The sequence below is a fragment of the Panicum hallii genome, chromosome 2 (genome assembly GCF_002211085.1).
Source record: "Panicum hallii strain FIL2 chromosome 2, PHallii_v3.1, whole genome shotgun sequence".
In the NCBI taxonomy this organism is placed as follows: Eukaryota; Viridiplantae; Streptophyta; class Magnoliopsida; order Poales; family Poaceae; genus Panicum; species Panicum hallii.
In genome coordinates this window covers 736,996-793,822 of record NC_038043.1, presented here as the reverse complement: position 1 = coordinate 793,822, position 56,827 = coordinate 736,996, and the positions used below count along the sequence as shown (strand labels likewise).

General features: G+C 45.1%; 2 protein-coding genes, 1 long non-coding RNA gene and 1 pseudogene across 3 annotated transcripts; 2 read left to right on the top strand and 2 right to left on the bottom strand.

Annotated features, from left to right (window-relative positions):
* Positions 1 to 3,356: 3,356 nt before the first annotated feature.
* On the bottom strand, positions 3,357 to 5,402 carry LOC112883437 (transcription factor NIGTH1-like). The gene is made up of 5 exons (XM_025948734.1): positions 5,089 to 5,402; positions 4,824 to 4,984; positions 4,308 to 4,737; positions 4,115 to 4,191; positions 3,357 to 3,997 (listed from the first exon to the last, which is right to left on the bottom strand). Exons 1-5 carry the CDS (start codon positions 5,288 to 5,290, stop codon positions 3,776 to 3,778), a joined length of 1,092 nt encoding a protein of 363 aa, XP_025804519.1. The 5' UTR covers positions 5,291 to 5,402; the 3' UTR covers positions 3,357 to 3,775.
* A 24,475-nt stretch (positions 5,403 to 29,877) lies between these two features.
* LOC112882114 (mitogen-activated protein kinase kinase kinase 5-like) lies at positions 29,878 to 36,550 on the top strand. Its single transcript, XM_025947106.1, has 11 exons — positions 29,878 to 30,449; positions 31,197 to 31,844; positions 31,926 to 32,013; positions 32,394 to 32,456; positions 32,533 to 32,696; positions 33,339 to 33,414; positions 33,487 to 33,546; positions 34,188 to 34,307; positions 35,364 to 35,573; positions 35,663 to 35,739; positions 35,835 to 36,550. The coding sequence occupies exons 1-11, from the start codon at positions 29,878 to 29,880 to the stop codon at positions 36,046 to 36,048; spliced, it is 2,292 nt and encodes a 763-aa protein (XP_025802891.1). The 3' UTR covers positions 36,049 to 36,550.
* Positions 36,551 to 36,635: 85 nt separating this feature from the next.
* Positions 36,636 to 38,929, bottom strand: LOC112879980 (annotated as a pseudogene).
* A 9,585-nt stretch (positions 38,930 to 48,514) lies between these two features.
* Positions 48,515 to 50,472, top strand: LOC112879459. The gene is made up of 3 exons (XR_003226072.1): positions 48,515 to 49,233; positions 49,323 to 49,392; positions 50,286 to 50,472. It is a non-coding gene; the product is annotated as an uncharacterized LOC112879459 (long non-coding RNA).
* Positions 50,473 to 56,827: the final 6,355 nt, after the last annotated feature.

Here is a 56,827-nt window from a genome sequence, read left to right as displayed (position 1 = left end):
GGCCTGGAGGCACCTCGTGCGCACATGCTGCTCGGAGCAGGAAGCCCGGAGGGGATTGGGTAGGATAGATGGGAGTGGGAGCAGGGAAGCTAGAGGGGAGTGACCATCGAGAAAGCTGCAAGGTCGGCGGACGCGAGCCGGGCAGCCGGCGACCGTCCCTGGCGGCGCGACTCGAGGGAGAATTGGAATGACCGAGATGGAACCACTCAAGTGGGTAGGTGACTTAAGGGTTCAGCGGTTAAATGGGCTGGGAGCTTATTGGGCCGCTATGTTTGGGGCACAAAGTCCTGCTCGGTTCATTAGGAATTGGACTAAGCCAAGCGAGCTAACAAGCTATGAGTATTTCGTCCAGCCCTAAATATACAGGTCTATCTAGGTTTCTGTCTAAGCTTAATTTTTTTACATCTGGATATCTAAAATTTTATTTGATTTCACACTACTGTATTTATTTGTAAATATTTTGACAATGCACAGCTCTTTTTGTTTATAATAAAATATATTTTTATTGATGTTACAAGCTATATAAATTTTCATAAACGAATATTGTATATTGCCGCTAGAGAGAAGCATGTGTTTGCTCCGCCTTTTCGGCTAGCTCAAGAGAATGTTCTGAATGATCCTAGGTTCTCCACGTATCCCTGCAAATCAATTATTTCCCCGGACCAGGAAACGTACCTTAGCTTGGAAGACAGTGGACTCAAGAGTGTCCAAGGCATGCATGGATACCCAGCAACAGTAAAAAAATGAAAAAGGGAGGAAATTAAATGATTAAAGGCGGGCATAAAAGAAAAGTGTCCTGCCTGCACTTATTCAACCCACTCCACCATGCATCGTGCTAGTAAGCCTTTTCATGGGCATAACACGTAATCTAAGGAATGAACAACGGTGTTTCGTTACACTAGTGAAAGTTTTTCTTTCTTTCTTTCTTTCTTTCTTTCTTTCATTATTCTTCGTAAGATGAGGACTGGTCGATAAATGCTGGATTTTTTTTAAAAAATAAAAGGATAAACGTTGAATTCTTCTCTCCCTTTGGTCGAGCTTCGAAGTATTGTACCTATGTACTCCATAAATGCATGTGCGTACTACTCTAGTCTTGTGAATTGAAAGTATGAAACCAGTGGCTCAGCACAAAACTGATGGTTAAGCTGCACATGGCCGGCCTCAGCATGCAGGCAAACATCTGCACGTGGCTAATCCAGCAGATAGTGGTGCTTTACAGTATATTACTACGTACTACTAGGATCAGCGAGTATTTTTAAATTGCTACTGGTAGCATGCACTTGTATACCAAGATAACACAAGGCAGGGGATTAGATTACCATGCAGGAGATACACACGCAGGAGATACACACGCAGACATAACAATACTACTCTACTAATTAACAGTTAAACGATGGCTTGCTACTTGTTGTGTGGGCACTGGGCAGCAGCGCAGCATGCAGCGTATATTTTGCCGTGCATCTAGATATATAAAGAAATTATGTATTAAATTTGTCTTAAAATCAATTGTAATAATTTAGAACGGAGGAGCAGGCAGCGCGGTCCTCTCCGTCTCCGTCCATGCACTCACCTCATCATGCTTTGTTGACTAAACCAGGTGGCCGCTGAACCGTGTCGGCCGGCCAGGGATCCCAAATCCCAATTGAGGTGGCAAAAACCATGTGGCCGCTGAACCGTGTCTCCGTGTGTGTCGTCGAGCTTGCTTTCAGGCATGAGGGAACATGCATGCGCCGCCACGGAAAGACATGCCATGATCTCTCTTTTTAAAGAAAAAGCTTCGTCATTTAAGAGAGGGGAAGCAGACAAAGTGTTCCGTTCCGGAAGGCACGTAGCATACACATCTACAATCCAGGCTAAGCACTGACTGGTTGATTGGGCTTCCCTGGCCTAGCATCCTTGTTCGGGCCAGGGCTGTAACAGTTCACGTATATGGGCCTGAGCCATACGTGGGCCATCCTTTCACAGGCCCCGCCCGTCGCCAAAAGGAAGAACCATCTGTGGAAAGATTCCCTCCAATTTCTTTTTCTTTTTCTTTTTAAGAAGAAGAGAAGGAAGCACAATGGAAGAAAAGGAATATTCAGAGCGCCCGTTCGATGATTAGGTTGTCTGCAAGCACTCGGCAGAGAGCGACAGCAACGAAATTCGACGAATATTCACAAAACCTTTCCGAAAAACAAAGCGAATATTCAGAATTGCCCCCGCGCATCCAAGGAACGATTCCCCGGCCCGCTGCACTGGGCGGGCCCCTCTCCTCTCGTGCTGTCATTTCACCCTCCGTCTCTGTCGCCAGTGGCTGCCGATGAGAAGCAGCAGCCAATTTTCCTTTTTCTTTAAAGAAAAAGAGAGAAAAAACCAATTTTACAGTGACCCTGGTAAAAAAGCAAGCAAACAAACTGACTGAAACTGACACTCACACACGCCCTGGTAAGCGCTGTAGATCCCAGCTACCTCGATCAACAGCCATTCTTAAATTTGTCCTGGCTCCTCTTTGATTCTGCGCCAGGACCGACAGAAAGCACGTCTGAATGTTGGGAAAACCACGCACAGACACAGTCAGCAGCGACTAATCAATCATCCATTCATCACGGAAGCCATAACTGAGGAAACGCGAGAAGGCGGCCGCGTCAAGGCGAGCAGCGTGTTCAACTTCAACGGAGGAGAATCGAACGCATGCATTGAGAATATACTCCGGCTGCGGATAAGAGCGACCATGTAGCACTTGCAATTGTCTGACCGGCCGCGACAGCGACGCCGCCATTGTTAATCGCCGAGCCCAGCTCCGGCAGCATGCAACGCGTGCCATGCAGCGGCAGGTCAGGTCAGGGCGTCCAGGAACAGGAGCGAAGCTGATCGGAAACGGCCGGATTCGGGTGCGAGAAGATGGGGGATTCTTGCCGCCTGCAGCGGCGCCCGGTCTTCCGCGCCGGCGGCAGCGGGTCAGTTTCTTGGTGCCGGCCGGGTGCAACAGACTGGCAGAGTGATGGTTGGGGGAGAAGGCCGGGCATCTTCTTGCTTCTTCCTACTTCTTGGGGGCGAGCCATGGTTTGCCTGACAAAGAAGGTGAGTGAGTTCAGCGGAACAGATGGATTTCAGTCTGTTACAGAGGTAGTACTGCAGATGGGTTCTTGGTGATGGGGAACAGCCTGTTGGTTATCAGAATTTCAGCAAGGACCACCTCTGTCAAGTTCCAAGAAAAAAGGACAGCATCCAAAGTTTCTATTGAATGCTGGAATATGTCAGCAAGATCTCTTTTTTTTTCCTGACATCTCTGAATCGGACCTGAATGAATGATATGCATCTGGAAACCACATTGCAGAACTAAAATCCAAAAAAGAACATACAAGCACAATCACAAGTTGACCACATGTACTTGCAGCGATTCATCTGTACTGTTCGTTTGTTCAGAACAACAGCAAAACAATATTTATTCAACAGAAAAAAAAGGAGAAGACGATATAATCGACAACAGATATAGGTAAGAAAACTCTCTCAGGGCGAAAATTGTAGCTCTGCCCGGAACATGGATTAACAAGCCGCAAAACTGTAACTAGTATCATCTCTTTCTGATGTACAACCCAACGCCGACGCACCATCAGTTCCATCTCGAGCGCTCAAGGCCCGATCTCCCCTTCTGTGTTGTATACGGATAGACTACACTACAATCTCCTCATGTCATTCATGGCTCCCTCCTGAAGCTGTAATTGGCGACATCACGGTCGCGCGCGATCCATCAAAGCCTGTCTGTCTGAACGCTGATGATGCAGCAGCCTCTTCATCATTTCCAGCCACAGCTCTCGGACAGGCCATCTTCCTCCTCACAGCTGACGGTGGCCGCCGATGAGACGGCGATGCCCGATGTTGAGAAGTGGAGGGGGCCCTGGGGGGATCCAGACTGTGAGCTGCTTTGCTCCTGGGGGATCCAAAGCCCTCCCACAAGCACAATTGGTTGGCTTACGACGGCGGATCCAGGCGCTCTTCGGTTGTGCAGCCGGTACTTCTGAACAATCAACATCACAGAATCCAAGTTAGTAAAGTATCCTCACAGGTCACAACAACAAGAAGAACTGAATGAATGTTCTTTAGGTGGATTGAAAGATTTTGACGAATTGCTCACCTGAAGATGGCTTTTCACCTCATCGTTTGTCAGGCCATCCACCTTCATCAGCTCCCTGATTTGCTTCGGAGTGGCAACTGCAGTCATGCCATGGAACTCATCAATTTCAAGTTTGTGCTTGCTTCTATGACAATGAATTAGGACACCTAAACGAACTTTGTGAATTATCATCAGGATTCAGGAGAAGGCTCACCTTGGGCACCGCCGAGTTGACTCAAGGCTGCGACGAACTGGCGGTGAAGCTCCGGCGACCAGGTGCGCCTGGCCTTCCTCGCCGCCTGCTGCTGCTGCTGCTGCTGCTGAGCTGTCTGCTGTGGTTGAGACTGGAGGGTAAGAGAAGGGCCAGACGGCGCCATGGCGACCGCCCTCGCCGCTGCCTGCGCGAACCCCACGACCTGGCGACGGTTTTCCTCGGCGGCGCCGGCAGCAGCCGGAGAGCTCTTGATCGCCGGCGGGGACAGCAAGGACAGATCCGGCGTCCCGGCGTCCGCGGCCTTGTCATCCACTCTCAAGCACAGAGGCGCGAACGCCGGCGCGCCGGAGCCCACAGCCTTGAACGGCAAGAAAGCGCCGCCGCCGCCGCGGGACTTGGCCTCCGGCGAGCTCCTCCCCTTGTCTTGCTTCTGCGACCGTAAAGCTCCGAGTTTTAGGCCACCGACGGGCTCAAAATTTCACAAATCGACCAAGCCGCTGAAGCATCGAATCGTACCTCTGATTCCGCATCCTCCCGGCCGGAATCGCCGGTCCAGAGCTGCGCCGTGCTCATCCACTTGCTCTTGTCCCCGGCGGCGCCGTCCTCCTCCGCCGCCACCGCCGCCTTGCGGTCGCTCTTCGTCTTCGTCCCTGCCTCCGCCTTCATGACATCGATCACTGCGCACACGCCGCCGCATCGCCGCGTAAAAAAACCGCCCCCAAAAAGGAAAGGCACACGAACAAAAAACCACAACAAAAAAAGAGAGAGCAAATTTCCTCACCTTCGGCGAGGAGGCGCGCGCAGAGCGGGAGCTCCCGCCTGAACATCTCGATCTTGCCCCGCTCCTCCTCGAGGCGGCGGATGCAGGCGTCCACGTCCGACGCCGGCGCGTCCCTGGCCTGCCGGACAGCCTTGGAGGCGAAGTACCTCAGATCCAGGCTCAAATCGGAGCCCATCCCGATCTCCAAGACGTCGAGCCCCATCGGAATGGATGGATTGAATTGAATCTACGCTGTCCTGTGTGTTGGAAGGGGGAGCTGTGAGGCGGATGGGAACGGAAGGAGGTGGGGGAAGGTGAGCTCCATTTATAGAGCCCCGCGGAGAAGAAAAAACTGAAGATGGGAGTGGTAGAATCTCCGCATCCGCAAGGACGAGTTTTCACGTCCATCCGTGTATTTACGACTAAGCCCTTTAAGTTTGTGATATTTTTAGTTTTCTGTAGGTATATCTACTCCTATTATTGTGTAGTAATAAATGGGTTTGGCTAAAGATTTTGTAGACGAGCCCTGTGCCTCTAGCCAAGTTAGATTGTTAATATCTTCTTTTGTAAATTTTACATATGTTTGTGTTAATATCTTTTGTAGATTGTTGATAGCTTTGTAAGGGATTGGAGGACCCTTTGGGAAGTCTTAATTTTGTACAAATTTCGTAGGATATAAATTCAATTTTTGCATAAGTTGGTAAAAAAATTATCCATCCTAAAGAGGATCTAAATATACCATATAAATATTTAGGCTGCTATTAATGACTTACAAATATTGAAATTTGGGACGAAAGAGTAACGTCCAAACCTTTATGCCTAGATATCCGCTGAGATGCATCCGAGTCCCCAAGAAAATGAGCATACGTTTCCAACTTTCGGCCTTTCATAAAAAGGAGGATATCAATTCTCGGGTGCCATATTGAGGTTAGATATGAGATAATTGGTAGCGAAACGGATCCAAATGAACATGGTATGCCGCATAAGTTTTGTGAAGATATGTACATATTCATTGCATTGATTGTTTTTCTATTTTTTTCCGCCGAACCATTAGTTGTTCGGATACGCATTTTCAAGGAAAATGATATCGACATTGCTACTTCATGTACTGATTGAATTGTGGATGCCTAGCACCTCATGCTTTTCATGTGTTCTTTTGATGCTTGCCAGACAGCTTTATTCTTTCTATAAATCATAAACAAGTGTTATGCATATTGGATTTCATGCTGAGTTGTAAACTTGGTGCAATTTCCACCTATGCCTGACTGGTAGCAATAGATACTAACATTATCATTGTCTTTGACATACACGGAAATGTGATGCCCATACTCGTTGTGCGAACATTATAGTTGTCTCCATTGCTTATTGACGATTGGCAGATTCATCGTTCAACATCATCATGTGACGCACTTTTCTAAACATTGCAACAATCTATTTCCACAAACTAATGCTCCCTCAATAAAAAAATAACATATAAGCCATTAGGATTTATGTTGATAAATAGCAATCAACATGTAAAAGTATGTAGATGCATATCATGAACAATGTGTTTAACATTTCTTCAAACCCTCACTAGTTTTCGGATCTGAACACAATATTGAGCCATGTTGGGCCTAAACACCAGGACAGGCTCAAAGCTCAACCCAGACTGAAACTAGAGCATTCGTTGTAAACATCGCACAAATTTGGTCACGCAAATGGAATATACCTGTTGTTTTCTGCAAGGAGGTTCCACGACAGCATGCATGATGGTTAAAAGAAGCTTCTTCGCCAAAAAGGAGAGAGGACGCGATAGGCTGCCCCTTTGAAGATAGGCATTGGCCTGTTCACCTTGTCTTCATTATGGTAGTGACATCATTTCAGTGTGGCATATGCATATGGGGATGGAATATCCTTGTGCAAGATATCTTTTGTTAGGGAAATACCAAGAACTAGTTGGGCTGTGCTGCTGTATGGTGACCATGTTCGCTACTCAAGAAGCACATTATGCATATTATTGTCTATAGGACGCTAAACTTATTTTATTGATACGACTTTTCTCTTTCGACTGGGTCTACTAATAAAATCACAAAAATGATATCTGCAAATCTCCTCTGTAGCATCTGATTTGCTCTTTGGAGAAAAGTGAGAAAATAGTGGGTAAAACTAGAAACCGGTTGGGTAACAAAAGAGGAGAACCCCGGCTGTCCAATCCTTGGTGCTGATCCATGGGCGACACTGCAAAAGGCCAAATAAAATAGTTGGATATGCCGTGCGATTTTGGACGGCTGCCGATTCAGATTCCGATGCTCCCTCCACCCCTTGAATCTATCCAGCGCGCAAATTTCCACCAATTTTCTTTCATTTCCATCCTCTCTCGGTGTATGTGGACCTACGCGACGGGTTAGGAATGGGCCGAGGAGAGAAGATTCCGTTTCCGATGGCAACCTCGTGGTTTCGGTGGGAACCCAAGGGCATTGTCGTCACGTTTTTGAGGGGACACCTTACGCGCACTCGGTTCGCCACGTACCCAACTAGTACGCCGTTCTGGAACCAGCGTAGGGCAAGGCCACTTTACAACCACAAGTGTAGTGTGCGTAGCTTCTAGCTGTAGGCCCGTCACGCTACGGGGCATAGATGTACCAAATCTCTTCTTGTCACGTTCCAATTTTCCTCTCCCTAAAAATAGACTAGAGTGAATTGGCAAAAGTCAAAGACAAAAGTATTATTGTACATGAGAAAAATAATGCGATAAAAGTTATATTGGTGTACTCCGTAATCCCTCGATGGTGCAACAGGGCGACATCGAGGAAGTTTCGACATATATGAAATTTGAGAAATGAAGTTGTCGCTTTATACCGACGAATGAACTCGTAATGACGGTCCGCGCCATCCATGTACATATGAGGCGGTTTCTCAAACATAAATTTCACTCTCTAACACTATCATTTGGAGAATTTTCTATATAAAAATTATTTTCTACATATTTTCACTTTCCAATAGCTTTTCTATACCTTGTGTGGACTCTAAAAAGCTATTTTTATTATCTATCTTTAGCTAGCGAGAAATATGGAATGTGCATTTGGATAATCACTTAGAGAAGCTGTTGAAAAATATTTTTTTATCAAAATCTCTATTCCTAACGATGAGGAAAGATACAGAGAATCTGCTAGCGAGTTCCACAATCCAAAGTCGATCGTTGGAATACATACGGAATTGGAAATTAATTTGGTAATTTTTCACTTAAAGAATATTGTGTATGGGCTATTTTATACGTGTATTTCTAAGATATATATCAGTAGCCTTTGGCATGCATGTACGTATACGAGGCGTGCCGCGTGCGCCCCGGCCAGTAGTAGCTGCAGAGTCTGTTGCGAATTAATAAATGATCCAACGTCGTACGATGCGATAAGATCAGGCATGAGATCGATCTCTTGTCAACTCTGCCCCAGCCGTACTCGTACATACGTTTTTTTATTCTTTTAATTTTTCTTTTTTTGGATTGGAGGCGTAGCTAGTGCAGTACAGATTGCAGTACGAAGTACTGTGTGGCAGGTACATACGAGACCATATATTTTTTTTGAAATAATATAAATACGAGGCATGGTTGATTCAGTTCATCGTGCCTGTCCGTGTTGTTTTACCGCCACATCCACCGAAAGATATTTCCGAGGTGGTGAGTGTGTAAGTAGAGTGTCGCCGAGATCAGGAACTTAAAGGTGCAAAGGAACGCAAGGTTTTAAAACAGGTTTAGGCCGCCGAGAGGGTAATACCCTACGTTCTGTGTGGTTTGTATTGCCTTTGCTGATGATTGTCCTCAAGGGGGTCACTATCTGTCCTTATATAGTTTAGAGGAACACGTTTACATAAGAGTCCTAGTCGGGTACAAGCCCAGTAGTCCTACTTGAATACTTCTTGGATAGTTTCCTACCGTGTCCGACTAGTTTTACTACTCGATGAGTAATCCTACTGCATTACGAGTAGTTACAATAGATTTAGAACGTAGATCATGTCCCATCTTGTATAAAAAAAATATGCTACGTGTGCAGTCCCGTGCATCCGGATCCGACGGTACTTTGAAATGAAACTAAGATGAAATGAACCTAGCGGATGGGATGACGTTGGGTTTGTAAGTACATGTCGTCGTTCTGTTTTGCTACAAGAAATATTTTGTGTTATCTGTATAATGCGGGATCGGAGTAGCACATAGCCGGCCAAATTCCGGCTTAGCACGGCGTGTGTTGAAGTCTAAGATCCACATCCTCACGCTGCTACGCGCGTTGAACGAGAGGCTATCGTTTCAAGACGGGTGGTGATCTTTCGCATCTCGCTGAGAGTGAGCAGAAGTAGTTTAATTTTGAAAAAAAATTAAATTGCTCCCTTCAACAACAATAGTCAAAGTCCGGATAATTCTCTTAACTATCGTCTGGTACGCCCTTCGGTTATTACACCTAATATAATTTATCTTTTTTATTTCTCCATGCATAGATGGGGTTTTAAGTTGAAATTTTACAAAATAATAGTACACATCGTAACACATGTTAGAAAAAATACATCATAATTTTTATTATTATTTTGATAGGTTAGTATATTTAATAATAAATTAATCATTGGAGTTTAGTTTAGAGGGTAAATGTAAATTGAACCAAGTTATAAGTTATAGTTTAGCGGGTTATTCAGACTTTGGCTATACTTTAAGGGAGTAAATTAAACTCTTTTTTATTTCCTAAGATATGCGTGAACTTACTTTTGAATCCATCCACTGAAGAGTACTTCTTTTGTCCCGGAAAATAAGTTATTATTTCAGTTTTATTGTAAGTCAATTTCTTTAAAAAAATAAGCCAATTTGTAGAGAAAAGCATGCATCAGCCATTATGACACGGAATAAAAATTGATTTTTTAAGGAAGTATACCTTAAGCCTCCTGCAAGGGTTACTGTTTAGTCAGCTCATAGAATTTCTTATTCGTTGGTTCTATGAGCTAGCGTCTCACGAAGAGCTAGTCTCACAGCACGAGTTTCAATCTGCTCTACTGCACCTATTCTCTCCCTCCCCCCACCCCCCCCCCCCCCTACTTTGAGCTATAACTGTTGTCTCTTACCGTTGGAGGAGGCCTTATGGATTGCTGAAAATTGGATCATAGAGCAGCCTGTACTGTTACAGCAATTTGCTCACCCAGCAATATTAATTCTTCAAAACTAAGTAAAAATGGATGACACGATGATGCACGGGTGGCTGGGCGTCGGTGACCTATAGCTAGCTCGATCGTGCCAGCGTGTCGACACGGCGACGAGCAAGAGACCAAGAGAGTGCATGTGGGCACACTGTGTGTGCAGAGCAATGGAACGTGTTGGATTGATCTCCCAGAGACCCTCGGACCCCAACGGGCCCGATGGGCCTCCGCTCACCCGCGCCCTGATCGGGGGCGCTCCAGCTTGTTCTTAACTGGTGGGCCCCCGTCGTGCTGCGCTATAAAAGAAGGTGGGGGCCAGCGGCACATGACACGAGGTTCGCCGCCGCCACCACCCCACCGACACTGAAAACCCTAGCTGATCTAGTGCGAGCGCAGCAGCGGCGGGAAGATCCACCTACAGCTGTCATCAACACCGCCGCCTCATCCCCTCCCCTCGGTCGCGACCCGAAGCTCTACTACCGCAAGCATTAGCGCCGCCCCGACGATGGCGGCCCCCTCTGCAACTCCCACGGTGCAGAGCCACAAAGGTATGACTCCCGTGCCCCCTTCTCCTCTCCATCTCTCTGACACTCAAATTGTTTTAGATCTACTAGATTTCTTTCATCTCTATCACGCGGTAGTCGATCCACGGCCAAAGTAGTCGACACCCGATCTTAACAATGGTATCAGACGCCTAATCTACTCGCGTTGATTAGAGTTTGGAAAAACCCACAGAAAAGAACCCAGAGAAATCGCTAGAACAAAACCCACGGAAACCCTAACCCTAGCTAAAAGAGAAAATGGGACGGCGGTAAAGGGGAGGACTTACCTCTTCTTGCGCCGTCCACTGTCGACGCGCTCGGGACGCCGGCACGTCGACCCGACCTCGCAAGGCCGTGGGCCAAGCGCGGACAGAGGCCGCGCGAGCCGCCGCCGCGCCACTCGTCGCGCGCCGGATCTGGGCACCACGGTGATGCCGCTCGATGGCGGCGCGCTCACCTTGCGGTGGACGCGCGCACCGGCGAGGGGGCTCGCCGTGGCGCCGCACTGTCGCCGCCGCTCTCTCGCTCGCTCGGGTGGAGAAGACGGAGGCGCCGGGAGAGAGGAATGAGCTAGGGTTACCGCGGGCTTCTTTCGGCCCAGGCGGGATAAGGAATTGGCGGCCCGGGCCTAGGTTGTTTTGCGCGCGGCCGCGAGCGCACGCGCGGCCGCGCAGGCAGGCCCTTAACGGGCCGTTTGCCGTGGGCTGCGGCACGCGCGGGTCGTTTTCCCCGCTGGGCCACAGCGCACAAGAGTGGGCCGGATAGGCTGGATTCAAGGGAAGAGCAGTGCATCGTTTTTCAATTTTTCAGAAGTCATTTTTCAATAGAAATTAAATGAATTTGATGCATTTCAAATTCAAATTTGATTGAACTTTGATGCAATGCTTCTAAAAGACAAAATTAGACATAATTTTGATAGAATTTAAGTTTTTCCACTGCAAAGATTAAATAGATTAATTTTCTAATGATTACTTGTCTTGTCATTTAAATTTGAACCAATGGGAGAATTTAAATTTTCAAGGCAAATAGATAATTTTTGAATTGTAATATTGTTATTATTTGACCAATGTTAACAATGACAATATTGCAATTACTATGGTATTATCTTTCGATAGATATTTTTCATGTATTAATTCTAATTATGCCCAACGGTGTTTTAGACTTAATACAAAAAGAAATTATGCTATAATCTTTTGATAGATAATTCATGTATTAACTCTAATTCTACCCAACGGTGTTTTAGACTTAATACAAAAGGTTATTGCATGTTTTAAAATACTGACCAACGTCGTTTTAAAATATGCAACAATCTATTCGAATTTATTTTAATATTCTCACCACTCATGAATATTTTTCAGGAGGGTTAGCAATGATGTTTTCCATCAATGATATTCCTATCTTAAAGGGAGATAATTACCATGAATGGTACAGAAAGCTAGATCTGTATTTCATTATGGGTGAACTGGATTGGGTCCTAGCTACACCGACTCCCATAGAGCCTGTGATTCCTGTGAGTGAGGACACAGACACAGATGCTTCTTGGAAGCAAACAAAGCTTTCTTATAAGAAAGCAAAAGCAGACTATGAGAGGCTTTATGTTAAATGGTTCCCTGCCAACAAGAAATGCTTGGCAGTGGTAAAGAACACTATTGAGCCTGCAATTATGGGCTCAATCCCAGATTGTGCCACTATCACAGAGTATCTTGAGAAGTTAAAGAACCAGTACACTGGTTCTTCAAAGACTTATGCAACCCAGTTGATCAAATAACTGGTTTCAGAAAGATTCAATGGAGGTGGCATCAGAGAACATATTCATCGCATGGTCAACCGGAACAATAAGCTTAAGTCATTGGACCTTGCCTTCAAGGAGGATCACATTGTCCATTTAGTTTTTGCTTCGTTGCCTAAAGAATTTGACACTTTTGTTGTCAACTATAACACCCAACCACATACTTAGGATATAGTAAAGACCATTGCGATGTGTGTTCCGGAGGAGGAGAGGATAAAATCCGCCACTGGCGGATCTTTAAACTATGTGAACAAGAAAAAGAATGCCAATTTCAAAGGCAATATTTCTTCCTCCTCTAAAGGAAAAAGCTCTCATCAACACAGACCAAGAAGGACAGGTTCTAGTAGAGAAGGACCAGTGTCTCTACTGCAAAAAATGGGGATATTACAAGAAAAACTGTCACAGATACTTAAAGATGATCATGAAAAAGAGAGGTGAGAATATTATTTCGTTCGTAAATGAATCCTTGTATATAGAATATTCAAAAACCACTTGGTGGATTGATTCAGGAGCAACAATTCATGTTGCAAATTTATTGCAGGGATTCCGTTCGACGAGAACCACTCAAAGAAGCGAAATGCAAATTAAAGTTGCCAACGGAGCCCAGGCAGATGTTGAAGCAGTGGGTGATGTTCATTTGAAACTTGACACTGGCTTTATCATAATTCTTAAAGATGTTTTATATGTACCTTCATTTCAGAGGAACTTGATTAGTGTATATTGCCTGGACAAAGATGATTATACCTGTCTTTTCGGAGATGGCAGGTGTTTGATAGAATGTAATGATACAGTTATTTCCATTGCATTCAGAAGAAACGATCTTTATATGATATCATTGCGTGAAAGTGTGAATTCCGTATGCGATAACAATGTGAATGTATTCTCATCTACACTCGCGAATAGAAAACGGAAAAGAACTCACGATGCGTCGTCAAAATTATGGCACTGTCGTTTAGGCCATATTTCGAGGGGGAGAATAGAAAGATTAGTTAAAAATGAGATTCTTCCTCCATTAGAGTTCTCTGACTTAGAACAATGCATTGAATGCATAAAAGGAAAATTCGTAAAGAAAATAAAGAAAAATGCCAAGAGGAGCACAGGTGTACTAGAGATAATTCACACAGACATCTGCCGTTGAATGTAAAAAGTGTGGATGGTTATGACTCGTTCATAACATTCACAGATGATTATTCCCGCTATGGATACATTTATCAAATTAAAGAAAGATCTGAAGTTTTGGATAAATTTAAAATATTCAAGGCTGAAGTAGAAAATCAACATGATTTAAAGATTAAAATCGTAAGATCCGATCGTGGAGGGGAATACTACGGTCAAAATACCCCATATGGCCAAGTTCCAGGACCTCTTGCAAAGTTCCTGATGGAGCAAGGCATAGTGGCCCAGTACTCAATGCCGGGCGAACCTCAGCAGAACGGAGTGGCTGAAAGACATAATCGTACCCTGATGGATATGGTGCGAAGCATGATCAGCTACTCTACGTTGCCAGTGAATTTATGCATGGAGGATTTGAAAACCGCCATTCATATTCTCAACAGAGTTCCTAGTAAATCGGTGCCGAAAACACCGTATGAGATGTGGACAGGTAGAGTACCCTCAGTGAATCACCTGCGGGTGTGGGGGAGTCCTGCTGAGGCAAAAGTATTTAACCCAACCATTGCGAAACTAGATCCCAAAATAGTATCTTGCCATTTCATTGGCTATCCAGAAAGGTTAAAAGGTTTTCGTTTCTACTACCTAGACAGATCCACAAAATTTGTAGAAACGAGACATGCAGTCTTTCTTGAAGATCAAATGATTCGGGGGAGCGGAACATTTAGGAAGATTGATCTTGAGGAGAAGCGGGTATATACACCCAATCCTGTGATTCAAGAACATTTTTTCTCGCTGCCTGCCGTAACTGCACCGCCAACGCAAGTCACTGTGATGCCAACACCTGCAGTGGCTCCTCCTGTGGTAACAATGAATGAGGATATGGAACCTGTCAATCAGATTCCTGAAGAACCTGTTGCCACACTAGAAGGGGAGCAACAGCAGTCCCAAAGAGATGAGGCACCACAGGCTCAGGCCTATGGGAGACCCCAAAGGATAAGGAAGTCCGCTATTCCTGACGACTATAAAGTCTATAATAGCGAAGAAGTTCAAATGGAGGATGATCCCACTTCATTTGAAGAAGCCATGAGAAATGAATACTCATCCAAATGGCTTGATGCTATTAAAGATGAAATCAAATCGATGAGTACCAACGAAGTTTGGGACTTAGAGGAAATTTCTAAAGGAGCCAAGACAGTAAGCTGCAAATGGGTCTACAAAACCAAATATGACTCCCAAGGGAATATAGATAAATTTAAAGCACGACTCGTGACAAAAAGGATACACACAAAGAGAAGGGATTGATTACAATGAAATCTTTTCTCCATTCTCATGTAAAGATTCTTTCAAGATTATAATGGCGCTTGTGGCTCATTATGATCTAGAATTGCATCAGATGAATGTGAAGACAGCATTCCTAAATGGGGATCTGGATGAAACCGTCTACATGGCACAGCCGAAAGGTTTTGTCATGGAAGGTAAAGAAAAATTGGAATTCCGTCTAAAGTAATCAATTTATGGACTAAAGCAAGCTTCGAGACAGTGGTACTTGAAGTTTGAAAAAACAATAAAAGAGTTCGGGTTTAAAGAAAATATTGAGGACAATTGCGTTTACGCAAAGTTCAAGAATAGAAAGTATATTTTTCTAATCCTGTTTGTGGATGATATTCTACTAGCAAGTAGTGACGTCAGTCTGCTATTAGAAACGAAAAGCTTCTTGTCCTCACATTTTGAGATGAAAGATCTTGGTGAAGCAAGATTCGTTTTAGGAATCGAATTCATCAAGATAGAGTGAAAGGGATATTAGGACTATCTCAAAAGACATACATAGAAAATGTTCTAAAGAAATTCAATATGCATAAATGCAGTGCCTCACCTGCATCTATAGTATGTCTTGGACGGGCGGGCTGAGAAGAAGCGGAAGACACCTACTGGACCCTCAGCGGCGCAACCGCCAAGGTATCGGTTGGTTCAGATTACTGCTACCCGAACCCCACCCTGTAACAATCAACCTATTGTTCAATTCCCCATCTGGTAAAGGCCGACACTTTCAATGAGTTGGTCAATATGACCATCACTCAAGAGGACTGCATCTCAGCCCACCGGGCTGAGAAGAAGCGGAAGACACCTACTGGACCCTCAGCGGCGCAACAACAACGTGGGATGACCAAGCTTGCAGCGAATTGCGGTGGGTGGCTCAGCTACGCTGGATGTACTCCGATGCGGTACATCGTCGAAAGCTTCAGCTGTGCACACATATGGGGAATTTCAATATCTGCCGATGCACAGATATGGGGAATTTCAATATCCCAAGAATCAATATGAAATTGATCAGATGAAAATGGTACCATATGCTTCAGCTGTGGGAAGCTTACAGTATGCATAAGTGTGCATACACCCTGATATAGCTTATGTAACCGGGTTGCTTGGCAGATTCCAGAGTAATCCAGGACAAGAACATTGGAAGTTAGTAAAGAAAGTTCTGTGGTATTTGCAGGGAACAAAAGGGCTCATGTTAACGTATAGAAAAATAGAATCCCTAAGTATCGTGAGATACTCAGACTCTGATTATGCAGGAGATGACAGAAAATCCACATCTGGGTATGTGTTCACCCTCGCAGGGGGAGCAATATTGTGAAAAAGTTGCAAACAAACTATCACTACATCGTCCACAATGTATGCCGAGTTTGTTGCATGTTATGAGGCTACGGGGCAGGTGAATTGGCTTAAAAAGTTTATACCCGGTCTGAAAATGGTTGATGATATATCTAGACAACTAAAGTTGTACTGCGACAATGAACCCGCAATAATGTATGCACACAATAACAAGACAAGTGGTGCTGCCAAACACATTGACATAAAGTATTATGTTGTGAAAGATAAAGTTCGAGATCAGATTATAAATCTCGAGTATATAAGCACAGTAAAGATGCTTGCGGATCCGTTAACGAAAGGCTTACCACCCAGCGTGTTCAAGGAACATGTAGCCGGCATGGGGCTAAGGGATAGCCTGTGATCTTCGGACTAAAAGAGCCCAAAAGGTTAAAGAATCTGTTTCTGAATGTAAGCATGTATTGTAGCTGCTAAATCTATCGGTAGTTGATCGTGACGATGAGGCATGCTCTATGCACAAATCTACGACGAAACGAGAAAAAGTAAATGGAAAGAAAAAGAAAAGTACACGGTGAGATCAAGAGGGAGACTGTTGGATTGATCTCCCAGAGACCCTCGGATCCCAACGGGCCCGATGGGCCTCCGCTCACCCGCGCCCTGATCGGAGGCGCTCCAGCTCGTTCTTAGCTGGTGGGCCCCGTCGCGCTGCGTTATAAAAGAAGGTGGGGGCCAGCGGCACATGACACGAGGTTCGCCGCCACCGCCACCCCACCGACACTGAAAACCCTAGCCGATCTAGTGCGAGCGCAGCAGCGGCGGGAAGATCCACCTACGGCTGTCATCAACACCACCGCCTCATCCCCTCCCCTCAGCCGTGACGCGAAGCTCTACTACCGCAAGCATCAGCGTCGCCCCGACGATGGTGGCCCCCTCTGCAACTCCCGCGGTGCAGGGCCACGAAGGTATGACTCCCGTACCCCCTTCTCCTCTCCATCTCTCTCACACTCAAATTATTTTAGATGTACTCAATTTCTTTCATCTCTATCACGCGGCAGTCGATTCACGGCCAAAGTAGTCGACACCCGATCTTAACAGAACGAACACGCAAGCGGACAAGCCGTGGCATGGCCCTGCTGCTGCTGGCGCTCCGGCCCGGAGATCCCCTCGCTCCCTCCTTGACGTGGACCCCTCCTCCGCCGCGACGGCGAGACGTGGACGCCGGGGAGGCGGGCGTGTCCGTGCGGGCACGTGAGGTGACGCCGCAGCGCGCGGTTCGCCGCATCGCAGCCGCAGTGTCCTCTTGCTCTTGCCGGCGGAGGTGTTCTCCGCGTCCTCCCATGTGAGGTGGTTTGCCTCTCCTCTCCTTCAATTCCCTAGCCATCCTATCCACACAACACCACCATCCGATCCGTGCGTGGGTGCAGAAGACGCTTGCTAGCTTCCGCATCTGCTTTTCGTCACCTTGACCCTTGCTTGCTCATCAAAGCCTTATTCGTCTTTGACACCATGGGGAGCGTATCCATATTTTTAAAAAATTTCTGGATGAGCCATCAATATTCTATTTCCAGCGAGTAAACTGTATCGAGAGTTTTCAAACTTTTTTTTTAGATTTTCATCTAGGTCTATGAGCTCTCAGATTTAGCACAAGTGATCTGTTTCGGTTGAGAACCCAGGCTCATCTAACCGGATATAGAAGTGAACTTAGAATCCTCGTTCCAAAAAAAATTTAAAAACGGAGATGCCCGCTTTGAGAGTTGATAGACTTAGGTGATATTTGAGAAAAATCTATCTTTTGGTGCACTTTACTCTTTTATTTCCCACGCAGGAGTGCTCACATGATTGAGGGCCGGACAACATCACACCTCACTACTCACCGTGGCTAATCTCCTCATCTCAATCAAACAAGCCAAAGGGGAACGTTGGCTTCCTATAGCAGCTAGTGATGGTGGGCATGTAGAGATGCAAGTTATATATATTGGGTTATTGGATCGACCCAAAAGTTGATAAAATGAACTAGAATGGTATTCTGCGTAAATAGTTTATAAGGAGAAGTAACGCGCTATCGTAATTAATTAGCTGATTAAAAAATATTATTGGGTACCCACTCGCTTCTCGAGACAGACAACAGGCCATCATGCATGCATGCATGCACTGCCTTATCCGCACCCTAGGATGCGGACATTGCTCTCATCAACGAGGACACGCATGCTCAGGTCATACGCGTATGTCATCTTCAAGTAAAAAAAGAGATTATCATGGTATTGGTGCAAAACTATGGGGGAATCATATATTGTTGCTTTCCAAAGAAATAAATATTACATTTAATTTAGCATGACAAAGGCATATATGTTATTGTTTACGAAAAAACACCATTCTTTTCACCAAAAGAACTTTGAGGAAAAATATTACCCTTCAATTCGACTCATGGTTTTAATTAAGAAGTTCATGTGGAGAAAGGTCTAACAAAAGACACGCATGTTTCAGCACGCTCTATGCTTCCGAGGTTCTCCAAAGGACATCGACTGCATTTTATTCTATTCTGTGATTGATTGTAGAAGAATAGCAAGTTGCCACCGTGTTGGAATATGGAGTATAAACCTTAGTACCTGCATGAATAAAAAATTTGTTTTAAAAATATCCTAGTCTTGCAGTCAATTAATTAAAATCAGTTGTGCTCCCATTAAAAAACGATGTGACAAAACCTGTTGATGAGGGGTAAAAAATAAAGAAATTGCAGGGCAACCCGTTGTGCAGTTTGGGTGTCCCCCAACCAAACCAAAAGAGAGAATCCTGGGCAACAAGATGGTATCTTTTGCCACCTTTCAAAGTGGTGGATTCTAAGGCAAGCAAGGGTGCCTGCAGAGCATATGTATCAACACTTTAGAAATTGGATGTGCGCACTTGCTGAGGAATCTCTCCCATCCCACCACCCAAAAGGAAGCCATTTGCAAGGAGAAAGCCACCATCAAGCAAGGGCACACTGCATGTATGCATGTGTGGACTGTGCCCACAGGAAGCAGGCAGGAAAGCAAAAGCAACGACACACCATTAGATGGACTAGTGGTGAATTAGATTCCCACTGGTTAGTAAAAAAGGCACCTTTCCGTGATGCCAATTGCAGTGATGCATGGGAGAGGATGAGCCAGTGGTTTTGATGCCCTCCTTTGTGGCGATGGCAACCCCTGGGCTGCACTGGTTGGTCACTTTCTTGCTAGTGCAGCGGGGGGGATTGGATCCCCCCTCTCTTCCACCCACATGATCGATGCTCTCATGGCGAAGGCCAAAGAGACAAACTTGTATGGATTTGTTGCAATTATTGACACTGAATTGATCAGATCTTCCATGGCAAGCATGTCGCCACTCAATTGTATTATTCCAATCCTGATAAAATATATATAGTCCATGGAGATACATTTTTTATGCTAAAGTCCCATAGTCACCGGGGATGTTCCACATTCCGGGAACCATGTTCCGGGATGGGAACGCTGGATCATTATTTTTCCCGCCATGTAAAAATACATTTTAATTGCCATTCCCCGTTCCCCGTTCCTCGTTCCCCAATCCGTCATCTCGGGAACTTCGGTGACTATGGATCTACTACAAGATGCACACCTAAATTCGAGCTGAATATGGCTTAAACTGATGCGGCAGGTTTCGATCGGCCGATCAGGTAATGAGTTTGATGCATCGAAGGACAAAAATAAAATTGTGGCTTTGACATGATACCGAAATCTCTGAGCGTGGAATCCAAAACCCTTCATGTACTACACGGAAACTATTTGAATTTTACCCGCAGAGGCGTAGCACTCGCACATCCTTCCAACCGAAAACTTGTCAAGGTACTCCTTTTCTTGTTCATGGCGATGCTGATTGCACGATGGATTTTTGTTGCCTGATTTTTTTTATGTGAGGCGGTTTTTGTTGCCTGATGGAGAAACATATGGCTCAATGTTAACCCAATAATTCAGACGCCGAGGCGCCCCCGGAATATTCATCATGAGTGAATCATTCTTCCTTCACCAGGGACCTCAAAAACATATAAATCACCCCCTTAAAAAATATATAAAATCCAAGGAATATTATGCACGGGTGCTAGCTGCCAGTCCAGGAGGCGTGGTTGTTGGCAGCTGCACACACAAACGTTGTACATCACAGGTTGAGCTGGGTTGGGTCAGGTTAATTAGGTTAGAGATCCACATGAATTTCAAAATGGCTCCTCGGCTCCTCGAGGAGGCAGAGGTATCTTTGAGTATCTGACCCCTCCACGTGGCCAGGCGCCAAAATTGTATCTAGTACGACTTGTACTCCTAATCTCTTTCTTCTCTCTGTGTCCTCACGTGTCTTTCTTTCTCTCTCCTCGTTTGTCTTGATCGCCTCCTGCATGTGTCGTGTTCCACAATGGAGCCACTCTTCCAATGAGATGAGGATAGAAGCTTCTCCTTGACAGCTATAGCTTTGATCATGATAGTTTATTGTTATCACTCTTGCGCATTTTGTTTCAGGACCTAATTATGCCTTTTTGTGGTGTACTTTGTGGAAATTAGCAGTTAGAGTACATACGCCACTTAGCGCCGACTCATGTTCACCGCCCATCCTATCGTGGAAACCTGTTGGCTATTTTTCCGATCGCATTAATATGATAGGAACAACTCATAAATACGCCATCCGAGAGAAAAAAAAGGATAGAGAATAATACACATAAAATCAGCTAGTGGTTGTTTAATGTTAGGCAACAATATTTGTTTCTCTAATTTTCTTTTAATCAAGGGCGAAAACATTGATAATGCCCAAAAGGATTTAATAGAGTCCTTTTAACAAAGGCGGACGTGGAGTAAATTTAGTAGTATTTTGCACCTCATCAAAATTGTTTGGTTTTGACGATCAGGCACTTGATATTTAATAAGTAATCTTAAGAGGACTAGTAGGTTAAAACCTAAATTAAAGTCTGCTTGGCACTGGTTGCTGATTGGCCCCCAGCTGCCCCAGAATCAGAATCCTTAGGTTCCATGTTGGAAGCTACCCATGGGCACATGCTCCGGACGATCCGAGACACAAATGCCTCTTGTGCACTATTTTAGTCCCATCAGCAGCTTGAAGTGGCCTTTAGAAACCATTTGAGTCATTCTCTCTTTGGAATTTCGGATGGTTGTGTTGACCCTGATGCTCGCTGCATTGTTAAACAGATGATCTCGATGCGAGATTCTGCACAGCGACAAGGCGATAATCTAGAATTTTGCGGCCTAGAATCATGGGAATATCTTGTCCAGATGCGACCGATGGCCAGCGAATTTTTATTCGTATCGGAGGAAGATGATGAAGCATCATGCCTTGTTTATCTGATCAAGAAAGTCTGGCTCTTTGACCAGGCTCGGCACATTTTCCTTCTGTATACTTCTCGGATCCGAGCTTGCTAGTACTATAAATGAAATTAAAAAGTACTACCTCCGTCCATCCTAGAATATACCTATTTTTAGATTCTTTGCAAGTCAAATTTTTTAAACTTTGACGTATAAAAATTGACAACATAAAAATGATATTAGTTTATTTATAACGAAATCAACTATTGTAATATGTAACTTTTTCTATTTACAAATAATTATTTTTGAAGATATTATTGGTCAAAGATGAAAATATTTAACTTTGATCAAGTCTAAAAGTTGTTATATTTTGAGATGGAGGTAGTATCCGTTAAGCAGACGTCAATTTCAAAATAAAAATAGTTTAGTGGTTAAACAACTCTTGTTAATTGCCTGCTGGTGGCATGTGTGAGCACGATCCGATCTTTTTATATTTGCATTTCTTGGTTTCTTCATTTAGATATCCTTCAAAGATGCGAATCTCTGAAGTGACTTCAATTTCTTGATGAGTGAGTGAATAACGAATCAGCAAGGATACATATATATTTTTTAAGGGTGGCTCTTTTCTAATAAGCTTTGCGTGATGCTACAAATAAAGTCGGATTACCATATATGTGTGGTGAACAACTGGGAAGTAGTATACTTCAGGAATAATTAAGCAGGTTGCATGCATCATGTATTTAACCGTTCTAGCATCCATGTTCATCTGTTCCTCTTGTTCGCATCGAACTGAATACAACTCTAAAAGAGCTTGCAAAAGAAGAGCAATGAAAAACACATAATCCTCCCTGCATGCCCACAAACGTCCATGTCAACACCTAACTGTTGCACAAGGCATGCATATTGCAGTTAATTAGCTGGAACAGTGTAAAAAACAAAACTAAAGGAACAAGGATGCATTCCTCATGAACTTAACCCTCTTCAAATCCATGTTCATCCTCTCATCACATAAAAAAAAACCTCACCTCCCTTCACAAGGCGCCTTGTTACCCTTATCCTAAACTAGTACCCTCTAAACAAAGTTTTTGACCTAGAAACAAAAAGGTTTGACTTTGCACAATACACTATACTATATACAATTTTAGTAATTTGTGGACCATCCCCAACCCAACATTTTACAATCTTCAAAAAGTCAATTGACTTTGCCTACAATGTCACCAGAACCGAAGTACGTACACTAGTCCAGAAGAGGCAGTGGCCCTAGCCTGAAAAAGCCTGAAGATGAAAAAGCGCCGTTTCTCCTTGTGCTGCAAGTGGGGCTGTGGGGGAGAAATTAAACTCTACTGTTGTCTTTCCAGACCCCATTTGATCCAGAGGGTCCCTTTTGGCTTTTGCAGGCTGAAAACGCCACCAAATCTCCACGGCACACACCAGACCAGAAAGCCGCCACCTTTGTCAGTCATGTGTCCTGCTGGACTGATGAACTCCACTGTACAGCTGCTGTACTGTGCAGATACAAGAAGATATTTGCCTACTCCAAGAAGAGAGAGTAGACTCTGACGTCTGACCTTCTCCTACTACCTCTGAACACGGCCACCTCACTTTCTATCTGATTCTTTCTTCTGGTCCCCTGCAGGCCAAGGCCAGTGTTTCTGTTCTGGCACAAACTTTCTCATGCATCCGTGCATGCACTCCAGCTGCCGCTAAGCCTACATTTATAGCTGCTGGCAGCAGTGTCAGCATGTGTGTATGTCATAGAGAAACGCGCCGGCCCATGGCTGGATCAACAGAACTCTTATCAGAAACGTGCAGTGCAGTGGAGCCACATGCTTGTTTCAGGCAAAATGAGGGGCGCTGTTTCAGGTAGTTTCTGAAGGATGCCGTTTCAGGTAAAAGAGTGGCAGATCCGCTGATTGAAGAGAGCCAAGTTAGGGAGCACTTGGATGCCATTCAGTCATTCTGTGCGGCTCTCATTCAGAGATTGACACAGAGTGAGAGACTGAAGAACCTGCTCGTTCTGCACGCGAGTCGTTTTCGCCGTAAAAATGGACAACAAGAATCCGCACCAGTGCAAAGAAAGAAGAAGAAGAAAATGCTAGGTTCAGAAATTGCCAGTGCTGCAGAATAGGATCGGATGCAGGTAGCTTCAAGAACCGATCCACGGTCTTCTTCACCCCCGACCGACTTGAGAGACTGATGAGGAACCTGTTCCATCTCTGCACAAGATCAGTCGTTTTCAACGAAAAAATGGTCGCACAAGAACAAGAATCCACAGCGCTGCAAATAGCAAAACATGTACTGTATAACAGAAGGCATCATGAGTTCATGACACAATTTGGTGATTTGGTCCAATAAGAAGCAAGCAATCCACGTACTAAGTACTGACGGCCAAATCTTAATCGTCGGCCGCAGCGAGTTGAGCGGTCGCTCTTGCAGGCCGCAACTGGGAGTGAATGAGCAGTGGATTCTCCACCGGATCTTATGCTTCCCATTTCTTTTCTCGTGACGGGTAGCAGGTAGTAGATGGCAGCAGGTAGGGCATCGTCAGGCATTATTCACGTTCTGGAGGCTGGAGCTGGATGGACGGGCACGGGGTCTTGGAATAATCTGGCCCACAATCTCCGGCGACATGGACGCCCAATAGCTAGAATCCAGCAGCTGCTACTCCCCACAGCGACCTGATCGCGACGTCGTCGTCGTCCTCCTGATCGTCATGAATGGTGATCTCCCAATCGATTATCTCCCATTTTTATCACCGCACCGGCACGAATCAAATTCAGCTTGGGTCTGGCCTGAAGTCCCTGAACCTTGTTCAGCGAAGTCAGTACTCAGCAGAAACCATCCATCCATCCCTATCTCATTTGGACATGGCCTGCATTTCGAGCTGGGCAGCCACGCATGTCATGGTGGGGTTCGAGTGTTCAAGCCTTCAAGGGAAGAGAAATAAAGCTGTGCTGCTGCCTCTCACCGAATCCATGGTGGGTGCCATGGCATCTTCCTCTGGCGCTGTATGCATGCATGCCCCTCTCCCGTTCCAGCCTCCAACCCAATAAGCTGTTGGGCGGAAGGGGAAGGAAGAAGGGGCCCGGCCCCACATCACGTGGCGGCGACAGCACCCGCTTCGTCCTGTTCGTCCGGACCTTGCCTGCATCCATCCGCGACAATGGCGGCCGGGCCGGGAAACGACGCGACGGCGAACTCGAAGCCGACAACGACTCGCCGTCGCCGCGGCACCATGAATAGCTTCGGTGCTGCTGCTGTGCTGATTTGGGCCCATACGGAATATTTGGCCCAGTGGAAGCCTGCTAAGAATTCTCCATGCGGAATCTGACCGAAGTACAGAGCAGCCCACTGGGCTGGCAGCCCATACCCCATAGGTTGGCCTGGATTTTTTTTAAAAAGGAATAAAAAAATTAAAATTCGAAAAAGGGGAGCCGGATGGGAGAAATTAGGAAAATGGGCACCTCCCGCCCTTTGAACGGGCGGGAAACGTGGGGCCGGGGACCTCCCGCCCACCCATCGGGCGGGAAGTTCCAAAAAAATTTTCAGGGGCCTCTTCGCGAAAAGATCCCTGAAGCACGCGTCCCGCCCGGCCAGTGGGCGGGAGGCTTTCCGCCCGGCCAGTGGGCGGGAGGTCCCCTGGTTATGGTTTTTGTTATACTTTCTTAGAATTTATGTTTCACAAACTATTTAAAATTCAGACTTTTTGCAAATACAGGATTTATTCGCCATACTCTTATGTATACAAATAAAATTTTAATTCAATTTTACGAAGAAGATTACGGTATGTAAAACTCGTACGAAGATGGTTAAACGATACCGTTTTGCAACGCAGAATCCAAATATTACGATAGTACAATACATGAAGCCATTAAAAATAAAATAATATGATAACAAACAGTACAAACATTACAAATATATGAATCCAAATATTCTGTCTTTAGTCAATGCGGCAAATATTACAAATACGCATCCAGGTCTGATACGATCTCAACGCGGCAAATATTACATATGAGCAAACAACGTTCAAATAAAATTACAACTAAATGATGCCTGATGACGTACTAGCACTCGATCGGCGATGTCTCCCACTCTTTGATGCAACCGGAGGTCTTCCATCTGTAGCATCACCTGTAGGGCCAGCTTCAGCAGAACTGGGGCCAGCATCATTGTTTGGACAACGTTTATACGTGTGTCCAATCTGATTACATGCACTGCAACGCTGTATCCTCGGACGGAGCTCTGACTCATCCATATCATTACGAATACGCCATGTCTAAAGGCGCCCTCTCTGAACCCGTAATGATCTTGGGTCTGGAATATATATAATAGGATTCGCTGTCTCAGTGAACGATCCAACCAAACGGAACCCATAGATCTCATACTGCCAGGTGCTGACAATTGTCTCCTTTCTGAATTAATGGGAAACATATATATCGACAGGATGTCGAATATCCGCACAAGCAGCCATTACATGAGAACAAGGTAAGTGCAACAACTTGGACCTCATACATAAGCAACAACAAATTCTATCAAACTTGAGAATGCACTCCTTTACAGGAGTTTGACGTCTCATGCCACGTCGCGCTCTGTCTTTAGGAGATACCTCAAACTTGAGCTTCTGTGTACCACATTGCCGTACGTGGTGTAGCCGGGCACTTTCTGCCTTCTTAGTCATATATTCTGTTATCATTTTCCCAAAATATCTGTCAGGATCTCGCATGAATATCTGATTTTTAGTGAACCGCTCCCTAAAATAATCGGTACACCCGCGGATGATAAATTCCACAATTGCAACCAGTGGAAGCCCACGAACACCTCGCAGCACCCAATTGTAAACCTCGGCGAAGTTGGTGGTCATTATTCCGTACCTTGCACCATCGGTATCATAAAGTAACGCGCACTTCTCCTTGGGTTCATTCTCAATCCATTCAGAAAAGGTTTTCACCGCTGACCCAGACCTTCTGCGAGTATGTGCAGTATCTGTTGGCAAAGGACACAAAGCCTGTGCTTCATCATGTGCATATCTGTTTTTTGATGCGTCCTCGGCTCTTTTCTTCCCGGTCAGTTGATCAAGTTTCTGCCATTGTTTGTTAAATTTTTGCTGATTCGTTTCCTTGCATAGCCTCTTGAACATATCCATAAGGTGCTTGTTTTTAAATTGCCTGAAAAAGTTTGCACCGATATGTATCATGCACCACCTACTGTGAACATCACGCCACTTGGGCGGCTCTCCGGTCTCCACACACCCCTGCTGCAAATCTAGTATTGCCCTCAGTATGCCGGCGTGATAATAATGAATCAGGCACACATCTTCCCTATCCCGAACGACTGCAAGCTTAACCCGTTCCAGTAACCAGTACCAACTGTCTGTGTTCTCACTCTCAACAAAAGCAAAAGCAAAAGCAACATGAAGCAACTGATTGTTTCCATCCACTCCAATAGCTGTCAGCATTTGCAATCTGTACTTTCCTGTGAGAAAGGTCCCATCGATGCAAAGGAGAGGCCGGCAGTGTTGGAATGCGTTAATGCATGGCCCCAAGCTGAAAAAGACCCGCTGCAATATGTAGGGCGGACCTTCTCCTCTGTCTAGAGTTTTCAGGTCATAATAACTTTCAGGATTTCTCTGACATAGGACGGCCAGCAATCGAGGAACATTATCATATGCAGCCTCGAACGTACCAAACCTCATCTTCAACACCTTTTGTTTTGCACTCCACGCCTTGTTGTACAAGATGGTATACTTGTACTTTTTCTGAATATACCGGATAATAGACTTTGGTTCATATGACATGTTCTCTACTATCATCCCGTACATATCATTTGCGATGTATTGCGATGTAATATTGCGATAGGTCTTCTGCACCCCGGCAAATGATAAGTGTGCTGAGTGACAATTGAGCATTCCCAATAATCTTTCCGTTTACCCTTATAGGCATGCACCCGCCACGGACAGCACTCCTTCACACATACCACATCGTACTTACGAGATTTGCACTCGACTGTTTTAAACTCTCGCATAAGAGAGAGAGACCAACACTTAACAGCTTCCTTCACCTCTTCAATTGAGTGGTACCTCGCACCCTGTACAATTTCATTCTCCCTGCAATCCGAAGGTCCGCTTGATCCATCATCTACGATAAGATGACTGAAGTCGCTGCTTACTCATTCTTCAGGTATATCATCGTCATCATCAGACGAATCGGCATTCATTGCTTCATCCAATTCACGTTCTTCTTCTTGCAGCTGTTCAACAATAAAGGGTATGTTCTCCCCCTCATCAGCCACGCATTGAGGTGCTGCGGTGCCACCTGCCTCAATGTTTCCCTCCTCAACTTCTTCATCAATATTTTCATCCCCCGACGCAGCTTCAATGTTTATTAAAGGGTTTTGGTGCACACCGATAAGGAGTACCAGTGGCCATTGCCAAGGACTTGCATTTTGCAGATAAGTTAACCAGTCCTCGTTGCTTGCAAGTGGCATCAGCTCCCAGAGCAAAGCGTGAGTGGTACGATTTATGACGCACTGAACACTCACAGTGTGTGTCTCCTGATTAATCCTTAATCCCCTCATTAACCAGTTGCATAGGGATTCAAATGTCCTCTCGTGCGGTCTGGTAATTCCTCTGACCGCACAGTTGAATTCACTTAAATCTACCCCATTCGGCCCATAAATCATATTTCCTTCTCCGTAATATATACTACCCTTCTCGAAAGACATATCTGTCAATCATTAATAAACTAGTTATACTACATATTAATACACAACGACAACCCTAAGTTTCAGCGATTCTCAGATTATATTTTACAGATTCTAAACTATTCAGAATATAAATTATACTAAAAACAAATAAAAATACTAAAAACTATTCAAAATATAACTACTCTAAGAAATATTTCCTACATTATAGTTATTTTCATGTAATTATACGGCTAGAATGAGAATATACCTCCAAATCGACGTGTGAACAGGGCTTTGCCGCTTTCTCTTCTCTCTTCCTCTCCTCTCTTTCTTTTTTTTTTTTCTAATTTTTGCTGGATAAAATAAAATTTTTGGGGCAGGTTGGGGCTTATATAGCCGGGGGGGGGGGCACCTCCCGCCCGACCAAAGGGCGGGATGCCCCTCAGGACACATCCCGCCCGTTGGGTGGGCGGGATGCCCCCGTAGGGACCTCTTCGCGAATTTCTTATTTGCGAAGAGGCCCTCGGGGAACCTCCCGCCCGCTGGATGGGCGGGCGGTCGCCTCCCGTCCGATCAACGGGCGGGAGGTACCCATTTTTCAAAATATTCCCAACCGGCACCCCTTTTCCCAATTTTATTTTTTATCCCTTTTTTTAAAAAAAGTCGGTTGTCCTGCAGGTTTCAGCTGGATGATTCGCTGGAGAGTCCTGGGCCCGCCCTTCGGCCATACTCTGTCGGCCCAAATGGAAAAGAACTGCTCTTTCTTGGATCCAAGAAAAAAACATTTCTTGGTTTCAACGAAAATGCATTTCTAGGTTTTCTAGATAATGAACAGGCATTTCTAAGTTTTTTAGATAATGAAAAGGCATTTCAAGTGCATGCCTACATCTTACTGTATTTTTTTTCTAATTTCACCGACATGTAGTGTAGTATGAAGTGTATAGAAGTTAAACCTAGCTCGCTCGGTCATAAGTGTGAATGTACACCAAATTCCGACTCAAATCCTCTCACATGAATTTGGATTGGTCAGAAACCCTTTACAACAAAAGGCTCCATAACTTAGGTCAAAAATCCGAGAAAGCGTGCTATTCACAACTGAACACAGCAAAACTAAACACACATTATAAAAGGTCAAACTTGCCAATTTGGCTTCGACAAATTTTGAATACGGAACAAATACACCCTTATTTGTTTCAACGGCGGTGTATTCAAATAGTATGCTTTTTAAACTTTTTTTTCACATCGAACTAGTTTGAACATAGCATACACTCAAAATTTTGAAAATGCTGAAAGACGTGTGGACGCGACAGGGAGTGGAGATATGATTGTTAAAGACCAAGAATGAATGAACACAAGTGTTTGACTGGTTTGACTTTCTTTGGGCACGCCGCGTGAGCGTGACTCACCTGCTCCTTTCCTTTTCCCTCTCCCTCCCTGAAATGTCAGCCATCCTAACGGAACCCCGCGAAACCAACGACCGCCTCCCAAAACGACAAAAAATATTTTAATAAAAAAGAAAAAGGAAAAGGGAAAAAAAGGAGGCGCCCCCCCAAATGGAGGAGGAGGTCGTCGTCGCCGCGGCCGTCGCCGTCGCCGTCCACCCCCTCCGCGCCCCGCCCCGCCTCCAATGCCATTAACCCTACGGGCACGGCGGCTAGGGTTTCGTCTCCTCCTCCCGCGTCCCCGCCCCCGCGTGACGATGCCGTCGTGGTGGAAGCGCTCCAAGTCCGCGTTCCACCGCTCCTCCGTCACCCCGTCCTCCTCCACGCCGGCCTCCCCCGCGCGGGCCTCCACCTCGCGCGCGCAGCCCGGCGGGAGGCGCGGCGCCGGCGCGGCCGAGAGGGAGAGGGACCTCCTCGTCGCGCCGCGCAAGCTCACGCGCCAGCGGAAGCTGCGCCACGTCGACGCCATCGACGTCGCGCTCGGGGACCTCGTCGTCACGGAGGCCGGCCGCAGGGCCTCGTCCTCGCCCCCGCTGCAGAGGGGCCGCGCGTCCGAGGCCGTCGGGATCCCGGGCTCCACCCCGGTCTCCAGGTCCTCCAGCTCCAGGGAGGCCGTCGCGCAGCCGTCCAGGTCCGCATCCTCGCCCGTGCTACACCCGCTGCCGCTGCCGTCGCCGAGGCCCGCGGACCTGGAGCCGCAGGACCCGCCCGGGGTCGCCGATGGGTGGGGCGACAGGACGACGACGTACGCGCCCAGGTGCGTCGATCTCCTTTCTTCAGACAGAGTCCTTTTCTTCTTTTGCCCAATTTACTTGATCTGAATTGATTGTTCCTCAGAGATTTGTTGTTATTTATGGGCAATTGTAATTGTCTGCCAATTTGACCGTTCGTTGGTGAGGAAGGTGCTACATTTGCAATCAATTTGCATCTGGCATTTTACCATGGCAACATAGCGTAGTTTCTTTACGATTTAGCAAATACTGAAGACATCAGTATTCAGTGGTTCCAACCGACAGGTGGAAATGTTGCTTTCAGTAGTTAAAAGGTTTTCTATGATTATTCCGGACATCGTTAGCATTTATTGTGGTGTGGAAATGTAGGATCAGGGGATCAGAATGGCCTCTATACTAGAATGTTTGTCCGAACTGAACTTTCAACAGGATTGCGAGCACTTGATAATTGCTCAAAATGGACATCCATCCTCTTGTCCCACGTTCCATCTGTCCTGGACAGAAGTTAATGAAAGAGCATTTGTGATGGTATTTGCAGTTTCTATACATTGGTTTAGCTCAGTTGTACACAGAGACACTTGACAGAAGAAAAATAGCATTGCACCACCTGATGGTCCCTTTTATGACCAATCCTTTTCCTTTCCATATATAATCGGCATCTGTTTTCATATATTATAAATGGATAATTTGTATATATGTACTTAAGCTCAGCAGAATCTATTTTTTCATTACTTTGAGTTATTTCCTGATGCTTACGAGTTTTGTGGTTATAGGTTCACAAGCCAGACTGTACAAAAGTTTCCTGAGCAAAATGAATTACTACCAAATGGAACAAAGCGGGCTACCTTTAGTCACCACAGGAATGCATTCCGTGAGAAATTCCAGGATAAGAGTTCAGCAGAAATGAACTTCCGGTTGAACATTCCAGCTAAAAGTGCTCCAAGCAGTGGCTTTTCAAGTCCTGTGTGCAGCCCTCGACGATTGAGCTATGCTGACTTCTCATCTACTGTGGCACCTCCTCAAGAACACCTAGCATGGTCTGCTCCATCTATCCGATATACAGATTTTATTGGAGCGTCATCCCCTCGAACTTCACCTGAAAAATATGCAGGGTTTCCAGACCCATATTCTTACTCTAGTGCATTGAGAAGTCCTATTCTTATGCCAAGGAATACCAGTGCCCCTCCATCACCTATGCACTCTAAATTGTACCCAGATAACAATATTTCACGCATTGAGGGAAATGGGGGTGTCAGCTTTCACCCATTACCACTCCCTCCTGGCGCTTTAAGTCCAATGCAAACAGGTTTCAGCAATCAGCCTGCTCCAAAAGTTGAAATGCCCTCAGTGGCTGGTCAGTGGCAAAAAGGAAGACTTCTAGGTAGTGGCACATTTGGCTGTGTGTATGAAGCTACCAACAGGTATGTAAGTGTATTTGGTATATCACTGTGGCTAGCACGTCATGTTAAACTCTGAAGGTTGTTACTGCCATTTACTTGCAGGAATACTGGAGCTCTCTGTGCCATGAAAGAAGTCAACATAATTCCTGATGATGCTAAATCTGCTGAGTCCTTGAAGCAGCTAGAGCAGGTTACTAAATTTGACAGTACATCTTACATAATACACATTCTTTCCGTTGGCAGAAATGAGTAATATTTTTTTTATAGGCGCATTTTGTTCCCTGTCAGGATAGTTTTCTATGTTATTATTCCTGTTGAGTGTTTTTCTTTATGCCTTGAAATGCCTCTAGCTGCTTGAGTATATTGCGTCTTTTAAATATTACCCGCAGCATCTGTATGGTATATCTAGACAACTCCACTCAGATCATCCATATGAGAGCGCCCTCTTAATTCTCCTTGTAAATTTTAATAGTGGTTTAGTGAAACCCCGTTTTCCTCCTCTGTAATGACTAATGACCTACATGCAAGCTTTGCAGTAGCCTTTCCTGACATACTTTCATATTGTTTCAGGAAATAAAGTTCTTAAGCCAATTTAAGCATGAAAACATAGTGCAGTATTATGGCAGTGACATTGTAAGTTCCCCACTGTCATCTGAGTTCAGTAATTCTGCTTGTCAGTTCATCATGTAATCTTTGCATTGTCTTGCAGATTGAAGATCGTTTTTACATTTACCTGGAATACGTTCATCCGGGTTCAATTAATAAGTATGTCAAACAACATTATGGAGCAATGACTGAATCGGTTGTTCGCAACTTCACCCGCCATATTCTAAGGGGTCTAGCATTTTTGCATGGCCAAAAGATTATGCATAGGTGTACAAATCTCTGCCATTGTTCAAATGCATTTTCTTTTAATACCAGGTCAACTGTTATGGGAACTCTTGGCTTGCTTCCTACTTCTGCCTGCTTGGGAGCTTCCAGTAAACTTTCTCTATTTTAGATTTTCCCTCATAAAACTTTTCTAGGAGAATCTTTCCTTCAAAAATCCCTTTTTATTGAAATTTTCTCACATGAATCTTCATACTCTATCTGCCTCCTTTAGTTCATGTCAGTATGTTCTGTTTGATGTATGCAAATTGTTTATTGCATCTGAGATCAACTATGTATCGCTTATCATGAGACCTTGTCATTTCCCTGGTCATTTGAACATATAGGATGGGAGATGGAGGAACTATGATCTCAAATCGTTTTTTTACTCCTGAAAGTATATAAAGATAGGAACTTTGTTGAAGGTGTCTAAGACAACATGAGCAGAAATAAACGTTAAGCCTGCTTGTTGGATGCCTCCTCACCTAGGAAAATATTTTGAAAAGGCGGAGTGCATGGGTCATGTATCGAAGTTGAGCAACCTCAAACTGATCAAAACTTTTAATAGAGTAAAATTGAGTGAACCTCTCAGAATTGTTTTGACTTCTAACACTCTTGTAAAAGGTAAATAAAAATCTACACTCGCAGGGATATCAAAGGAGCAAATCTACTAGTTGATGTTCAAGGTGTAGTCAAATTGGCTGACTTTGGAATGGCCAAACATGTAAGTAGCCTCATATGAGTTCAGTAACATTTTTCATGTGGCACTATTGACAGTATTTTGTCCTTTTATCAGTTAAGTACTGCAGCCCCAAATCTTTCACTGAAGGGAACTCCATATTGGATGGCCCCAGAGGTATTCTTCGATATTCCTTGTATTACTACCAACTTCTCATGTGACCAAGTACTGAGTTTTCTATGCAAAACATGTACAAAAAATGCCTTTGATTCTGTATAGTGTTGTAATGTTGCATAGTACAGTAATACTATGATTCTTATCTAACCTTGCACTTTTTTTTAACACTGTCCTGTCGATTGCAGTGTGAGCCCACTGCTTTTTTTTTTTAAGCTCTGTACTTACTGAAACTGCAAAGTACAATGGAACCTATTGCATAGTCTGCTTAAAGTCAGCGTGTGCAACTTAAGAATAGGAACAGATGTTAAGATGTTGGGATATAGACTTTTCTTTATTTTTGTACAAAATGAATTAAGCTTTGCAATCGTATAGTACTGTTTGATACATGGATTCACAACTGGACAGTGGCAGCGACAGATACAAAATAAGACAACAGCACTTCATTTCTCTAGCTCACAGCTTGGATGGCAGTTATTTTTTTTAATTGTCCTTAATCGAAAGTCAATTTGTCCTTTCACAAATGAGCCTACTACACTATTTTGCCACTTCATGTTTTAATTTTCAGATCAAATTTAGTTAACATGCATGTGACTATAAATTTAGCTGCGATGTTGTGTTGACGAAATTTGTTTCTTCTTCAGATGGTTCAGGCTACACTAATGAAAGATGTAGGCTATGATCTTGCTGTTGATATATGGAGTCTTGGCTGCACCATCATAGAAATGTTCGATGGAAAGCCTCCTTGGAGTGATCTTGAAGGGGTAATAAGTTGAAGCATGCTTGTATTTACAGTAAATTCTATTACGCATTGCAAGACTTATGTCTTCCTAGTGTGCTTAAGCTCGCTTGAAATGGAGCACTTCCCCTGTGATATGCAGGCTGCCGTGGTACTGTTGCTTTCATGTGATGTTCAACTATAAGATTATTTACTTCATGTTGTGCTGCATTCTATCTACTCCCCCCATCCCAAAATACAAGTCATTCTAGAAATTCTAGGACAGATTAACAAGAAGGTAAAATGACCATGTTTACCCCTATTTATTACCCATATTTGGCAGTAATTGATTCTTACATGCACATGCACTTTCTAAATAGGGTAAAGCGACTTGTTTTCTGGGACAAATTTTGAATCCTAGAATGACTTGTTTTTTTGGGACGGAGTATTACACAAACTCTTTACTTGGAGAAGGGCGTATTTACACAAACTCTTTACTTGGAGAAGGGCGTATGGATATTTCTATTATGGAGGATAAAACTTATTTTTCTTTCTTCCTAAAAAGTATATGCAAATCTTTCTTCTAAGGCTGTCCTTCAGCTTTGCATCTGAGCTCTTCTCGTTATTTACCCCTGAGCCATAACAGTATTTGGACCCCGATCCATCAGGATCCTCGGCCAACCAAAATTGTTGGTATGGAGGTAGTATTTGAGCTACATGCTTACCATGCTAATTGTCCTATATATGTTTGCATAACAGATGATGCCATCTGATTGCTCAAAGCCTCAAGAATTTGTGAATATCATGTCAATAATGCTCGTGATTCTATACAAAAAGGCCGAGCATGATAAAGTTTTTGTTCTCATTCCTGAAGAAAATCTGTCTAATAGCCTGATTATGCTGTCATAGAGAAATTTTAAAGGAGGGCTCCAGATAACATAAAGTCATAGAATGATGAGACAAGCACACTGTTATTAGTGTCATTGATCATCTCTTAACCTTGCTCTCTACTACCTTGCATGCTTTTATTTGTCACTGGTATTCTTGGTATAAACATTGAACTTTGATTCTAAAGTTCCTTATTATATGTTCCCCCCTACAGCCTGCCGCGATGTTTAAGGTTTTACATAAGGACCCACCAATTCCAGAAAATTTGTCCCATGAGGGCAAAGAATTTCTACAATGCTGTTTCAAGAGGAATCCAGCAGAGAGGCCAACTGCAAGTGAGCTGTTGGACCATCCATTCATCCGCAATTCAAGTCACTACAACAAACATGGCTCCATACATTCATTTGCAGGGATTAAAGTCAATGTAAGTACCCTTTTTTTTCTCACATGACCAATGAGGGGTAAAAAGAAACCTGAGAATGGCATACATATGATGCCACTGCTGTATCACAGGATATTGCTTACAGTTCAAAAGACAACAAACCAACCTCGAAGAGTGACTCAAGCATGAAAGGAAAAAGTACCAATATGTGAGTAATTTCCTTTGAATTATCGTTGTGCTATCCGGTTAAAAGAACTGTTAGTTTTTCATCACTAGATCTTAACAAGTTCTTTTTGTTGCCAGGGAACCAAGCAGAGCTGCTTGGTCTTCTGAATCAACTTTTCGATTGGTTCCACTAACAATCCAGGAAGCTACTCAAAATTTGTCTCCTCGGCCTTTAGGTTTCAGCAACAATCTCGGTTCAACAACAAATTTCGTGAACACCATGCATTTTCCAAGTGCAAATCCTCAGCCTAGTCCGTTGCCCAGGCCTAACGGGAAGGAAGTTTTGTTCTAATTGTGGATGCTGCTGCATGCTATGTAGATTGCCATTGCTACAGATGCAGTTCCAGTCTAAACATGCCTTGCAGAATCCTCCGCAGTTAGGGTGTTGACTGCTCAAAGAGCACTGCAATCCAGAAGAACTCGGCTAACAGCCTGGTGAAGGAGCTTCTCTGGCGTTTCACCTGCAGGGTGCAACTTCTTACCTTGACTAACCATTTTTGAGCAAGGATACGTAACCATATGAATTTGTACAGTTTACCGGGGTTTTGTACGAGAGATCCGTGAAAGCACGGATGTAAATTATATCTAGAAATTGTTGTTGGCATTTTTTTTGTGTAACATAGAACTAGGACTAGCTGTATATAAAACTGTAAGCTCCCCATTTTTCGGTCAATAGGAATTAGGTGCAGCTCTGTTGCTTTTGCCGCTCCCCTGTAATCATATTTTCGCTGCATCATTGATTATTCATTTCTGGCCAAAATATCAGCGGGACACAGGCTTATCTGTGTACAGAACAGGTCAGATTTTGTATTTTTTACATTCGTGTAAATATTTTTCTGTGCTCTAAATTACCAAGAGATTGTTTATGTTTGTAAAATGTAAACAGCTAACCGGAGCACAGAATCACTGGATAGAGTAACAAAATAAAGATCTGCTAGCATTTCTCAGGCAGTGCAGTTCATACCGAGAAAACACAAACCATAAGTGCTTAAACTAAAGCGACAACCTGGACACCTGGTGCACTAGTCCTCAGGCACATATACTACCTTCCTAAATTTCCGATAGATATAAAATGTCATGCGTATTCCTGGACTAGAGAAGCTCCAAAGCATTTGATACAATTCCTTGGCCTTGATTTCAGTGATTTTATAGTAGAAAGTTACTTTCATCTGTTTTAGCACTGTCGCCCAACTGAAAAACCGCTTCACAAAAGCAACTTCATGAGCAGATCCTCTCAGGTCACGGATTTCAAATTCTTCGAGGTGACTCAATGATAATTCCTCGGTTTCCCACTCTCCTGGCTGATCACAAATGCAACCTGATGGGCATACAGTTTGTGCCTGACACAAGGAGCATATCAACTTAATAAGATTATCAGATTATGAATGCCAAAAACAGAGGAAATATAAAATTGGCAAGGACAAATTCCTTGATACTGTTGAGATATGCCAATATGTCATCAACTGCTTGTGGGGAGAGAAGATAGCACAAACGGCCATATTTTGTTTTATAAAATCACAATATTCCCAGGTATCACAATAACATGCAATCAGTAGGCCAAATTCAAGGAGATTTCCAATTAACCTTAGGGTATATGTTGTCAATGGATGTAAGGAACATTAGCTATAACATGTAAGGTACTACCATAACATGTAAGAGAAATGCAAAAAATTCGAAACGTCACTTCTTTTTTTTGTGATTAGAGGGAATATTAAAGAAAGGATAGCTTTACCCCTGGTCAGAAAGGATAGCTTTACCTCAAAGCCAGTAGGAGCAGCAAAATGCAGCGTCAATCTTCTTATGCCAGTGCACAATCTGAGAACATGGAATGAGCTGGCCCCAAAGGCATGTCCATTTGCAATTACAACGAGGCACAAAAATGTAGTGTTAGGTAGTACTGTCATGTCCTCCATCAAGTATTCGTAGTTCTCTATCTCCTATGTGTTCACAGACAGTAGAAGAACAGGCCATATAAAAAAGTTAGAAAGAGAAAGAAACATATCACTTCTCCTATGTGTTCATAGACAGTAGAAGAACAGGCCATATAAAAATGTTAGAAAGAGAAAGAAACATATCACTACTTCAAGTGATTGTCGCAAGCTGTCTATTGTGTGAGCAAGCAGGAAATTGTTGTTGTCAGCTATCAACCTCACCTTGGGTTTCTTAAACAAAACCTAGCCATTGCAAGCCTTTTAAAAAATTGTACTGCTAATTGTCTAGAAAAATGCTATGAACTTCTTGTATCACCAAGATATATCGGAAGAGGGATGACTGAGTGTGCTCAGCAATGTTGCAAAGCAAAACAAGTGAGAATATTTCAACAGTGATTCTTGAATACCACCACCATCAAGACAATTATATCTCTACATGTTGCATTCAAAAAATAGTTGAAATGGTGCATCCATTTAATTAAGGCTTTTGCTTCAATATAAAGTTTTTCTAAATGAAGATCATACGCAGTATGGCCGAGCAAATTTTACATTGGTAGCCTATGGATCTCGGTGTCCATCCGCAGCAGCGAGTCGGAGTTTATGGTGAGATCGCCCAGCCCACGGGAGTCGCTGACGGTGAGCTTCTGCAAGCACGGGCACCGCGGCGAGGACACGGCGTCGCCGAGCGCGCAGGGGCCGTGGAACCGGACGCGGCTAAGGTAGATCCCGGTGAGCCGGGCGAAGACGCCGGTGGGTGGCATGGCGAGGCCGTGGAACCCCAGGATGAGCGAGATCGAGGTGGCCTTCTCGAAGCAGGGGAACTCAAAGGCGCCTCCTTGCGCGGCCTCCTCCTCCTCCTCGGCATTTCTTCTCCGGGTCAAAGTTGAGAAGGGCTAGGTCGCCGGAGACGCGGCGCGCGGCGGCGGGGAGCCAGACCGCCAGGGATTCGGCGCCCCCGGCCACGACGAGGAGGTCTCGGAGGGGCATCTCGTGGGCGTCGAGGGCGTCGCGGAAGCGGTGGGGCTCGGGGGCGACGGGGATGCAGAGCTCCGGGAGTAGGGCCCAGACACGGCGGCAGCGGCGGGAGAGGACGCTGGTCCGGGTGGCGGCGGTGGTGTCGAGGCGGAGAAGGATGAGCACGAGGACGTCGTCTGGGAGCGCGCTGAGGCGGTCCTCGCCGTCATCACCGGAGGAGAGCTTCGCGCGCTTGGCGGCGCTCTCGCCGTCGCCGCCGCTCCGCATCCCACAGAAGCTCAGCGCCTGAATTTTGGGAGCGCGATGCTGAGCAGAGTGGCCGGAGATGTCGCCGGTCCGGATATTCTCAAAAGCCCCCCCAATTTGATTTGAAGTTTTCAATTAGCCCCTTATTTGGATCGCAATTAGTAATCGCGATCCGAAGATTTACAATCACCCCCCTAACTCGGATCGCGATTAGTAATCGCAATCCAAATATATGCATATAGCCCCCTGATTTGGACTGGAATTTAGTGAAGTGCCCCCTGGTCTCCTCTCGTCATCTCCTCCGGCGCTCGCTCCGCCGGCCGCCGCTTTCCATTCCCGCCGGAAGCGCAGAACCCGACTGTCGGTACATACGGATAGGGGTAGCTCCTGTTAGGGTGTCCAACCCGAAGGGCGCGATGTTATCCGTAACCTCGCCCTAAGCCTTTTGGTGACGGGGCGTACGGTCCGGGCCTGACAGCTGGAATCACGGTCTCCAGACCTTACCCCGTGCTCTAGCAGGTCCGGCGCCTCCACGTATCCACAAGGACAAGGAGCTCAGGAACGGCCACTGTCGGTGTTTTACCGGCTGCCCACCGAGGGATATACCCAAGGTGATAAGTTTAGGTGAGGAGACGAGACGCCGAGATCAGGAACTCAAAAGTGCAAGAAACACAAAATTTAGACAGGTTCGGGCCGCGAGGTGCGTAATACCCTACATCCTGTGTGGTGGTTTGTATTGCCTTGGGTGTAGAATGATCTGGAGATCTTATTTTGAGAGGGTCCCCGTCCCCCCTTATATATCCGGGAGGCCAGGGTTACAAGAATCCTAACCGATACTAGCCGAGGAATCGTACCAGAGCATACCCCAAGTAGATTCCCTCTGTACCGACTAGTTATATCTCCTACTCATACGGGATAAATAAGAGATAAATAAGATAAATAAGAGATAAGACAGACTCAATCTCTTAAGCCTGTTTAAACTATGTTATGTACACAGTCCCGTGGCCCCGGATCTGACAAGCCCCCGAGCTCTTCGTAGCTGAGTACTGCAGCCATATCGAGTACTTTCGAAGTAGTCTTCGGCTTCTTTTGAAGCTCCGTCTTGAAGTTCTTCTTCGAGTACTTACTTGGCTGCATCGAAGCTACGAGGTGCTCATGCCCCAAATTATATTTTTGATATGGTGTGCGATTGAAAAATCGCACTCCATATGGAGTAGCTCCCGAGCCTTAGGTTGAATCGAAGAATCAGGCTGAGGGCCGCATTAAACTTGAATCCTCCTAACTTACCTTTTCAAATAAATTCGAAAAAATAAATAGTCGATGCCACGTATCCCGCAACCCCCGAGCCTTGAATCCAAATCTCTCAGGTTTGGAAATAAGGATCCAAATATCGTGGCATGCAGTGTAAAAATGCCCACATGATAAATTACCAATGTGATGGTACAAATGATGGAAGTTAGATCTGAAATTCGAAAAACCCCTTTTTTCGGGACAATTAACCCTGAAAAAATGATTAATCGATTATTTTGTCTAAACAATCCACCAGATGACCCCTCACCTTCCGAATATCCCCTGAAATGACTCTTCAACTTCAAAACAGTAGAACTTTACCCAGCCGCTGGTTATTTAACCCCGCGGTAATGCCGAGTAAATACTGTGCTTCCAATCTGCAATCTGCCAAAAACTTCCAAAATCCCCCAAACAGAGCCACACGCCGCCTTCTCCTTCTCATAGAGCCCCAATCCGCCCAAATCTCCCCACCCCTCTCCCTGCAGCCCCCGAGCAACTCGTGGCGAGCGGATCCAGAGATGGCGCCTAAGAGATCAGAAAAGGATGGGAAGAAGAAGGAGGCACAGCCGCCGTCCGGGGAGTGGACACATAGTAAGTGCTCCCTCAACGAACTCAATAGGCTTGTTTCCGAGGGATTGCTCCAAGACAAGAATCTTGTCAACTGGCACCCCTCTTTTCGTGATCCTTTCCCCATGGAAAATATTGAAGAAATCGTCACATTTTACCATTTTGCCGAACGGGGTCTGGCCCTCCCCTCTTCCTCTTTTTTCCGTGGCCTTCTTTACTATTACGGGCTTGAGCTCCATCACCTCAACCCGAACTCCATTTGCCACATTTCCATCTTTATTCACTTTTGTGAAAGCGTTTCTCGGAATTGAACCCCACTGGGGTCTTTTCCGCTTCCTCTTCCGAGTCAAACCACAACCCACCTCCAAGAATCCATCTGTTGTAGGGGGCGCCGGCATCCAACTTAGACAACAAGCCGGCGACAAGTATCTTGCGTACAAATTTCCCTCCAACATTCTCAGGTGGAAAAATCATTGGTTTTATATCGAAAATCATGCTCCCCAACTCCCAAAAAAATTAAATAGACCACCTGTTGTGAGGCCGGAGTGGAATATTGAACTTCCCAAGGGGGACATGGATCAGGTCGAAGAAAGTCTAGACACCATAGCGGCTCACAAGTTAATGGGAGTGATCGGCGCATCTGTTATGTTCTCCCTCTTCAAGCGCCGAGTCCAGCCAATCCAACAACGCCATAAACTTGGATTCGAGTACATGGGTGATGAAGATCCATCTCGCATGTGCGCAGAGGAGCTGTCAGACGAAGCCGCACTCCTCCGAGTCAAGCGAGTGCTGTTGGACGTGAATGCTGTCCCCTACGTCCTAGGATTGTTTTCCGCACGAAGTCCTCCAAGACCGGTGAGTATTCAACTACTTTTTGTTGAAAACAAACTCTGTTCTGCCGCTGCTAACTGAAAACCTTCTGTACGGGCACATAGAGTTGTACCGGAGTTACCCTCCACAACCCGACATCCCTCGACCGGACCACCTCCTCCCCAGCGCCGCCGCTGAAGCCAAGAGGGCTCAAGTAGCCGAGGCTCTGCCCGGCAGCGAGTCCACGGAAGGCGGAAGCCCCCTGGCGGAGAAGGAAGCCGAGGGGGAGGCGAGTAGAGGCAACTCCCCCGGACCATCCATGGAGTTGACCGATACTCTGCCTTCAGTCCCGCAGGGTCGCCGGGTTGTGCGCAAATGTAAGGCGCAAGAAGTCGAGTCCACCAGGTATAAATATGCTGCCTTGTTGTCATATATCAATATTGTTGCATGTTGACATTTTCCATTTGCAGTCCTCCCGCTTCTCCACCTAGACCCGAGCTCCAAGAAATAGGAATAGATCCAGCAGCTTCTGCGGCTGTTACCATTGCCGTGGCAGGCACCGCGCCACCAGCTGGTGTGACCCCGCCACCAGCAACGAGTACCCCGCGACGAGCTATGCCGGTGAAGAAGGCTGTCATGAAGAAGTCGACGCTGTAAGTTTGCATCTTGTTGCGTAGTGAACATTATGCTCTTTTCGACTTGTATGATGATATAACTGAATCTGCTTTATTAGGTCTGCAAGCGCTGCTCCACGCAAGTTGAAGCAAGCCACAGCTACCCCAGCCCCGAGCCATCAGCCCTAGGGAAGTCCACGCCCAAGGAGCCAGCCCCCGAGGCGGACATGACGCTGCTCGACCTGCCGCCTCTTGAGCCCCAACAAGGCGAAGCCAGAGCTGGTGGCGACGAACAAGTTGAGGCCCCTGATGCCGCTCCTGCAGATGGCACAGGTAAATGTCTGACCGCCCACGGCTAGCTGCTTAGACCCCATACATTATGTACTGAATGCATCATGACTTGCAGGTGCCCAGCAGCCACCTTCTGAAGAAGCCGCAGGGACCTCAAAGAGTTCCGAAGATCTGCTGATGACCGGGCCCGGATACCAAAACGTCATCACTACTGATCTGGTGGATGATCCAATGCTGAAGGCCAGCAACATAAAGACCTTCAAGAAGGCCTACAAGGAAATATACGATTTTGCCATGGTAAGACCTGACTGCTCTTCTACTTGTATACGTTGTCGAGTTGCTTGTCTTGATCTCCTCCTTTATGCAAAACGTGATCATGCATTCTCAGAAGAAATCAGAGAAGCTAAAAGCAGTTGTGAGTGGTCACCAGGAGCTTGCTGCCATGGAAAAACGCATCTCCGACGAGAAGACGAAGAACTGCTATCTTCAGAGAGAGCTTGACATGCTGAAGCAGGAACGGACTCGAGAGACATGGCTTCTCAAGAACGACCTGCGCAATCTCGAGGAGCAGCTCAAGGAACAGAAGAAAGCGCACCAAGGTAGGCCCTTTCCCTTCCTCGAGTACTTGCCCTTAACAAGTTTCCTTGGACAATGAAAATATCTTCACCGCAGAGCTTAGGAAAATCTTAAAATATAAAGAAGAGCTGCTTACTGACGTGAAGGATATGCTGTATCACCGTATAGATGATGTCGAGAGGCTGCAGAAGGTAGTCGCCAACACTGAGGAACAGTTCACCGACTGCCTTCGGCAAATCAAGACGCTGGGCGAGGAGAAGGGGCGGCGGGAAAAGGAACCGGAGATTCTCAGGGGAGCCGCCCAGATGCTCGTGGATATGGTGGATCCACCAGAAGAATGCGAAGCAGGCGAGCAGCCCTTGCTGGAGCGACTTCTCGGAGCGCAGAAAAGAGTCGTCAAGTTCCTCACGGAAGCCCCGGTCGCATGTGTCAGCCATGCGCTCGCATTTGTAAAATCCTTTTGGCCAGAAGCTCCGCTGGGAATGTTCGCGCAAGGAGTGGCTGCGGAGTGCACTGAAGAACAGTTCAACAAGAACCTCCAAGAAGCCCAATAGTACAAAGTGTACTGCAAGATTAAGGTGTAAAAAACAAGTACTCATTGCCTTATATATATTTTTATTTGGTATCTCTACTTGTGTATGCCTTAGCTGAATTATCATCCAGATTTGAAGGCGAAGTAGTAGACACTGCCCCGGGTGTAACGACCCTGGAAATAGTCGTAGTAGCTCCGAGTAGGAAACCATCCAACAAGTTAGCCATAACCCGACCGAGCAGGTCTAACCAGTTAGGAAAGAACGCGAACATCGTCGTGAGTTTGCCGTTTTTATGGCAAGAAAAATGAAACTACCCCGAGTGCAACGACTCTGGGCGTAGTCGAATTCGCTCTCATGAGCGCGTCCAAAAAGTAAGGTATGAACCAATCGAATGGATCGAATTTTGTTGGGAATAAATGCGAGCATCGTCGCGAGACTGCCATGCTTATGGCAAAAAATGAAACTACCCCGAGTGCAACGACTCTGGATGTAGTCAAAATCGCTTCTCATGCGAGCCCATCCAACAAACTGGGTATAAACCAGTCGAACGGATTGAATTAGTTGGAATAAATGCGATCATCGTCGCAAGCGAACATCCAAGGTCGCGGCGGAAGTCGATTCGTATAAAGCATGAACGGAGCCGAAGCCTCCGTCGAAACTCATAACATGAAGTCGATAAAGCATGAACATGGCCGTAGCCTACGTTACAACTTATGATAAGAAGTCGATTTGTAAAACATGAACGTGGCCGGAGCCTCCGTTCGTTAACAGAAAAATTTACATTCCGAATCTTGTGGCACGTAGCCTCCAAATTGATTCGGAAGAGGGAAGGGCCGCCCAGGCGCCCAGAGAATAGCTAGCCCCGCATGCCTCCTTATGGGTAAAACTTGCGCAGGTTCTGAATGTTCCAAGAATTCAGGACATCTTGGCCCTCGGGGTATTGTAATCGATTCGACCCCGGTCTTGTAACCTGCTTGACGACGAACGGACCTTCCCACCTTGAGTTGAGCTTGTGTAAGCCGGACTCGTCTTGGATGCGGCGTAGGACCAAATCACCTATATTGAACGACCGTTCTCTCACGTTGCGATCATGATAACGCCGGATCCCTTGGAGATATCAGGCTGACTGAACAAGAGCGGTGCAGCGAGCTTCTTTGACAGAATCGAGCTCTAACTGCCTTGCCTCGTCCGCCTCGCCTTCGTTGTACATCTCCACTCGAGGGGATTTCCACATGATGTCGGCCGGCAAGATAGCTTCAGAACCATATACAAGGAAGAATGGAGTTTGTCCTGTGGCTTTGGACGGCTGAGTCCGGAGCCCCCAGACGACATGTGGCAACTCGTGTATTCACTTTCCTTCTTTTTTGCTATTTTTATCATAAAGTCTTTTCTTGAGGCCCTCAATTATCATGTTGTTCGCCCTTTCGACTTGACCATTGGCCCTTGGGTGTGCGACAGAGACATATTTGACCTCGATGCACGCATTTTCACAGAACTCTCAGAACTGGTTAGCCGTGAAGTTTGATCCCAGATCCGTGATGATGGTATTCGGGAAGCCGAAACGATGCAAGATATCATAAATGAAATCAACAACTCGATCTGGTGTTGAGCTTGGCTATCGGTTTGTACTCGATCCACTTGGTAAACTTGTCGATAGCCACCAATACAGGGGTGAAACCGCCTGGTGCCGTTGTGAAGGGCCCAATCATATCTAGGCTCCAGCAAGCAAATGGCCAAGATGGCAGTATGGTGATGAGATTGTGAGCTAGGACATGAGATTGCTTTCCAAAGAATTGACAGTTTTGGCATCTCCGCACGAGATCTTCAGCATCGGACACTACAGTGGGCCACCAGAAACCAGCTCTGTATGCTTTTCCCACCAGCGTTCTCGAAGCTGCATGGTTGCTGCAAGCGCCCTCATCTATCTCCCGCAATATGTCGTAGCTGTCTTCTTTCGTGAAGCACTTCATGAGCACCCCTGATCGTGCGCCACGCCGGTAGAGCTTGCTATCGACCAGGACGAAACCCTTGCTTCTGCGCATGACACGAGCTGCCTCTGCGCTTCTTTTGTCCACCCCCTGCTGGAAGTTTTTGATCCCTGATGAAGTCGATACAAGCCTCTCTCCAGTCCTCCTCAAGCATCATAACCTCCCGATCAGGCTGTTGAAGGCCATCATCAGTGGTTACCTGAGGTGAGGACTTAATGGATGGCTGTTTCAGCTCCTGGACGAAAACTCCCGCTGGAACCTGTGCATGGGTGGATCCTAGCTTGGACAGTATGTCCGCACCGATGTTATGCTCCCATACCACATGATGAACCTCAAGGCCGGAAAATTTATTTTCCAGCTTGCGCACTTCTTGTACATAAGCGTACATCATCTCCTTGTTCCAGTCCCACTCTTTGTTGACTTGCTGAAAAACAAGAAGAGAATCACCATATACAAGTAGTCACTTGATCCCTAGTGATATCGCCAAACGTAGCCCGTGAAGCAAGGCTTCATACTCGGCCTCATTATTGGATACCTCCTAAAGGATCTGAATGACATACTTCAACTGTTCGCCCCGTGGAGAAATAAATAGGACTCCAGCACCGCCGCAGTCGAGCTTGAGAGATCCATCTAAGTACCTGGTCCAATGCTCTGGCTTGTCGACTGGAGTTGGAATTTGATTCTCTCTACACTCAGCCATAAAATTGACTAGAGCTTGAGACTTGATTGCAGTGCGTGGCTTGAAGTCGATAGATAAAGCCCCCAGTTCTACTGCCCACTTTGATATACGCCCCGTGGCATCTTGATTATGGAGAATATCCGCCAACGGAAAATCCGTAATCACAGTGATCTTGTACTCATCGAAATAGTGGCGCAATTTCCTTGATGTAATCAAAATTGCGTATAAAAGTTTCTGAACTGCCGGGTATCGTACCTTAGATTCGTAGAGTACCTCGCTGACAAAATATACGGGCCTCTGCACTCCAAATGCATGGCTTTCCTCGCCTCGCTCGACTACAATAGCACTGCTGACAACGTGAGTTGTTGCCGCAATGTAGAGTAGTATATCTTCTTCCGGTAGTGGTGTTGTAAGGCCTGGAGGGACTGAAGGTGATGCTTCAGGTCTTGTAAGGCCCGCTCAGACTCCTCCGTCCATTGGAACTTATCTTGGCACTTCAGGATCTTGAAGAAGGGTAGTCCTCTCTCCCCAAGTCGGGAGATAAACCTGTTCAGGGCTACCATACATCCTGTTAGCTTCTGCACATCCTTGATTGTGGCCGGAGCCTCCATATCAGTGATGGCCGAAATCTTTATAGGCTTAGCTTCAATTTCCCGGTTGCTGACGATGAACCCGAGCAATTTTCCTGATGGTACTCCAAAAACGCACTTAGTTGGGTTGAGCTTCCACCGAAACCTACGTAGGCTGCTGCACGTTTTTTCCAAGTCTGCAATCAGGCCGTCGGGATTCCTAGTCTTGATGACCACGTCATCCACGTAGGCTTCAATGTTCCGATGCAGCTAATCAGCAAAACACATCTGAATAGCGCGCTGATAGGTTGCTCCTGCATTTTTCAAACCAAAAGACATAGTTCTATAAGCATAAGTCACGAACGGGGTGATGAACACGGTCTTGATTTGATCCTCCTCCTTGAGCACAATCTGGTGATATCCTGAATAACAGTCAAGGAAGCAAAGGAGTACACAATCCGCCGTCGAGTCAACGACTTGATCAATGCGTGGTAGCCCGAAGTGATCCTTTGGGCAATGCTTGTTGAGATCGGTGTAGTCAACACACATTTTCTATTCATTATTCTTTTTCTTTACAAGGACGGGATTAGCTACCCACTCTGAATGGATTAATTCTTTAATGAATCCAGCCGCGAGAAGTTTAGCTATTTCCCATTTAATTATCTCACGCTTGTTATGAGCAAACCTTCGCAGGCGTTGCTTTTTGAGCACGCCCTGTGGGTGTACATTCAGACTATGCTCGATCAGTTCCCTGGGCACCCCTGGCATGTCCGCTGGTTTTCACGCGAATATATCTCGGTTAGCCTAAAGAAAACTGATAAGCGCGAGTTCCTATTTCTCAACTAAGCCCACGCCGATGACGGCTATCTTAGATGAGTCAGCCTCCTGGAGCTGGATTGACTTGAGAGCCACGTCGTCAGTCGACTGGATGCTTGACTTGCTGGCCTTTCTCGAAGGGATCTCCAGCCCGGACTGGGAGAGGTGCTGTGTGGCCGCGAGTATATCCCCTGAAGCATCTGGCACACGAGTAGTCGAAGCATACTGGATCGCCTCCTGATTGCAATCATACGATTTCTTCAAGTCGCCTCGGAGAGTAAGTACTCCACTTAGTCTTGACATCTTGAGAAGCAGATAAACATAATGCGGCACTGCCATGAATTTGGCGAGTGCCGGAGGGCCCAAAATGGCATGATAAGAAGATTCGAAGTTTGCCACTTCGAATTTAATGAACTCGGTGCGGTAATTTTCCCTCGTGCCTAAGGTGACTGGAAGAACTACCGTACCAAGTGGGTGTGACACCCTAGGTGTCAAATTGTACCATAATATGTATGAAATGTAATGCATGTGTTGATTTGTATAAGGTTGGATGTATTTGTAGCAATAAGACCCTATGTGTAATTTTATAAAAATAGGAGTCCTTTTGTGCAAAATGCATGAGTTACAAAAGTAATTTTCAAAAGTTACTAGGGGCCAAATTATAAGAATGCAAGTAATCATGACAGTTCGAAAAACTTGCAATTAGGCCCAAGTTGTGTGTAAAATATGTAACAAGGACAAATCTATATAAAATTTAAAGTTAGTCCAAAGTTTCAAAATGAAGATGCATACTTTGAGTTTTTGAGTTTAAACCCTAAAACAAAGTTGTAGAACTTAAAAAGTTGTACAACTTTCATTTTGGTCACATTTTCGTTTGAGCTCTAGAACAGTGGTTAAATTTGTCTTTACCGAGAGGTCCCTGCAATTTTCTAAAATTACAAACTAGTCCTCGGGAAATTCCCTTTCTCTTCCTCCTCTGGCGCTGCTCTGTTCCTGCTCTGCAATCCACCGCTGTGCCGACCGTTCTTGCCACCACCTGCTACAAATTCTCCACGCGTCGCCCAGCTCTAGCTGATCCATTTTCCTTGCCGCTTTCCCTGTGGCCTTATCCTCACGTTGCTTACTTCCTATCCCTTTCTTCCTTATCCTGTTCAAGCCAAGCTGAGCAAATCCCACTGCCGTTCAGGCCATCTCAGGCCACCGCGCCTCAATTCCTCCCGCAAGCACCTGTGCTGTCTCCCTCTCGTGCACTGCAGCTCCTGTCCTCCTTCCACTCTCGTGCATCTCCCACTGCAACCGCCGCCTGTTATCTCCTCTTTTCTCCTTACTGTGCGCCGTCGCCCCTCTGTTCTTGCCGCCCCAACCATCGCCCCTGGGTCCAAGCCGCTGCCCTGTACCGCGCGTCACCAGGGCAGTAGCGCCCTCCTGGCCTTGCCCAGCGTCGCGCCTGTACCTCCCCGGCCGGGGCAGCCGCGCCTCTGAGCTCCGCTTTCCCCCAACGCCGACGGCCCCTTCCAGTCCTTCCTGCACACTTTCTAATCCCCAAAACGGACCCCTGGAGTGCTGCTCGACCCCACCCCGGCGACCAACTGGTGAGGCGTCTCCCTGCGTTGTTCCCCTGTACAGGATTCATTTTTTTTCCCCCATGGAATCGACCCAGCGCCTCCTCTGTTTGTTGCAGATAAGGGACCTCGTGCAGCAATTTAAGCAAACTCAGGGGGTTTTCTGCGAAGCGTAGACCCATAGAAACAGTACAGTTCGAGGACCTGTGTGTAAAGGTTTTTATTATTTCATGTGAAGTGATGCTGCTGACTTGTAAAATCCCTAGAAAATCGTAGAAAATTCAAAAAAATATGAAACCAGTTGGATTTGAATCCTCATTTTAAACCCTATCACTTTTGTTTTATAACCATGTTATGAAAGTATATGGTTTGTTCCGTATTTAAAATAGAAGTAAAGGGATGCTTGTTATTTCATGTGAATGGTATTTCTGATTTGTAAATTCAATAGAAAATTGTAGGAAATTCCAAAAATTACAAAACCAGTTTTGTTTGAAACTAGATTTTGAACTCTACAACTTCTATTAAATAAGTTTGATATGAAACCAAATAGTTTTGAATCTTTGTTAAATCTAAGATAATGAAATGTAATATTCATATCTCCTGCATGGTAACTGTGTTGATCTTGATTTTTGATATGCAATCCCTATGGATTAAGCATGAATTGATATGGAATTTTCAAACCTAAGTTTATTTTGTAATCTAAATTCTTTTAAGTTGATCAATTCAATTTATTTTATAATTAGCTAAATCTAGTCTATTCGGTAAAGCTTATCTAATTAGATCTTTTAGTTAGAATTAGTTAAGTATGCGATTGATCTGTGTTTAAATTTTCAAAACTTTATAACCTTAATTGTCCAAGCTCCACATTCAAATTTGAATAAATTGAGTATCTTAATTCTTGCTTTCAATTAAATCAATGCTATAGTCAGGTTAGTCATGAGTTGAATGTTTAGGATTCAAGACTTAGGTTTCCCTCTTGTATCGTGAGTTCTCGAGTGTTAACCTTCTGGATTGCAGTTTATCGTAAAATAAAATAAGAAGACTATACATTCTTTAATTTTATATTCTTGCATATCATATAGATCCGACTGCTTTTGCCGACGGTGTCTACAAGCTGATCGTGGATCGAGCCGTGAAAATTCCTACAGATCCCGGAACCAGAAGAAGGTTGTTCTGAAGACCTCAAGAACTTCATCAGGGAATTTTCGGAAGGCCCGAACCAAAGTTCGGACGTTATTAACTTGACTAACCTCAGCCCCACCAGTAAAGGCAAGCCCCGGACATAACCCACTATTTTAATTATACTGCAATCTATATCTATTTACGTATTCTATGCATTAAGTTCTTAGGAATTGCTTGAAACCCTAGTTGCATTCTCCTAGGAACCAATGTGATGGATACTAGTACTTGAGTCCGACTAGCTGCTATGCTAATAGGGCCGGTAGAAGTCGGGTGATTTCCTGTCACTCGCATGATATAGGAGTTGTAATGTTTACATTTCTGTTCTCACTATAAGGATGCCGGACGGGAGTTTTGTGCGGTATTATGGTTGAGGTGATACCCCGTCTGTGTTGATGAATTTTGATAAGGTCGCGGTGTGTGCCGATCGGGGTTAAGCGTTTGAAAGTACTAACCACATGCCGTGAGTTATGGGTAAGCGGTAAGCCTAGTAGCCAATCGGCCCGAGGAGTGGACATACCTCCCACCACTCGATTTGCTTCTTCTGGTTACTTACGTTCGACTGAGGAAATACGTGTTGCAAGGGCAACCAGGAATACGGGTTTTGTAGTCGCGCTACAGACGTATGTCCTGCACACATTAGGTGTGCGTATGTTCCTGCAGTCGCTTGTGGTGGACCTGTCCACGAGTCGGAATGAAAGGCAAACGGTTGCTTCGGAATGACCCTGTGGCATTCGAAGCGTGTGAGTTAGGTTTACCTTGCAAGGTTAAATTCGATTCGAATCGTCCGCTTCTCACGAAGATTGAGACTGCTTGATCCCTTTATCACACAGAGTAACAAGAGCAACTATAAGATGAGTAATACTGATGGTTGAGATAAAGATCTTACCATGCTTGAGTAGTTATAGGTGCTCACCTAGAAAGGATAATCAACTAGAACCTGAAAAGTAAAAGTTGAAATTAAGGATCTACTCTTGTTGCTTTTCAGCTGAAACTAAACCCAGAACCATTATAAGCTCTCATAAGTCTAGTTATGGGCTAAGTATACCCAATCCCGGGTAAGCCTTGCTGAGTATTAGTATACTCAGCCTTGCTAGTTATATGTTTTGCAGGTTATGTCTTGAAGACCCTACTTTTCCTTTGCCCTGGTCCTGTGCTCTTTCAAAAGGTTGGTCCGTGGAATGGGATCCGTCCCCGGCCAGCACTGGTGATAACGAGCGATGTCATGCTCGGGCTTAGCATGGCATCCGTCTTAACGACGTGCTGTAGATCATCGCGTATGTTTTTCCGCTGCTAAAAATCATAGCGTAAACAGTTTGAATTGTTTTCTCTAAATTTGAAACTTTGTACTACTTTTATAAACTCTTGTAATGTAAATTCCTATAATGTAAATTATGATGGTAATTGTATCTCTGGACTCACCTTCGTGTGAGGTAACCTTATTGATCCTGTGTATCGGTGGTTTATCGGGACGTTACCCGACAGGCCAAGGGATTATACCGTTTGAAGCACGATGGAGCCCTCGGAAGTGGACTCGCGTACTTGAGCCGGTATAATTCAGATTGGTTCTGCCACAGCTGGTATCAGAGCTATAAGGTTACCCTGGAGATACATTTGACCTAAAAATGCTTTTAGTATAAAAGTTTGACCAACAAAATATTTGGCAAAACTACGTTGGATTCGTTAAGCATTGTGTATAGTACGTAAAGCCCTAGGGTGATGTTTAAGGGAAAATAGAGGTGGCTATATATGTATATAACCCTAACTACCAGCATTACTTTTCTGTCAAAACTTAAATTCATGCACAACCCAACCTTATTTTCTGTAACGACATCTTCGATCGTGAGGTAAGAAGGTAAGGATCCTCAGCCAACTGAGGGAGCTTGGCCTTCCCGTCGGTGATGCGAACCGAACGCTGTTTCTCAAGCAGTGGCCTACTTGAGATGCTGCCAATGTACCAACCTCGGTTGACTACATTGGGAGTATATGGTTCGGCGCAGGATATGGCGATCGCTGTTCATATCCCCGCATGTTGCGGTACCCCCCGTGAATACGTTATCTCGGTAACGTATGTTAACGTTGTCTGTACGGCGGTAATTGTACAGATGCTGTTTCTATAGTGAACAGTAATGATTGGGGACGCTTTCATGATATGCTGGCATGAAAGGTTCATTGGTTATATATATTGTGGTTTTCTGCAGGTACACTAACCACGAATACGAAACTAGGACGGATAGGGTTTATCGACTAGTTAATAGAGAGAGACGTATGTATTATGCCACCGAAACTAACCACGTAAGTCCGAAGATATTCGGCAGTTATTTTTGGTTTGTGAGGACGAGTAGAACGTGCATGCATAACTCATCATCAAATACATGAATATAATGTATGTTTTGGTTCTTCTAAGGATGTGTGGTAGAATGTTGATCTTTGGTGTGGTTAGTGGGATTCTTGTAGTAGTGTTGATAAAGTCTCTTAGGTATCTTTCTGCTTTCCAGCCTTGGCCATATCCAAATTAGTTATCTCGTTCTATTTACCCTGTAAGTCTTCAGCAGGGTAAATAAAGTTTATCATCTGAATTTTTGTTTCAGATGGTTGGAGCCACACGTGGAACCCCGGAAGGTTTCCGGGCAGATCAATCCAGCAATTCCCAACCACCATCCCCATCACTTTCACATCTAGCCGAGGCTATGGCTCGGCAAACTGAACTTCTTAATCTATTGGTACAAGCACAGAAGAATCAGCAACACCAGCAGTCACGAGGTTGTGACGAACCTCAGGTGGCAACTTATCAAGATTTTCTCAGTACTCAGCCCCCGCTGTTCAGCAAAGCGGAGGAACCCTTGGATGCTGATGCTTGGCTCCGCACCATTGAATCTAAGTTTGCTCTTCTTACGATTCCATGTGCGGACTCTAACAAGGCTCGATTTGCTGCCCAACAATTGCATGGAACTGCTCGTATTTGGTGGGATACTTTTTGTGCTATGCAAATTGATGGTCATGTCATCTCTTGGGAAGAATTCCGTAATGCCTTCAGAGCACATCATATATCTGAAGGGCTGGTGGAACGGAAACTGAATGAGTTCTTGACACTTACACAAGGCAACCGCACTGTACTGCAGTATGCACAGGCTTTTAATCACCTGTGTCAGTATGCGGGCTATTATGCTGATAGTGATGTCAAAAAGCAAGATCGTTTTCGTCGAGGTTTGGATACTAAGCTTAAAAAGCATCTGAATCTTGTCAAGGCGAATACTTTCAGCGAGTTGGTCAACATGGCACTAACTCAAGAGGATTGCATTACGGCACACCGTGCCGAAAAGAAGCGAAGGGTTTCCACTGAATCCACGAGCGTTCAACCCTCGTGGTATCAGTTCGATCAGAATGTATTGCCTGAAGCACTACCACGAAATGTTCCGATTGGCAAACTGGTTCTTAGGCCGCCTCAACAGCAAGAAGAGTATCGACCTCCTGTACTTCTACAACAACCACAACAATTTAGCCCACGGCCGAATGTTCAAAAAGCTCGACGGAAAAGCAACACTCATTGTTGTTTAAAGTGCAGAAGTGCGGATCATCTCCTTAGAAATTGTCCGCAACTCAGAAGACCTAAACAAGGGCAGAATTCCAGTCAGAATGATCAGAACAAGGGTAAGAGGCCGATGATGCAAGTCCGGTATGGACACATCAATTTCACTACCCTTGCAGAACTTCCGGATGGAGCTCCTATTATGTCGGGTACATTTTCAGTACACCACAAACCAGTTGTTACATTATTCGATTCTGGAGCAACTCATAGTTTCATTAGTAACAACTGCAGTATCCGAATAGGACTTGATCTTTGCCCTACTAAGGGGTCATATGTGATCTCTACCCCTGGAGGAAAAATTTCATCTGGCCAAATGGTCAAAAAGGTGCCAATTCAATTGGGTAGCAAGGAAATCAGAACTGATTTGATTTTGTTAAACCTAGAGGGAATTGATATTATACTTGGGACAAATTGGATGGCAGAACATAAAGTACTACTAGACATCTCTTCCCGGGTTATTGAGATTGATTCACCACATCAAGGAGCAACTACCCTCTATCTGCCTCAGCAAGAGTATTTGTACTCTTGTACTTATGCCATCACAGACGTCAAGGTAAAAGATATCCCAGTAGTCTGTGAATATCCCGATGTCTTTCCAGACGACTTGCCTGGGATGCCACCTGACAGAGATATTGAGTTCATTATTGAACTCCAACCAGGCACAGCTCCTATTTCAAAGAGGCCGTATCGCATGCCTCCAAATGAATTGGCTGAATTGAAAATCCAACTCCAAGATCTTCTTGATAAAGGTTTTATACGCCCAAGTGCGTCACCTTGGGGTTGTCCCGCTCTCTTCGTCAAAAAGAAAGACAATAGCCTAAGGCTATGTGTCGATTATCGACCACTCAATGCGGTTACCATCAAAAATAAGTACCCTCTTCCCCGCATTGACATATTGTTTGATCAGTTAGCTGGAGCTAAGGTCTTCTCAAAAATTGACCTGCGCTCTGGCTATCATCAGATCAAGATTAGGCCTTGTGATATTCCAAAAACGGCCTTCTCAACCAGATATGGACTTTATGAATATTTGGTTATGTCATTTGGGCTTACCAATGCACCGGCATATTTCATGTATCTTATGAATTCAGTCTTTATGCCGGAACTTGACAAATTCGTCGTGGTCTTCATCGACGATATTCTGATATATTCCAAGACTAAAGAAGACCATGCGAATCATCTACGTATCGTGCTTCAACGACTACGAGATCATCGCCTTTATGCCAAATTCTCAAAATGTGAATTCTGGCTAAGTAGTGTGAAATTTTTGGGACACACTATCTCTAGGGAAGGCATATCGGTTGATCCCACTAAAGTCCAGGAAGTTATGGACTGGAAACCTCCAACTTCAGTCCATCAAATTCGGAGTTTCCTTGGATTGGCAGGATATTATCGCCGATTCATTCCAGACTTCTCCAAGATAGCTAAACCAATGACTGAACTACTGAAGAAAGAAGTTAAGTTCTGCTGGGATACTAAGTGTGATGAAGCATTCCACACTTTGAGAAGACTTCTGACGACTGCTCCAGTACTAGCTCAGCCAGATAGTACCCAGCCTTTTGATGTCTACTGTGACGCTTCTGGAACTGGCCTTGGTTGTGTCCTTATGCAAAACAACCGGGTTATTGCTTATGCATCCCGAGCACTTCGGACTCATGAGCAAAATTATCCAACACATGATCTTGAATTGGCAGCGGTTATTCATGCTCTCAAGATCTGGAGACATCATCTTATGGGTGCTAAGTGTAACATTTACACTGACCATAAGAGCCTCAAGTATATTTTCACTCAAGCTGATTTAAATATGAGGCAAAGGCGTTGGTTAGAATTGATTAAAGACTACGATCTTGAGGTACATTACCATCCTGGCAAAGCCAATGTGGTTGCGGATGCCCTTAGCCGCAAGGCACGTTGTCACTGTTTGTCCATAAAAACCATCAGTGACACTCTCTGCAATCAGATGAGGAAACTCAATTTAGAAATCATTCCTCAAGGTAGTCTGAATCACTTATCCATTGAGAATACCCTTCGAGATAAAATCATCAAATCTCAACTACGTAATGAGGGTATCAAAATGATCAAATCAAAGTTATCTCAGGGAGAAGTTAAATATAAGTGTTTTCACACTGATCATCAAGGAACTTTATGGTTTAACAATCGAATTGTTGTACCTAAAGATCGTCAGCTTCGCAAGCAAATCCTTGATGAGGCACATCTATCCAAGTTCTCTATTCATCCTGGTAGTACCAAAATGTATCAAGATCTACGACAGAATTTTTGGTGGACCAGAATGAAAAGGGAAATTGCCAAATATGTATCCGAATGCGATACGTGCCAGAGAGTTAAAGCCAGTCATCTCAAGGCATCTGGTACACTTCAACCATTACCCATTCCGTCATGGAAATGGGAAGATATTAGTATGGATTTCATTGTTGGTCTTCCCAATACATCTCAAAAGCATGATTCTATATGGGTAATTATAGATAGACTTACCAAAACGGCACATTTTCTTCCTGTACATACCACTTATTCAGCTAAGAAGTATGCCGAAGTCTATCTAGATCAAATTGTTCGGTTGCATGGTGTTCCTAAGACTATTATCTCTGATCGAGGGGCACAATTCATTGCACGCTTCTGGGAACAATTGCAGTCTGCTCTTGGAACTAAACTAATTCGAAGCTCTGCATATCATCCCCAAACTGATGGACAGACTGAGCGAGTCAACCAAATACTGGAAGACATGCTCCGAGCTTGTGTTATACATTATGGTACAAGCTGGGACAAATGTCTTGCCTTGGCCGAATTCTCTTACAACAACAGCTACCAATCTAGTCTTCAGATGGCTCCATTTGAAGCGTT

Coding starts and splice junctions, on each gene's coding strand:
- LOC112883437 (XM_025948734.1), bottom strand. CDS start 5,290: ATGGGGCTCGACGTCTTGGAGATCGGGATGGGCTCCGATTTGAGCCTG. Junction 4,985..5,088: donor CGCGCGCCTCCTCGCCGAAG/GTGAGGAAATTT, acceptor GCGTGTGCGCAG/TGATCGATGTCATGAAGGCG. Junction 3,998..4,114: donor AGGTGAAAAGCCATCTTCAG/GTGAGCAATTCG, acceptor TTGATTGTTCAG/AAGTACCGGCTGCACAACCG.
- LOC112882114 (XM_025947106.1), top strand. CDS start 29,878: ATGCCATTAACCCTACGGGCACGGCGGCTAGGGTTTCGTCTCCTCCTC. Junction 30,450..31,196: donor ACGACGACGTACGCGCCCAG/GTGCGTCGATCT, acceptor TTGTGGTTATAG/GTTCACAAGCCAGACTGTAC. Junction 33,547..34,187: donor CATATTGGATGGCCCCAGAG/GTATTCTTCGAT, acceptor TTTCTTCTTCAG/ATGGTTCAGGCTACACTAAT.